Source organism: Falco peregrinus, chromosome 11 (genome assembly GCF_023634155.1).
Source record: "Falco peregrinus isolate bFalPer1 chromosome 11, bFalPer1.pri, whole genome shotgun sequence".
In the NCBI taxonomy this organism is placed as follows: domain Eukaryota; kingdom Metazoa; phylum Chordata; class Aves; order Falconiformes; family Falconidae; genus Falco; species Falco peregrinus.
In genome coordinates, this window is record NC_073731.1 from 31,706,288 (window position 1) to 31,778,376 (window position 72,089).

Here is a 72,089-nt window from a genome sequence, read left to right on the forward strand (position 1 = left end):
CAGTGATGAAAGATGTTAAATACTGTAATTATAATTCATAAATGGAATGCTAGAGCTAGCAGATGCTTAAAAAAAAAAATGTTGCTCATAATTAACTTTCAGTAGCAAAGAGTAAAAAAGTTTGTAAAAAGTTTTAACAAAAATGAATTTGTAACCTTTTCCTTCAGAAATAAATGGTGAAAATCAATTATCTTTGCAGAAAAATGCAAGATTCATGTTTTTATCAATCAGTGAAGATGTGATTACACCAAAGAAAGAATTAAAAATAGGACAGCAGATATAAACCAGAATTTTTTATAAGTTTTGCTAGAATAGAAACAAAATGAACAGCGGCACTGCAGAACAACTCAGTGTTTTACTGGTGTCTGCTCTTCTGTCATAGAGATCCAACTCCAAACAGAGGATGTGAGTACTTACCTGCTTATTCCTGTTTGTTCCTCAATGCTGGATGAACATCTGCTTGCAGCACCCTGTTTGTGAAAGGTAGAGTTTGAAAAATGGTTATAAAACGTCTTTCATATAAAAAAACCCAACAACTCCAATAGTTTCTAAAAAGAACAGTATTATCATTAAATTATTTAATTCCCCTGCCCGCATTATGGGTGAGACTGCCAGTGACTGTACAGGATCTATACGTGGGATAAGAAGTACAAGAGCTCTTTTTTGGGGCCATTCAGACCTTGAGTGTCAGCAACATGACAGTCAATGAAACCTGTGCACACCCTTGCCCACCTCCGTTCGACCCTGCACAACTGATGGGCTCTGTTAGGGGACAGGAAGGGACACAGCAAGGGACGGGCAAGCAAAGCTTTCCTCTATTAAAACCCTTTTTAAAAGTGTATTCATTTTAGAAATCATTTCGGGGGGATATCTCCAAGATAGCATTCCTGAGACAAAACCAGACCAACAGACCATCGAAGTTACAGGTTGAACTTTTCCAGCTCCCCATAATTTGACAAACTTCAACTGATTTTTTTGACTACTGGAAGCAAATGCTTAAGCCAATATTTAAATAGGCTTTTGTTTCCTTTTTAAGAATTTTCTTCAAGAAAATGTATTTTCTTAAAGAAACTAAACAGAGTTTAGTTTTAGTCCACATATTTCAGTATCTCCTTGTCTTGCTTGTCTTGTTTTCAAGGATTGGCATCCAAGGGTTGTCATGCTGCTTCTTAGTAATTTTGACATCTGGTCAGGTCATTTTTGAGAATTAAATGGCATACACCTTTCGTGTCTTTCTTTTATATCCTATATAAACTAATGCTGAAGCTTTCCCTTCACACGTGGCAAAAGCATTTCCTTACCAAGCTGACCACTGTTCCTGTAACAACTGCGTTATGATGGGGATATATCACAGTGTGCAGTATCACTCATGTCAGAAAAAAATACTTTTGCTCTCAAGAAGGTTAGATATGCATTATTTAAAAAAAAAAAAAAAAAAAAAAAAGAAGGAAAAAAAAATTAATCAGATGCTTCCCATACAAATTTTTGAGCAAAATCCCAATTTCTATGCCTAGAGGACTGCCTGCTGAAGGTGTGAGCTTGGTCTTTCTTCTAACATACCCTTGGAAACATTTATAGGTAATTTGATAAACTGAGGCAATTGGCCAAAAATCACCCCCATGGTTGGCTAGTAGTCACAGGTGCAAGCAGAGCCACCATGCCTTTACAAACTAAGTCTCCTACTAGTTATCAGGCCAGTTTATAGCCTTGGACCTTACCATAAAACTTGTTTCACTAGTAGCAGCGACATAATTGCTTGGTTCAGGCTCATGGGGTCACATTTCCATAATAACACAATACTTTTAAGAAACAATGAACAATACATTTATTTATCATCCTAAGAAGTTCCAAAAATAAACTTGGCTACATATTTTAATGTGAGTCTCATCAGTATTTCTGTGCAGGGAGCACTTTGCGACCCTCCAAAGTGCCACCACTAAAACCAATTAGTACCCTTGCAGCGTGAGCTGCCATTCATCATGAGCAAACATCTGCGATCTATTCTTGTATAATTAGTATGCATTTGTAATGCTGTAGAGATACTTTTATTTCAGTGTAATTTTTATGCTAATGCTGAAGGCAGACACCAAACTCCTCGCTGCTCCCTTTCTCCCCACAACTGAAGCCTCTCCTCCAGTTCAGCTGAGAAGGGGCCAGCAGCAAGGGAGGGGGGACACGTCTGGGTCTTCTTCAGAGTGAGAGCAAGGTGTCCACAGGGCATGGAGCCTGCCATGGGGCCATGCCGCTGCTCCACGGGCCGGGCGGCGCAGAGACACGGGGCACCCTGACAGCACACTTCTGAGCAAACCAGCTTGTTGCAAGAGGGAGTCTTGTGAAAGGGTGGAAGAACCTTTCTCAGGCTTGATCTGTTTCCAAGAGGAGAACTTTGGCGACCAGAACACTACGCAAATCCCAGTTTTCCTTTTTTAAATGGTAATTACCATCAGTGTAACTCATACCATTATTTGCACTGTGTGACATTCAGTTAATTTTTTTCCCCAGTTAATTTATTGTTTGCTGCTGATCTCTAGTGGCCTTCAGACATTCCTGAAAATTATGATTTGGGGGTCTATTAAAATATTTTAATGAATAAACCTCCTGAAGTACTAGTGGATGACCACCAGCGATATTTTTAAACAGGAACAGGCTTGGGGCTTTAGGGTTTTGTTAGTTTTAACATTGCTGAAAGAAAATGGAACAAAGCTAATGGTGAACAAGCTTTCTAATGCTCTCTAACCTTGTGAGTCAAAAGAAAACTTAATATATTACTTTGTATATAGTCACTGTTTTGAAAGGCTCTTGTCTGATTGCTGTATTAAATTATGGAAAAATTAGGTTAACAGAACCACACAAAAGTGTTAGTCCATCTTTCTGCCAATGCACTGTGTTTTTTAAATCCTTAACACTTGATGTCCCACTCTGATTGCTGTAAAACAAAGTGAGGTGGTGTGCATTTTACAGTGTAAAAGTTACCGCTCTCGTCCTGACTTCCTTTCATCCACGGCAACTCTGGTGTCACCAAATTCTTGAGCGGCACTGGAGCCCGAGATGAAAACACACTGACTATTGCTGTTGGGACATCCATCTAGGAGCTGGGAAAAAGGAAGGAAGGAAGGAAGGAAGGAAGGAACGGAGGAAGGAAGGAAGGAAGGAAGGAGGGGAGGGGAGGGAGGGAGGAAAAAAGAAATTGCCCAGTTTTTTTTATTTAATTAATCCATTTTCAAAATGGATAGGATCAATTTGAAAGGAGAAGCTTTTAAATTGGAATTAAGGTATCCACATTCCTTGTTAGGAGGCATTTCTCAAAATTCAGTAATGAGAAATAGTTTATCATGGCAAACCTTTGCAAACAGCTGTGGGAAAATTCAGTTATACAAATCCAAAGTCAGAATTTCCAGATAATCAATAATGCAGCAGCTAGTTTTAGCCTGGCATTTTTGATTCATCTCTATTCAGCTGCTACTGCAAACTATTCTCACCCCCTGCTCTGAATGGAAGAAGATCAAAGAGTTAATGATATTACTGACACCTATTACATTACCAAATTCCTGCTTTGCAGCGTGTTCGCTGCATTCACCGGGCAGCCTCTGCCCTCCCCTCCCATTTTAGGTTGTGCCTGTAAGAACGTACAGCTTGAAAATAATATTAAGTAACAGATTTAGTCACAGTTAAATTTCAAAACTAGAAGTTTTCTGCAAATCTGAGTTTATGAAGTGCATTCTGTATCGGCACATTACGGATGAACGTGAATGCTTTTTGCTATGACAGGATCAACTAAAATAAAGGATTCAAGACCATGCGATTTATTTGCCTTTATGTTCCTGAAAGCAAATGCTTTATATAAAAGTATGCTTTGTATAACTAAAATATGCTTTGAACGGTTATGTATACTCATAAAGCCAACACCTTCCTTGCTGACTTACTGTTTACATAAAATGCTATGTGTACATATGCACATACTCACTTTCTTGTGAGTCAGTAGTTTAATGTTATGTTTTCTTCTGCATCACAAGAAAGTCTGGAAGAAACTGGCATAGTCTTAAGGGAGCACATCAACAGCGTGGTGCCAAACATCATCAGATTGTGACTAATGCTCTATTTTACATCTTAAATGTTTTTGTCTTCTATTTGTTTTGTGCTATCTGAAGTTAGGCTTCTGAGTGGGCGCTTCAGAGCAAATATAAGCCTGTATGCTTCACCGCAGCTCGAGAGCTCTCTTTCATCCACAAATCCCCTCCTACTGCCTCCTTCCCATCTCCTCAGTGCCTTGGCCTCTCATGAACGAGACTCCGTCAGTCATTTCACACCTTTCTTCAAGAAGGCTCCGACTCTATCACCCTAGACATGTGAAACAACAAGATGCCTCCTCCAGACGCACTCAACACAAGCAGTCCCATGAGCTAATCTCCCGCCTCTGGGAATCTCAGAAAATGACTCACATCCTCTTTACCCTTCCTTTTTATATCTCTGTCCCTCCTTGCACTTCTTTCTCTTCCTGCTCTTTTTACCCGACAATGAGTTCGATGGGGTAATGCTCACGAATCAGGTTGTGTACAAGGCTGCAAAATCCATCCCCCGGGCATGACCGGTCCTTCAGGTCAAGAAGTCCATCTCTGCAAAAGCGGCAGAAGACCGCACATCACGACGAGTCCATTGCAGTGGCAGGCAATCAATGAGAACACAATAATACCAATGCAGTACGTACGAAGACTGTGGTGCTCACTGGTTTGGGGCTGCACCGTCGATAAGGTGCCAGCGACAAACCACTACAGTTGCCACAAAGCTGTGATTTTCCAAAACTGAGATCTCCAGCTGTATTTCTATTAAAACCAAAAGAAAACAGGCATTCTTCCTGTGCACCAGGGAGGTTGGATAAGAAGTCAAGTAATGCAGAACTTTTGCTGTTTAATTTTAGCATGGCAAACTACATAAAGCTCCTGTAAAATAAGAGCTCATTAGGGGCAAACCTGACATTGAAGGTATTTTTTGCAGCTAAGCTTCCAAGCCAAAATGCTCGTGTCTAAAAAGATGGGGGGGAAGGGCAGGAGAAAGTGTGCTAAAAATATCTGGCATGTTTTCTGTATTGAAAAGGGGCTGCTTAATAGAAAACTCTGCAGCATAAGATTTAATTCCTCTCTGATGTGCAGCATCACCTAACGTTTTAAGGGGTGAGATTTTAAGTTGCAACCTTACTTTCTTCCTGAAAGATTTCCAGATTGCCTGAAAAAAACCCCAATTTGCCAATGTACTGAAAGATACTAAAAGACTCAGAATTTGTATTTATAACTAGAGCCAACTCCTTGATGTTGTAGTTGTGAATGGAAGAAATGCAATTAGCATGTGAAAATTAAATAGGGAATATAGCAGTGCACAGATTTGACACCCTTGCCTGTGCTCTGTGATGATATCTCTGCTGCTCTGGCAGAGCTGACTCTTGACTACATTTCAATGACATTCTGTTTGAAAATACCCTGTTTAACCATGTCCCGGTATGCGCCATGAGGTTCCCTTGGCTCCTAAGAGAAGCAGAGACATTCCTACCATCTCTGCCACAAGCAGGATAAAAGAAGACTTAGCAAATCACACTATCTCCCTCTTTCTTCACAGGCATTATTTCATCCAAACATATATACAGATTTTTATATATATATACATATATATATATATTTTAGAGGCAGCATCCTCCAGAAGGTAGCTGAGAATGAGAATGAAAATATAACGGAGAAAGAACCTGCCTGAGCTGGGGGAAGCAGAAGAGCTGCTCCTGACATAGTTGAGCCAAGCAAACAGAGGGAGTCACAAGTGCCCTTAGTGTTATTCTTTTGGGAGAACTGAGATGGAGGAGACCGAATGATCTGCCACTTTCATGAAGATGGAAGAGCCTTCTTCCATGGGAAGTCATCCACCTCCATTTCCTGAGTCCAGTCTAGCAGCAAGCCCTCGAGACAGTATTGCACTATTACTCTATTTTAGTAAAATTTTCCAGGCTCAGAACAATATTCCAAGATCACTCCTGTGATGCCAGCAAAGTCTTTACTGGCTGAGCATAAACACATCCTCAGCAGTCCTCTGATGGAAATGCATCAACCACCAGATCTGAAACTCTGGAGCTGCAGAAGGATCCATCCCTTCAGGTACTTCAGATTCATACCAGGGTTGAGACAGAAACTCAGACATCACCTTTAGAGAAAAATAGAGGAGTATGTATTAAATTGGTTCCTGTTTTTCAACACATTCTTTTTTTCTGCTAAGTTCTTTTTGCCCTATTAGAAAGACATACTGGTTGAAAGAAAAGGAAGGAGACAGAGAAGTGCTGACTGACAGCAGTATGCCCAAAAAGCGTTCTTTTGAAGGGAACTCATAAAATATGTAGCCCAGCTGTTCTTTACTTTCTAATCAGGCTTTCTGATATAATGAAAGTTCACCCAGAGTGACACTTCCTCATTCATGTGATGCTTCTGTCAAGAAAAGGGAAAAAGCAAATAATTGAAAAAGATCAACTTTATCCATTTCAGCCTAACTGCGCAGGTGAACTTGGGAAGAATGATATTACACTAAAATCTGTGAAATTTTTGGCTTTTCAAAAAAACTCTTTTAAACAGCAAATATTTGTTGAACATTGATCCCTCTATTATTAATGATGCTAATTAGCTAATGAAATACTCTGGTTGTGCGGCTACATCTGGCCCTTCTATCTACCTAAAACATGAATAACCGTATCACTGTCCCCACTCACCATGTGATTTTGTACCACATGCCCTAGGTTACACGCTGAACGGCACCGCAGCACCTTGCACAGCACTGCAGCACCCTCCCCTGCAAGCGCCAGGCAGCGCCCACCAGTCTGCTGGCCAGACTGGCAGTCCCGGTGGCAGTGAGTTTGCAGAGCGTGCCAAATTTAGTCATGCATACAAGCATCACCTCGCTGACAGCTACAGTATGATATTCAGGGCAATTAGGATGATGTTATTAATGATAATCAAGAATTGACATCACCTCCTGCTCAGCCCATGTTATTTAATATAAAAAGAAGCTCAATTATTTCTGCGCTCAGAGTTTGGGTTCACGTTAAGTTGTTGCAAGCGGCAATTAATTGGGGCTTCTCATTTCGGTAGGTTAAAAAAAAAAGGCACTTGGGTAGTTGTTTTCACTTTTAATAAGAGCGCATTTTACTGCTAAGGTCAGAAGTGTGATATATGTTCTATGTCATGTTACAAAAATAATGGTGTATCAGGTCATCCGAGATATACGGGGATAAAAGGGAAAAAAGGGAAAAGCAAGATGGAGAGACAGCTACAGGCCTGCTGTGACATACAGTCGTCCTTTTCTGTGCAGCCATCACTGACATGCCAGGTTGCTAAATACCCTGGAAAAAAACCCACACACTAAAAAGAATTATTTATTGTTTTGGATTGTGAAACAAAACTCCTTTGTAGATCAGGCATTTAAAATAACTGTTTTGATATTCACGCAGTGCTGAGCAGTGAGGCAGCGCTTGTCAGTGCTTCTTTTATAAAACACTCATTTCTTAAAAAACATCGCACTTCTTGTCACTTAAAAGGAAAAACGTTTAAATCAGCTTGTCTATTTTTGAAATGAAGATCAGCAAAAATCAAAACAAAACAAGATGTTTCAACTATTTCCAAGTTCTATTTATACTTCTTCTTAGCAAAAAAAATATTTTGCCTTCCAAAGGAAAATCCAGGAAAGCCCACATTAAGAATCATTGTATGTTAAACCCAATGTTGCTAATTAGGCTGTTGTGTTGGCGCACAGGCTGGGTAGTGAAGATGCATTAATTTTAAGAGTTAGGAAGACATTCAGCAGTGTCGTTTCCCGTGGCTTTCTGGGTAGCACTCTGAGGAGCACGGCCTCAGTCACCTTTTATTTCTTCCTATAGCAGGGCCTTTGGTTTGTGGTGGCTTTTGCACGCCCAGAAGCAAAGTAATTTGCAGAGAGGTGTCTGATTGTCCCATCCGCCCCAAAGTGGGCAGATAACCCAAGTCGCGGGCTAATTGACAGTTATCCAAATGAAGTACTGCAGACCAGACTCCAAGAGAAATTCTTAGCACCTTACTCTGTGAAATCAATGAGACTATTTGCAGAGTAAGAGCAGGGTCAGACAAGCTTGTTTCTGTCGGATGAATTGCTCTGTCAGCCAAAACGCTGGGAGAAGGCATCGGCAGGAGCTTGCTGATGCACCCCGACCCAGCACGCTCTGAGCGCGCCAGCCAAGTGCCCATCCTATATCGAAATGGTTTTGGCGGTGACTCACACATTTATTTAGAAATGCAGTATCTGCTCTTTAATTCATTGGCACCGGTGTTCAGAGCAGCCCTGCCAAAGTCACTGGGGTTACAGGACTGTGAGAAGGGAATCAGGCCAGCGGTATTTCTGAACGAAAGCGATGGCTCAGGCTAAACAAATCCAGCATCCCATGCAAAAGGCTGCTCAAGAAAACATTTTTAGGCAGTTGCAGTTCTGCTGCCTATCAAGTGCCTCCCCCCACAGAGGCACCCGTTGAACTGCCTGTTTCACCGTGGTCAGGCCTGTGCTAGAGGCCAAGTCCATCAGGCTGGTTGCTAATGCCAAGCCAAGAGGTGGAGACCTGCAGGGCTTTCACTCCTTCTCGTTGACTGATGGCCATTCTGAAGCCTAATGCAACATACAATGTATTGATGTTTGGGAGTTGCTTGCTGTGATTGTACGCTGCCTGTTTGCAAAACCTTTGTATAGTAACTTTGCTAAGTATGTTATATGGTATTTTGGTACGATGAGTGCAGTATGGTGTAAAGTACAGCATTATGAACTAGTGCCATCTATCAAAAAGTCAGCCTAGGTGCTGTCAAACAAAAACAAAAACAAAACAAAAAAAAAATAGGAGAAAAAAAAAAAGGGTGTATTCCAGTTCTTCCAATTCTTCAACAGTCTTCCAATGAAATGTTTGATAAAGAGCCAGATTACTCAGGTTGCTAGTGTACTTTTGTAACAGCCATCACTCCTCCAGCTTCCATCAGTACTTGTTTGCCCCTGGAAAACTAAGAATTGCAGCTTTCATTGTAAATTGGGGGTGGCGGGGGGAAGCAATAAAAATTGCAACATACTAGCCAAAAAAACATTTCCAAACAACCAAAACAAAAACCTGACATCTGAAATTCAAAGGCAAAAGATGACCGTGATTACAAAATATTCTTGGGTCAGCCAAATAACTGACCTTGAGAGTGTGAGCCATAGACAAATATTTCCTAGGATCTGGGTTCAGTCATTTAGCAAGCAGGTGGTGTTAATTCCCATCTCTTCAGGTCCACCAGCACTGCCCTCAGCAGCACCAGGCAGCCCCATAACAAGAAAATGAGTTTATGCTTTGTCTCCAGTTTCCTTTCCACCAAATCATTATGATGGCTGCCAAGTGAAGGTCTAACATCTAGGGATCATGCTTTTTTTTTTTTTTTTTTTCCCCTTGGATATATCTGCAATTCGCTCTTTATTCCAAGTCCCAGGAAAGGAGAAGCAATGGCTCCAGCAGCATCCCTAGGGACTTGCAGTTACTGTGGAAGTCCCAAGAGAGCCAGCAACATTGAGTTTCCTAATGTGTGATCCCCACCTAACCTATTCCTTGACCTGAAATTCACCCACCGTACTTAAACCTAAATATTTAAAGACACACAAACCAAGAAGAGCCTAAAGGAATGACCTCAAAGCATGGATCTAAATGCAGGTCAAGGAAAGTCTCTAAACTGGCAGGTAAAGAAGAGGTACTTGAATCATTAATTATTGCCATCTAAGCATTATTATCCCCTCCTGTTATTAAAACATTTCATAGATGACATTTCAATGAATATGTGGAATTACAATTACACATAGCCTATACTTACGAAATATTAGAATTTCAAGTTTGAGCTACTCTGAGTATTTGAGAAATTGGGAGGAGGGGAAGAAGATGTGTGATTATTTCTAATTATCTGCATCCTTTTATTGTGTCACTTGAAAAATTCCTTTATACTTTGAATTTATTTGTCAGTTTGTTGCAGAGTGCAAATCTCTCCTTTGCAGCTCTGAGCGCTGATAAATCCACATGACAGTACGGTGCTGTGCAAGCATTTGAAAATAGCATAGCCATCCACGTGTGGAGGTGAGTTTATGTGAAGGTTATAAACCTTCTGATCAACCCCAAGGCAATTGAACCAAGCGTGCTGCTGGGAAACATGGCCATGTCACTCCCTGAGCTGGGCTGGCTGGTACAGACACACCACCGGTACCTGCAGAGTGGTCCCACTGGTTCTGGTCCTGGGATATTTTCTGTGTCCTACATTACGGTGCCCAAAATCTCATTTTGAAAAGAAAAATAGTATAATTTATACTGATTTAGAGGCACAGCTAGCGGGTGAGGAAGAGGGCACTGGAAAGAATAAGCCAACAAGAAAATAAAAAAAGCGCCCTTTGGTGCTGTTGCCTGAAGCTTCACTGACATTACTCATTTCTGCCAGGCAGAAGGTTTGACTCCAGAGAATGTCCCACACACCGTCACCATATTTCTTCCATTGCTGCTACAGCTACATGATGTTGCAGCACCCTAGGACAGCGCAAAACACAACCGACTCTGTTCTACCTGAGGATTAACTTCTGTGGTTAACCACGCGCCCGCCGAGTCTGACAGAGCCGTAATTCTGAGTGGCTTGTTCTCCCCCATGAGCATTGCTGCAGATCGGTCAAATCCATCACTCCTAAGGCAGAATGCCCCCTCCACGAGAGGATGCCCTGCATCCCTGGTGACGCAGCAGCACTGGCAAAAACAGCCGGAGGACACAGGGTCATTGCAGCTTGCGCAAAAGTTCGTACAGCCAGTGGGTGAACAGTTGTGTGCATCATTCCAAAACAAAACCATTTTGGAAAATGTTTTCTTTACATCTGACCTATAGAAATAAAGCATTTTCAAATACAAACCAAACCTGATATTTTCTTCATAATGTTTTCTACACTAGACTTTTTATCACAATCAAGTCCCCATCTGGGAGAAAACATGAAAGTTTTGGAATATCCACCAGAAGGGAAATCTTCCTTTTCATTCAGCGCCAAGTCACTGTGCACTTAACACACAGTGAGAAAATAATGTTATATCTGCAGCAAGTAGGCTCTCCAGCTATGGAATTCAGAATTTTTCCCTGCTGAATTTACACAAAAGATTTAACTTACTCAGTTTAGCTTTTAAAAGGAACTGTTTTCCTGAGTTGGCATTTCCTGTTATGAATTTGCCAGTGCTGCTTTCTAACATCCACCGCACCATCACGTATTAAAAGAGCCCGTCCCAAATGCACTCTAGCAATATAAGTGTATCAGCATTTGCACACGTTTATCCAGCTGTCATTTATATATACGATATTGTGGGTCCCAGGACTGCTTTGGAACAGAAAATACTGCCTGTGATTTTTTTCCAATTATTTTTTTTTCTTGTTTATTCCTAACAAATAAGAAAGTCAAAGAATAATTAAAGTGCAGACCAGAACAAAAATAACCTCACAGTAAACAAGTGTGCTTGAGCAATATAAATGATAATTTATTTTACAAGCAGAGATTAAAAGAGCTTGGCTTGTTCAGCTTCTCAAAACAATAGCTAAGAAGGGATATGGCTGTTCCCTATAAATATATCAGGGTATGTAAACATGAAGGGAGAGAAAAATTACTTAAGCAACCAGTAAAATATTGGCACAAGGACAAATGAGTATAAACGAGCCATGAATTAATTATGGTTAGAAATTAGGATAAATACTTGAAAATAGAAGAACCTGTGCTTCCAGGCTGATCTATTAAAAACCTGAGCTGCCCAGTTGCTCTGTATTCAGCCTGAAAAGGAGTGCGCTGGTCTTATGACTTACCAAAGTGCATGTGTGGGACTGCACGAACATGTGTACATCCAACAGGTATCCTGTAACATATATGTCCTGGCATGTATCCCATCACATATACATCCTGGCATGCATCCCATAACATTTACTAGAGAGCTATAAAGGTTTACTTCATTCTGCAGGGCGGGATGGGGGGTGGGGAGAGGGAATAATTCATATATTTTAAAAATTAATAAATTATGCCATCTGATTTTATAGAACTAATTTTAGGTGCTGTGGGGTAAGACTCACTAACCTCCTCACAGTGGAAGAGGATGAATGAAGATCCTGCCCCTGGACTCCCAGACCATAAAAATCCCACTCTGTTCACATGCTTCCCCAAACCCGAGAGCACTTCTTTTTTCCAGGTGGAAAACATACTCTGACCCAAAAAATAAAATAGTAGACATTTTATTATGGCACACTCAACATGTTTCAGAGACATTGTGCTCCCCCAAGGTCATGCAGGTCCTTGTTTCCCCTACCATGAAGCATGTTCAAGCCTTTTATAACAGCTAGAGAAATTGTGGGGTTTTAAGAGAAATATTTCTTATGCTTGATTCTTTATTCCCCACCCACTTGTAAACTGTTGGTAAATGGATTTTAAAAATGACTGAGTTCATCCTACACTTCAAATTATTCACAAACGTGTCCAATAAATAATTCTTGTTCTGCAGACTGTTTGTAAAATGCATATTTATCTGGAATTGAACATTCATGCTATGCAGCTAATTAGCCTTCACAGAGGGCTTAAGCAGGCCTGAAGGGTGCCTAGGGCTTGCACTAGCTGTCAACACAGGGATGCGTTTCCCCTAACTGAATTTACATTTATAAATTTCTTGGACCATTTTATCTGGAAATCAAATCACCCCCCGCCCCTGCCTCCACCCCCAGCTTCCTACTTGGAGCTCAGTACAGTATTTGTTTGTTTTGATTAAGTCTCTCCCAGAATAATGCAACACATTCGTGCTCCCTCACTAAGTTAAAACATACTTAAAACTGTGTCTTAAATTCAGTTTAGAAACAACTTGGCCAGAAAAAAAGGAAAAAAAAAGTATAAAGAAAATACATGTCTTCCACTCAGATTTCATTAGGTGTTCATCTCTGAATTTTATCCTGTGTTTGACTTTCTCCATACTTATCACTTTCAGCTACTTTTGTTTAATTTCTGCATGCACTGTGCATTGTTTAACTGTAGAACATTTAGGTCTCTTCAAATGCAGGGAGACTTAGCCACTATTTAGTGTGACTATTATCTTTCCAATACCAGTCCCATTTATGGAAAATACCACATCAGGTTACAATGAAAATATAAGCTAGGTAATTTATAAAAAATGAAGGAAATCTGTTTGGTTCCATAATGTCACAAATCAGGCACGACCTTCAGATAAAAATTCTCATATTTGCCTGCTAGGAGTTAATACACCTCATATAAGTATGCTTTTTGACTCATCTCTCCCTTATAATTTTCATCAATATTCAGAATATTCATTTGTCAACTTCTTTTACTTGTCAAGAAAATGCAAATGCTTTCAAATGTCAAAGCCCTGCTAGAACCATTTTGGCTGGAATATTTTTTAAGTGTTGGACGGTCTTTTAGCGGAAAGCTCTGGCACCTGCCAGATCTTTCAGACGTGTTAGACTTTCCGTGTGCCAGTACTGTGAAAATCTGGGTGGCAATAACGGAACAGATCTCCACTGCACTGGGCTTTGGACAAGCTTTAAAATGATGGACCGGTATTTAGAAATATCTGTGCCCAGTTGTGCCTGCAAAGATAAACTGCTGGTGTTGAGAGAAATCAGAGCTTCTGTCCAACAAACAGCCGTGGATGCCCCTAACTCTTCTAATAAAGGCTATTAAAATTATATTTTGAAGAAAATAAACCACTTTTCACATCAAGTGAGCCTATATCAAAACACATTGCTATCAAACCCAAATTCTGCCTTAGTAAGGAGAGCAGGACCAGGCACCTGTGAAAGCCGCAGGTGTATCTAGATTTAGGAGTACCTTTTCAGCAGGGCGTGTTTATTGATATTCTGAGAAGTGCTGGACCGCTTGTGGAGATGGGGCTTTTCCAGGCAGAATTGCTGACTGGCAAATCTCACGTAGTCCCGCCTCGCATTAAGTGCCTGCTTTTGACAGTGGCACTTCAAGGAACGAGTCACAAGGCAGAAGCTTAGATCATCCGAACAATGTAATTACGGAGGAAGGACACGGCAGGCAGAGAGCATCCGGATGCCACCTCGTTTTATTTCTGGAGCTGATGAAAGCTGCAATTTGTTACTTAGTTAAACCTTGCAGATTAATGACCTATCAAATCAGAGATGCTGTACACTGCATCAAAGTCACAACCACCTTATTCAGATCCCTTACCTATTAAATCAAATCTGTACCTGAGCAAACCACATCACTAGTGAAAAGCATTACCCGATCAACCACGCTGAGATGTCTTTAATCGATATCGTCACCCCAGCCCTGGATTTTGTTGTCCTGAAGTCATGCAGGGCGGCTATGACAGCGCAATGCCTTACGGGCAGATGAGTTGCTTTGTTGTAAATATGTTCTTTCTACAAACGTGCTTTATAAATATGCACCATTTGGTATAAAGACGCACCATTCCTAGGCTAATCTCTGGAAATAACCTAAAAGTCCCATCAGTGGCTGCTCAGAACATGAGAATATGGATGACGAACCCCAGGAAATCCTCATTTTGAAACCCAGTTTCAGAATAAATCATCACAAGCTGTTGGAGAAAGCTGTAAAATGCATTTCTACAGATCAGGCTCTCTTCTGTGTAGCACACGTGTGGCTGAGTTTGATGCAGAGAGATTTTAAACCAGCTGGGTGAGGTAGAGAAGAGTTTATGTACCTTTTGCACATACAAGCAATGACACTCATGGAAATAATGTTTGAGGTTTTTTTCCCAAGTTAGTTCAGGGAGTGTTTTGTGAATCAGGTGAATCAGCCTTGTGAGCACCCAGAACATTAATACCTGAACATGCGTAAAATGTAGGTACAGATCTTGGAATAAAAGGAATGGTGGGAGGACAAAGATGGCAGAAAGAAGTCAGAAATAATGGAATTTCTGGCCATGTAATGTACAAGAAAAAGCAAAACATCAGCTAACGTCTTCATGAGACCTTGCAGGGCTGTTACCTGCACTGCACCAGCCGCTGGCACCTGTACTCAGAGGTGGAAGGAAATTGCGGTGCAAGAGAAGTCGGAAAAGAAAGGAACTGTCCAGCTGGACTGTCTGGAGGAGCGTGGGTAGATTTGAGTATTTTGCAGGTGTTGGAGCAAAAAAATAGTACAGCCAGGTTTGTGATGCAAGAAGAGGGATTTGACCAAATTTTTTCCCCAAAGAATGAAATGCCTGATTCATGCTCTGGGTAACCTCACTATGTGTCTTTTGAGAATATTGCATGAAATTCTTAGAAGGAGCAGTATCCTAAAAGCACCAAGTGTTTCTGCAAGTCGGTGACTCCCCCTTCGTTCTTCTTCCCTGTATCTTGGGAAACAGCCTACAATTAAACTAATTTCCAGAACATTTTATATATATATATATACATACATACATATATATATATACACACACACACACATAAATATAAAATATATATATTTAATATATAAAGTTTATATATTAAAAAAATGCACTTTTCTTCCTACAAGCTCTGGATGGCTTTTGGATAGCAGGGCTGCATGGGCTGGGGCTGTGCACAGCTGCGAGCAAAACCACAGCGTTGCCATCAAAGCACGGAGACCATCGGGATAAAATAAAAGGATGGCTCTGCTGGGGGAGCAAGTAGTTTTCAGTGGGGGAGAGAAACATGATGCTGCAGCTCACTGTCTCCATAAGGGAAGGTGCTGAAGCGGAGGGAGGGCAATGTTTGCTTTGGAAACACAACCCACACAGAACCTCATAGCAGTTGTCCTTGGAAACCGAGCTCTGGAAGAACAATTTCCAGGATTAAACAGTTAGGTGCAATGTTAATACTGCAGGCTTAGTCTGATCCTTAATTTTTGATTTGGACTCACAGACAGGCAATTAATTTAAATTAGGCAGTATCAGAAGGGAAGCTGTTGTAGCAAATTTCTCATCTGTTAATTTAGAACTAGCAGCATTGGTATCCAGTCAAGTTTATTTTAATTTATGGCATATTCAGTCTTCTGCTCAGAAAGAAGAGCAGACATGGAATTGACCAGACTTTTTCAATATTATCTTTCTTTTACCTTTTAATTATGTGGCACTTGCTTTCAAATGCCTGGCACACAAAACACGGCTGAAACGAATGGCAGAAGCAGTAAAATTCCCATACTGTTAAAATTGATCAAAACCTGAGTATCCTGGGTATCGGTAGAATTTCTTTCCCTTTACTAATGAGCTTCCTACAGTCTATAGGTAGGGATCTTTTTTAATTTGAGTATTTCTTACAACAAGTATATTCTCCCAGCTACGAGAATACGTCCTATTACTGGAAATGTACTTGACTTCCTTTAAAAACTACACCTGGTTTCAGAAGAAGGGTAACGTTGGAGGTGGAAAGTGGAGAGCGCTATCATATCTGTTTTGTGGAGAGCCACACCTGTCCCCAGGGTTTGGTCTGCGGCTGAACAAAGTGCCTTGCCTCAGCCCTCCCGCCCAGAAGACTGGTTTTCTTAATTTACTCCAGCACCTGCAGCAGACAATAAAAGCCTTACAGAAGCAGCCTGCCACAGCAAGGAAGGATCTTCCTGACTTGCCGTTCAGTTTTCAAATGGTACGTTACTGCCTGTAGAACAGGGTTTAATAGGCTCCATTCCCAAGGCCTCTGACTCCCCCTTACTGACCTGGGCCCCCAAGTTCTGCATACGTCTTACATCTGCTTGTATGAAGGATGCGGACTTTGCTAGAATAAAATCAGCACCCTTCGACCATTTTAGCACGTAAAAAATAAAACCCGTCAAAAGCAGGGCACTGAGGTTGCCAAGCTAATCATTGCAAGTTAAAGTGCCATCTTAAGCCAGCCCCCCCCAAGGCTGTGAATGCCATGAACGTAAAAATGAATTCACCGTGGACACAGACCCCCCCTTTCCCGCTGGAGCTGTGGCCACATTCCCCAAGCCTCTCCCAGCTGGGGGGTCAGTTTGCTGTGCCACCTCTGCTCACCGTGAGCTTCCCACATTCCTGTTCCTGCAGTGTTTGTTCCCAGCTGCCCCAGAGCTTTACCAGTACTGGCGAGCCAGTCTGTGTGAGCAGGGAGTATCACTACCCCTTTTGCGGGGGGGACCAGGGGAGCCAAGGAACAGGAACACAGGACACAGTTGCAATGATTGTGGTCATTAACAGCTACAGCTAATAAACCCAGCTGCCTTATGGCATCCTATAGACTCCTGCGCAACATATAAGCCAGGACCACGTCTGCTATGTAGGTAAATAGAGGCAAAGCTGAGAGAGAGTCAGGGGTCTGTGACGCATGAGCTGAGCAGGAAGCTGCCCGTACACCCCGTGCAATGCTACACACCAGGCATCTGTAGCCCCTCACTCTTACTGAAACCCAGACCCTTGATTAAGTACTGCCCAGCAAGTCACCCCATGGCAGTCAGGAGCCAGTTTGCTGAGTCTTCTGCTTAGGACGGATTGCCAGCTGGGATGGGGGCTCCTTTACAGCATTTATGTAGCATCTCATGTGCAAACACACACATCGGAAGAGTTCTTACCATCGCATTTCTCAGCTTGGATGTCTTGGCTGTACCCGTGTTGCATGTTAGGCACGTAATTTTATTTGTGATCTTACCTTTAAGACCTTGAGATGCGATCTGCCTTCTGGAATCAAGCTGAGACTTATCTCTTTGTCAGATCACTTGCTGATGTGTTTGAGGAAGTTTAGTGTTGCACTTCCCAGGTAAGGCAGCTCCCAGAGCAGCAGGCGTGCACTGAAATAGCCCAGGGAGAAAGAAGGCTGAAGGAAAGGGACTCAAACTGTCACCACCAGTCCTGGCTCCAGTTTTGCAGTACTCTAAGGCCACACGTCTTGCCTGCCAGGAAAAAGAGCGACAAACAGACATTCAGAGTAACTGTTTGTCCAGACTGAACCCCTTTACCAGGAAGGCTGGCTCAGGAGAAGCAGAATTAAACTCTCTACACCACTGTCATTCTGCCCCACAGGCAGCTGGATAACAATACCCAATCTGGGAATTCCTAATGCTTCCTGCAAAGAAGCTTTTTGATCTTATAGGAAGGCAACAAAGATATCACAGCAACTGGATATTGTTTTGGGGCACTAATTTTCACCTGTAACCTTTTCTGCTATTTTGGTCTTTACTAGGGGAGAAGTTACTTTGACTGTGCCATTTAAATTGACTAAGATGTATCACATTCTTCTAGCAATTCCTTTAATGCGCCTTCAGAGCATTATGTAAAAATTGACTAGGCAGAGGAGTTTGCTCCAGAGCTGTAGGCAAACAGATGCCTTGCAGTATCTTTCCAAACCCCTATCCCCTGTTGGAAATACCAAAGCTGCAATGTCCGCTCAATGAGACTGTCAAAGTCACCTCTCACCAGCAAGGACAGCGGGACGCAGCTTTCATGGACTAGGTCCAGTAATAATAGCATCAACCCTAAATTAGGCTCTCAGGTAGCAAGGCAAACAGCCAAGCAAATAGGAGCGTCAGGGAAACAAAATTCCACAGTCGTGACCCACTGCTGGTTTCAGAGGGAGAGAGAGATCTCCATCCAGGATTTCTATGAAAGTTTTAATTATAGGCAAAGTTAAGAGAGTTTGTCCTCTGTTTGTACTAAGCTCATTAGGGATCAAGAAGGAAATGTTTCTAAAAGCAGTAAATTACCTAAAGGACTCAGTTTTAAAAAAATATTTTAACCTACAGTACTGAATGGTCCAACCTGTTTTGATAAATACATGCTGTCCTTCAATATTACATGTATACTGTCCAAATAGTTCACTGATCCCCTGCGTCAGTGGTGGGAAGGATACAGTCTATGCAAAAGGATGCATACACATTTCTTTGACAGTTTTATTAGATATTTTAGTAAGCTCAGAGGAAAGAGAAGGTATGCTTCTCTTAAATGACAGCTTAAGTAAGGAAATCACATAGTTAAAAATGGTCTTTCAGTGAAGTACTGAAATTACAAATCAAATAAACAGGAAAGGATTAATTACATTCCTTATTCTTAGGAGAAAGTTGCTATCAAAGTTAGGTATCAAATAGATGATGGACATATTTCTATTGTCAAATATTTGGGAATATTTCTTCTGTGCCTTTTACATTGACTATGAGAAATGAAATCATCAGGTGAGTGTTACTTAGAAGCTCTGCTATACATCATACAATTGTTCTGCAGTGGTCTTATTTTATTAATGTATCGTACTTACTATTTCAAAAGGAACCTACGACGTAAAAGAACCCACCTGTCAAATTCCCAACTCCTCAGTGCGCAAACAAGGACAGCAAAGCATAGAGCTCAGGATAAAAAGCTAGATAAATAGCAGGTATACTGTGTTTCGCAAAGGTCTTTGAGGTGTTGAATACGTGTAGTAAAGGAATATAAAATTCCTTTGCAACATGCGCTTCTTAGTTTAATAACCTCTGTAATGCTGGAAATCCTTTTTCTCTCTCTCTGTGTTAACAGAAGTATTGTTCCTTGTACTTTTTTGCTTTTCCCTAGACAAGTTTAAGATGAAAATTAACAGCTGAAGAAAAACTGCGTATGAATTTAGGGTAGGGTACAACAAATGGCAGCCTGTACAGCTCGAGGGAGGGCTAGATCCGATACACCACCAGAGATAACCAATGATGGCAGAGCCCTGTAAGACAGGGCTGTATATTTTACCGATAGCTGGGTGAGAAATATTTTCAAATTTAACCACTTAGGTGCTTTACCTTTCAAGAAAAGCTTCTCACAAAATGCAACCTGAAGTGGAGGTGCTACACACGCTTTAAACCTGCCCTCTAGAGCTGACTGAAATTTTGATCTGAAGATGAAACCTCTGCATTATATTATCTCTGAAATCAAATAAAAAGTAGTAATCTTCCTAGTGCATGGTACTATACAAATACAGATCACAGGGAAGAAAAATCACAATGCTCTGGTTTTTTAAGACTACAGTACTGTGCTGGCTAAAGCTGTTTAAGTAAATACCTTGGTACAGGTACTCAAAATATAGTTACCTTTCCAAGTTCTGAAGTGTTCAAAAAGATGTATCAGTCAGTCTTAGAACCATCCTTAGCTGCTTTAGGTTATCTTTAGAGGTAAAAGAAAGATAAATGTTAAATATTTATCATATGTACATATGCAAACAAATACATTTATTCTTGCATATTGAGTTCTATATTTGAACAAAAAAACACCCCTTAAAATCAGATGATTCACTGGTTCTGAATGTATTTGATTTAATATTGATTTTCTAGGCAATGTACTTGATTCACTGGTTTTTGCATTTGATTTAGCAGATAGTAATTTTGACCCTGTATATGAGGTACATGGCATGGTAGGTGAAATGGCTGATAAAGAGGGATTTCAGCTGAATAGGATATGTATTTCATTTCACAGTTGACTTTCTATTTAAAATATTCTTGTTCAAGAGGGGGGAAAAAGGTGCTTTAACATGGTTTGTTGATTTCGGCACTCACTGTACTTTCCAGACACTGTCACGTACAGTAAATATTTTAATTACAATATGTTTCCTCAGTTTTTGTCTGTCTATTTCCATGTCTTATGCATTCAATATAATTTTACATTCCTGAATCCCTCCGATTCTCCATCTTGACTTTCCTACACAGTGGGATCCCTCTTCCCAGCTTGCTCTCCCTCTGTGCCAGGTCTCTTGGCTCAGAGTAGGGACAGCCCCCTCACTGCCAGTATTGGTGACTAATTTTTTCTTCTCATCCAGGTTACACCTCTGATTATCTTCTCCTGTTCATATTCACTTCTATTTAAGACAAGCTATTTCCATTGTTGTGTACCTTGACCTTTCTCCTTCCTTACTGACAGATCAGTACAAGTCTCACCATCACTCCTCTGTTTTGAATGCTCTGGGGTATTTTTTTCCCTTTGCTGCCCTGTTTACCCATCATTTTTTTCTAAATTTCTTCTCATTTTTCTTTTAATCACATATTCTTATCATTTATATCAGTCCAGGTAAACTCTGCTCTGGCTGGTGCCAGCCCTGACCTTGCACCTCCTGCCCTGCTTTTGTCTCTGTGGATCCACGGACACTTTCCCGGACACCTTTTGCTCACCTTCCGTCTGTAACGACTCAAAGGGGAGCAGAGGACAAACTGGGGCTGTCTCACCAGCTATGTCTCACCACAGTTCTTCTCCCTGAGCTAAACAGCCTTGTGGTCATTTCTCCCTTCACCCACCTAAGAGTTTAAACCTTGAGTTAGAGGTACCTGCATCCCGCCTCCAGGAATGGGGGAACACGGAGGGGACTTGGGGAGAGCATCCCTTATCCCTTGCCTTGGCTCAGCCTGCTGGAGTGGTTGTGCTGCCTCGGACTTCAGAGAAGGAGGGAGTCTTAAAGACAAGAAAAACTGGTCAAAAATAAGAGGAAACTGAAACCATCAGGGCAGAAAATCTCATTCAAGAGACACCTCTGAAGAGCTGCTGGGTCGAGGGCCACAAACACCCCAGCTGCAACAAGAGGACATGGGCTGGGACTCTCCACAGGCACAACCAGGGGACACAAGCTGATTTATAAGCCCAGAAGCAGCAGAAAACATAACAAAATGTTTGCAATTAAACAACAGAGAAAGATTAAATGTTTCCTTTAACCCCCTCAAACTGTATTAACGTGGCTGCTGACAGAAATTACACTGCCCAAAGCGGACCAGGTCACTTCAAGCCATTTCACGAGCCAAATCCAAGATTTCCCAAGGCGTTTTAATGATGTAAAAGTGTTTGTGTTCTGATGATATCGGATTTATCTCTGAACCAGAAAAAAAAAAACCCAACACCCAAATGTTTGAAAGAGCAAAGGCACTGTTTGATGTATATTGCTCTGGGAAACCTGAGGCAACCCCAGGGGAGAGCGGAAATGCAGCGGAGGTGAGAGGTGCGCACTGTTACCGTAGTACGGCACACTGCAGCTGCTTCAGAAGCCAAAGAACAGCTACAGCGGCAGTGCCTGGAGGTTACAACAGGAGCCTTGACCCTGGAAAATACATTTTCCATGAAGCTCCAAGAGCAAATATCATGAATTGGAGGCCAAACAAAACCCATGAGAAGAAAAAGAAGAAAATGGACTCGAATGAAAGGGACGTTTGGTCCTTTGGGGTCAAACACTATGTTTACAACACCTGCACTCCCATCTACACCATCATGTCTTGGAGGTACAAAAATAAAACATTTCACTAGGCAATATGAGTAAAAATCTGAAACATGCCTCAGATCCACGTTTTCAAATGTATCTATAGACAGAATAAGTACATAAAAACACTTCAGGAGTATCTCGCTTTGAAATGCCTAAGTGCCATGTAGATGGTTTTCAAAGTCTCACCAAAAGCCCAGCTGCAGTCCTAAGTGTGGAAGTACCTCGGAGAATGTGGGCGAGCATTTCTTAGGCTCTTTTCAAATTGAAATGCAATTTCTCATGTTCATGGATTAGCAATTGTAATCCTTCCTGCACCAAAACAAAGGCCGCTAGGGTTAAAACCAGAGTTTAAATAGTAGTATATTCCTGTTGCAGGATTCTGCATAAATAAACAGAACCCTGAAGCAATACCAGTTGTTCTGAAATTTCTACCAGGAAAGCAAATGGACCTAAGTAATATAGAAGAAGTAAAAAAGATGCATTTTATCCAATTATGTTTCATTTTGTAAAATTATGCAGGTTGGTAGTGGAATTATAAAAATGCTTTTTTTGGATATTCTCACTTTTGGAATTCCATCTTCATTCCATCACAGGACTACATACACATGGTCTACATGAGGTATGGGTCTCCATTTTCATCATTTTGTGATGCATTTTTCATAACGTTGACTTTTAATAGCAGTTGATAATCATTTTAAAGGTTAAGACTGTTAAAGGAAGAAATATTGTGCCAGATCCAACACCCTGAGAGGGCTGAAGCTGCTGCTGCTCCATGCCCCCAGGTCCAGCCAGCGGTGAGGCTGAAGGTGTGTTCCCAGCAGGCACAAGCCCACAGAGGGCTCGTACATACCACATATGTTCATCTATAAGTGGGCAGCCACACAGAGCACAGACACTTGGCACACTCACATGGGAACGGACTGACCAGTGTAGTGACCAGCCCACTATCTGCATGCAATCAGACCTTTTATCCACTTACCCCTTTCTTTTCCCACACCTGTTCCTCCCCAAATAACCTAAACCCCCACCTTCCTTAAACATCCCGTGATAAGTCCTGTGCAATCACAAACTGCTTTTCCCCTGCATCCCATAACGCGCCCTACACCCCGATGGTGGCCCTGGGAGCAGCTGTCAGCGCATTATCTGGGCTCCCTCTCCAGCCGTTATCTCTCTGAGCTCCTCTGTGGGTATCCAAAAGCACTTTTGTCACATAACCTAACAGATACTTTAAATAAATCTATCCATATTGTGAAATGCAATTACGTTTGACAACACAGCCATAAACATCCAGTAAAAAACTCTATACAGATAAAGTTACATCTACTTTGACTGAAAACATTATTTAATTGTGATTCTTTATTAAAATTTTTAAAAGTGGCTGTATAGAGAAGTATTTAAGTTGTCACAAATATAAACATGTTACGTATGTTCACGGATACATATTACTCTTGTATCCCTTTACAAGGGGAGGCTCTATTATCGTGCTACCTTGACACTCACAGCAATAGCACTGCGCTGTGGTGCATCTCAGTTTTCAGAAACTCACATTTGGAATTACCTCTCTCAGCACATTCCAAACCACAGCAGTCAGGTAGACACATTTTCAGCTTAAATACCGCTCTTCTATATTTCTGATTAATGATTTTTCCTTCAGTGTTCACTCTATCAACTACCTAAAATTTAAACCGGCTATCAAATCAATAAAGCCCTTCCAGTGTTCATTATTCAAATCTCAAATGCTTTTACTTCCTTCCTTAGAGTTTTTTCCCTGTCTTCCTTAGGCATATGAAGCACTTTGGAGATACGCTGCGAAGGCCCCAGCATATGACAGAATGATTTTTCGGAGTTTATGTTTGAAACGCCTTCCTTTACAATACAAAGTAAAATTCCTCAGAGTTGCAATTGATGAATTAACTGTGACATATATCCGAAACAACTTATGTCTCCGACTTAGATCACTAGCCCCCCTATAGACTGTAGGACTGCATGTGCGCCTTCATAAGTAAGTGGTCACCGTGACGTACTTCTGTGACAGGCCACTGCTTTGCTTTCTAGGTTGTCACTAGGCTTCATCCATATCCCATACCCAGCTTAAAGAAGACACGGAGATTTGACCCCTGTAGAAAACATTTAGTCTAAAACAGATTGCACTGCAGTGACACTGAAGTTGTATATATAGAAGTATTTACATACACAACTTTATATATGCATTTATATAGAGATACACATATATACACACACACACATATTAAAAAAACCCTATACCCATCCGCAAGAGGGTATACCACATCTTTGTGATGATTAATGGCTCTGGTAAACTTGGTGTTGGTGTTGGCGCAACAGAACTGTATTAATATCTTCAGCCAGGAGGCATGCTATATTTAACATCATTTATCATAATTAGCTTAAGCAATTTCAATGTTATAATAAAGGCTATGGAATCAATTTTAGTTGTTTTTTTTAGAGAAAATATTTCCCATTTGTCATCATATCTGCTTTGCACTTGACCTTTTAATCAAAACCTAACAACCATTTCTTTTCATCCCATCCTTATTCACTGATTACGTTTTGCTCATGGTTTACATGTTGCCCCAGAGCTGAGTAACCAACAGCCAGAAGGATGACGCACTAGCACAATACACAGCTGCTGTTCTGTTCTAGGAGATGACTGAAAAAAAGGATGCAGGGCGACTACCTCTTGCACCTTCTCTCAGCCTGTAGAGCTGCAAATCACAACCAGAGCAATGGGACAGAAACAGCAGTTTCCTACTGCCTACAGAACGGAGAACAGAGTGCCTGAGCCCATGTCAGAGAGAGCAAATGTTGCAGTTGTGCTTTAAAAACTTCCTTCTTTCTGTGTTAGTTGCAGAAATTAAGCCATATGAACACTCGGAATCTGTACAGAAACACGCAAAACCTTCTTTAGGAAAAAAAGAAAAAAAACCCCAAAATCTTATCATCAAATACAGGGCAAAGTTATCTGTTGTTTAGCTATCATTAAAAAGAATGAATCAGAACAAATATATTACAACCCCCACCTATAATACAGAATAAGTCTTAGATAAGCTGTACCTCAATACAGAGTCTGAAGTCATAAAAAAAGTTTTCCAATAAGCATTTTGCAAAAGGAACTAACTCCCTTGATATAACTGATTGGTGTTGACCTGCAATGCCTCCGTACTAGGTCCAACTTGAAAATCAGACTTCTCATTAAGTGAAGATTTTTTCTTCAACTCAAAGGAAAAAAAAAAACAAAACAAACCCCCAAAAAAGAAAAGAAAGAGCATCTCTGTAAAGTTGTTTAAAAGTTTGCCCAAAGGAGCTTTTCAAAGACTGAATTGGAAAGAAACATGGTCCATAATAGAGACAGTTACAGAAGCACTGTAGGCAATGCAATCTTGCTCTCACTCAGTATACATGGAGAATATTGATAGTGGAACTCAATTATGAATGACAGAGAAAAGTAGTGAAAATTAATCTGAATAAAATGAAGGCCATTGATCACTGTCAACAGCCCTGAAAAGTAAAAAAAAAAAAACAAAAAACAAAAAAACCCAAACCAAACCCAAAAACAACAGCTCAGCATATTTGGGGGGATAATTGAAAAGTGGAACAATAAATCTGCTTTAATAGCCATTTGGGTCAAATAGAAATCAGACAATAGAAGTCAGGTAGAAAAGAACCAGTCTAGCCACAAATGGATTTGCAAAAATGAAAGTTAACATGAGAGTATTCTTCTCCAGGTCTTATAAATAATGGGACCATAGAGGACATCCATCAGGTAACATATGGTTCAGAAAAGGGATGCGGAGTTTGAAGGAGCCGTAGCTATACTGTCTAATAAAACAGAGCTTGAAAATGAGCAGACTAGAAACAAAGCAATTAAATTAAAAAATAATTTAAAAGGGAACATAGCACAACTTCCCTCTAGAAGGAAATACAGTATATATGGTTTCCAGCTTCTGAGCAGTACGACTCAGTATCATTGCTTGAAGCTTGTAACTGGGAAATTAATCTATCAGGCACTGACACAGACACTGAACAGAGGCGTTCCCATACCACTTGTATTGATATTGAGTTGAAGGATAGAGGAGTGCCCAGTATTTTACCTGAAACTTCTGCTAAAGGAATTTTATCTGCACCTCAGTTTCACTAAAAAACCAGAATGATCCATTATTGGGCTCCGATAAAAGAAAATCTCTCAGCTAGCCCTCGTCATTATTCCTACTGATTTTTTATTCTTCTTATTTGCATAAAGCTGCTTTCATCAAACTTATTTTTATTATCCTGAATTACTTATAAATAAAAATGCTGAATAGTAAAACTTTGGTAACAAATCTTTAAATTAATGTGAAGCAGATTCACAGTGTATCATCTTAAAGGTATCATTTTTTAATACCTTTATAAATGTATTAATACCAAAGGGTAGAATTTCCTCACATTTTAAAACTATTAATGTACTTGGAATAAAATGGTCAACAGAACCTTAACAAGCAAGAATGTAACTCCTAAATTTACACAGATTATTTCTTAAAGTGCTGCTTAAGATCTTTAGGCAGTATTTAACTTTCTCTGTATTACAGATTTAAATGGTACTAATTTTAAGGGTAAGATTTGTCTTACAGGGATTTGATTACAGTGATTGTAATTCATCCTTTAGCTTACCACTCCTCTATGAGGCACAGGTTTGACTTTGCAAATCAAGAGATACCTTTGCTAATACAAATATTTGCTCAAATGCACCAGAGACCTGGCCTTTAGTTTCATTCCTCTGCAAAACATGTTGAACAGGTCTCTTAATAATCAGCTCAGGAAAATATCATTAGCGCTCTCTCTCTTTTTTTATTATTATTTGGTTAGTTCCACACCTCTGCACAGCCTATATTTTCTCCCACTATCCCCTTAGAGTTCAGGAAGAATTTGTCATTAACCTATGAGTATTTTCAGAAGGGAAGGGGAAAGGGAAGGGGAAGGGAAGAAGGAAAGACAGACAGACAGACAAAGAAGGAAAGACAGACAGACAGACAAAGAAGGAAAGACAGACAGACAGACAAAGAAGGAAAGACAGACAGACAGACAGACAGAAAGAGAAAGAAAAAGAAAAAAGGCCAAATTCTCAACAGAACACGAAAGCAAAAGGAGAACTTCTCTGAAATTACCTTTAGTCTGTGGGAAGGGGCTGTCTAAGTGCAAGTGAATCCACAAATCTCTTTGCAGATCCATGGGAAATTTGGTAATTCCAGACCAAGAGCTAATAACCCAGTCTCCATGCAGGACAACCCATCCTGTGAGGACTTGTTTTGAGTGGTCAATATCAGGGAAAGTTTGAGTAAAACCCCCCAGTGTTATAAAATATAATTGATAGTTACAGTACAGCAATATGTATGTGATAAAACCATGAGTAGCCCTATAAAATACTTGCAGAAATACCCATGAATAAGACCTGTACCAAATTCCCGAGCATTCCACTGCAGAACGACATGTATCTCCTTCCCTGCTCTCCAGCCTCCCTCTCACAAAAAGGATCAGGCCACTGCAGCAGCATGGTGCTTCAAAGAAGAGAAAAGGAAATGAAAATGAGTTGCCAGAAAGGACTCAAATAATCAACAGCAGGGAAAAAGGAACACAACCTAGGGCTGACACATTCCAGTTCGCTCTGTGACACTGCCTGCTCCCAAACCATTACCAGAATGATCTTCTGAAACCCTTGATTGAAACTAATATCCATGTGCTTCCAGCAGTTCAAAGACAACAGGAACCAAAAAAGACAATTCCCTAATTTTTGTTGCTTCAGAAAATAATGTTAACACATTTTTAACATAAATAATACATAACCCCTGTAGCGTATGCATCACCTCAAAGGTGGTTAAAGGGGACCATGGAGTGCAACCAGTTATTCCCAGTCTACCCCTTTACCTGGCGTGAACAGTGCACATTAGCCATGAGACTTAATCAACTTTATGGATCTTCAAACACCGGTTGCTCTCCTTTCTCTATACCAGATTAAGAAGAAAGATACACAATGCACTTAAAAAAATGAAAACTCATCAGAACTGCTGTTTGTTTCTTTGAAAAGGGCAGCTTTCAGAGGAACAAAACATTCAAAGGAGTTCTTTCCATAAATTTAGCATCTCTCAGATACAATAAATGGATGGAGAATTCCACTTGTCAAATTATGTTTTCATGGCTGCTATGTGAGATTGCAGCAGGCAGAGTTGATAAACAGCCAGCCCACAAATCTCCAACGCTTTTACCACTCCTTTTGGGAAGCTATTCATGCCCAAAATGCAGTCAGCCCAGACAACTGCAAAAACAGACTGCCCAGCTCTCCTGAAGCTGCCCCCTGCTAAGCCACTTCAGAATTATCACACTCCTTTTTCTCCTGGTGGAAATAAGAGAATTTGCCAAAGCCGCTATGACAAAGAGCTCCACCACTCTGACGTATGTACTCTCCTGTCACACTCAAGCCTTCTGATAGGGCTGTAGGATAAGATTGCAAAATGAAGGTGCATTTTGACATTAGAAAGTGCATTTGACTTAAATCTTCTCTCCTTATTTTTCATGCCGTTAATCATCATGGAACGGACGCTCACGTACTTCTGACTCTGTCACCACTGAACAAAGCCTGGTGTAGCACGCTGACCTTGGTTATTTGCTTATTTTGTATAAACATCAGATGAAATGCCAGGGCTTGATTCCAGCCGCACTTCCACTTGCTTTACAGCATGACAATGAAATTGCCTTCATTACTTTTATGCTGTGCCAATGAGACAAAGAAAGTTCAGAACACATCATCCTACACAGGCATCTAATTTATTCCTCTAGATTACAGAGGAACTTATTTTGTCACGAACTCATACCTATGTGGATGGTGCATATGGATTTTTTTCCCCAGAACTGGAACCCTGCCTAGCTGCACTAGGTCTTTCCCTCACACTTGCAGGATCAAGGCTTATCTAGTTGGAGCTTACAGCGGCTAAACCAGCCCCGTTTGACCAAACGTTCAATCCATCGTTGGTTCAGGCAGAGATCCCAGTCACACTGTTCACATAGGGACAGCCAACATTGCATCAGCGCTTGCGTTATGAACCCTGTTCTAAAAATTCACACGGAGATGAAACATACTTGGTATGTCAGTTCAGCACTCAAAAGTTTTTTATAAAAGAACTTGAAAACAGGTTGAATATTTTTAAACTGTAAGAAGAAAAGCAAAAGAAATCCCAAACTAAATTCTCACTGTTGTCTATACATACAGCATTTTTTTTTTTCCTTTTGAAGATGGCAATCATTTCACTTATACACTGTTCACTAGATTCATTCTGAGTCTTTATGCAAGTGAAATGAGAGGTTTTAGGGAAAGAAAATTTGCAGCCTAGGAAGAGGACATAGGTGTCATGGCAAAGCGAGGGGAAAGCTGAACTCGTTCTCCTCCACTATAAGAGCTTGGTGTACTAGTGATGTGAGATAAAAGTGATGGACTGATGTCTCAGTCTTGCTTTTGAGTTTCCTGGGTGGCAAATCTCTTCTGTGACATGAATCAGGTGTTTGCATTTCAGACAACCATGCTGAATGACATAGAATACATTAACACCGTCAGCGTTTCAGGTTGAGTTGATTAGCATGCAACCCAGACAGAAGTGACCTGGTAGACTGTGACCATCACAGCAGGACTTCCGACTCCAGTATTGCTTCCAGAAGGCAGATGACTTAAAACTGTTCAGCCAGAAGTTTTGGCAGACTCTCAGTTTCGCTCAGGCAGGCTTACTGAGGCACTTCCTAGATCAATATAATCAAAGAAAACGTGCACGGGAGGCTTCCTTCTAATTCCCATCTGCAAGAAAACCACAGCTGAGAGTTACTGGCCTTTGCTTTAAAGCAGGTTTTGAGACACATTTCTATGTTGTTGACAAAAGATCAAACTGTCCCACTTAAAGAACAGCCCGAGAAAGCAGCTTCTTTATGCTTTTGATAGTCACCTTTGCCCAAGCAGCGTGGTGGGACTCTCTTTCCCTGGCAGGTGAAGCCCTATTGAGGAAACTGATTGACAGATGCTATATTCCCAGAGCAAGGAAAACTCTTGACATGGTTGGCTGGATCACGTTCTTCCTTGGCACTTGCCATATAAAAAATAAAATAAAATAAAATAAATCGCTCTACTGTTTATCACAGATGCCTAGAAAACCCTTCAGGTCAGAGGAAGAGCTTCCAGCTTCACCGAGCAGCACATTCTCTGCAAGCGAGGCGCCCAAGCTTTGCTGGAGAACATGCTCCTTGTAAAAAGCTTTCAGAGGCTTGTTAGTTTAGAGGCTGCAGATGCAATCTGATTTTGAACATGCACAAAATCACAAGGCTTTGCAATTCACTGAGACAGCAGCTTTCTGCCTGACAAATGGCCTGTGGGTGGGTGAGACTTCACAGTCATGGAGCCCACCGGAGCTGCTTCGGTTACTCCTGCCTGGCACTTGCAGCATTTTCTGCTACAGCAAGTGTTCCAATACCTCAGATCTCAGCTTTCCTCTTCCTGCTACCAGAAATTAGTCAGGATTCTATTTTTCACCTATTGTCTCTGCGTTGCTGCCAACAGCAGAGATATGCAATGGCCCTAATGGACTGTGCAGGTTCAGCGGGAAGAGCCGACCCTTTTACCTGCTTCGTCTCAATACAAGTTGCATCACTTAGTTCACAGACCCATGAATATATCACTAGAAAGTCAGACCTAGCAACTTCTTGCAGGACGGACTAGTAGTTAGATAAACTGAGATAAACCCTTGTTTTTTCCAGGTTTGAAAAAGAAAAATAAGTAGACTATGTATAAAGAAACCTCCTTAAGCAGTAGGAAAAGAAATACTGCTAGTGAAATGGACAAAGCCATGCTGCAAATATGCAGTCAGACTGCCAGGGGTAAGAAAGAATTGAAACTTGTCCCCAGAACCTTAAAGAGAGGGCAAGGGAGCACCCTTGGCACTGCTCCATATGCACCCAGGAGTATTCTGCCTGCACCTCCAGAAAGCAGGCTGATAGGACCTGCAGTACAGCAAGCGATTTTAGAAGGAAATAAAAATTTAACTTGAAGTTTATCAATACCGATGCCATCCCCTACAGATAGACACGGTGACAAAAGCTGTTTGTCAGAGTGCATTTATTATACACGGAGCTCAGATCTGTGACAGCACGCTGTTGCTGTTCTCAAAGATCCTGCCTGCCCCGAGCACTGCCTGATCTCCGTGGGGTGGCTCCACGGGCAAAGACTGGGGAGAGGAGTTTGCAGCAGACCAGGAGGAAGGCTACTTCTTTGTTGCTTCTAACTGAGAGTGGCCCTTATGAGCACTGGAAGCAAAACTGTCTTCCCTGCGTTCCTAATACTGCCTTCTCAGCTAGAATAGAAGAGAATCGGTGAAAAGCTTACCACGCTTACGTGAGAAGGCACGGAAGAAGGATGAATACGGAAAGAAGAAAAGGGAGAAGAATAAACAGGCACCAGTGGAGGTTGCCAGCAAGCGGGGCAGAAAGGAGCAATTGGAACAGAAACCTCTGCCAGAAGCAGGAATTGAAATGTGGTCAGGCAACAGCTTGGTGATTTAGCAGCAGAAGTACATTCCTCATCCCTCTCTAGTGCCAGATCTGCGGAGAGGATGACTTTCTGCTGCAGGTTTCCTGGTTAACTCAAATGGCTTACATCTGTGCTGCTGACCCGAGAGGGCTGATTGTAAGGTATTGCACTAAATCAATGAGCACTGCCGCAGTGCCTGCTCTCCTCTGCATAATCCAATACCAAAGGACTGCAAGATTCCCATTGATCTCCAGCTTTAATTACCCGATGACCATAACGAGACCAACATTTTGGTATAGGTCTACTGGAAGATGCATTGACTGATTCTGAAATTTTCACCTGTCTCATTTTCCTGCCGCTGAAAGAGTGTGCTTATGGTTGGCTGCACTTACCTAAAACGATCCAAAAATGTGACGGGGAAGGGTTACAGACACACAGGTCTCCTCCGTTCAGTTGCCTAGCTCTAAGTGTCTGACTGCCACTTGAAAGGCAGTCAGGTGCCTAAACTTTGACAACAGAAGTCATCCCAGAGACTGCTAGGGTCCAGCACTGAGTTGAAACTTCTGAATAAGCATTTCACAAGCAGTACAGACCAAATAGTCATCTAGAGAGAAGAGCCACTGTGACTCAAATGATTAAAACCCCAAAACCAGACAGCAAAACCAAAACTGAAATACTTTTGTGAGTATTTTTTACCAAAATGGCAACATGTAACCAGCCTAATCTTCTGAGGCAGCATCCAGGGGCTTGCACTAACAACATGCACTTCATACTTAGGTTTTGTATTTTGTATGCAACAGTATATAATACACTGCAGTTTTCTTCTACAACCTTAAAGAATTTCACACACATTAACTAATTACTCCTGACAAGACTCCTCTGAGGCAGGTGTGAATGTCTAATTTGCATTTTATAGGTGGGGAATCTGAGACAGAAGAAGATATTCCTATCTCACACTGCTGTAAGCCCAATGAAAAATAAATTTCTATTAACTAAAGGAGTTCCAGGGTCAGACTAAATCAAAGGCAAAGTTCAGAGGTGGACATTTTGTTCTTTTCACTGATATCTGTGCTCACTCTGTCACAGTAACTCCCTCTCATTCCTGTAGGAGAGCTTTCAGCGAGGGTCCCCTCCTTTCCTGAGCGGTCACCTGAAACCTGACACAACAGAAGCCCTTGTGCTGACCAGGGCTTTGGGGATAATGACGTAAAAAGATGGCAAACACTTTTCAACTAGGTACGGTCAAAAGTTTGTTGATGGATATGCCTCCTCTGGCAGAGACACTGCTGAGAGACGTGACATCTCTACCAGAACCACTGGCAGGGAGCAAGTAGGGGAGACCTGGGGGTCCCTTTGGGGTGGTACCGAGCAGCTGGGATGCCCTGATTCCCATCCAGGGAGGCAGAGGGCTCCCTGGGTCTCAACCCTCTCCCCACCAGCTCCTCACTTAGCAAGCTGCTGGGCTCCACAGACTTCAGAAGAAGACATTATCTTTTGTCTGCTTTGCTCCCCAGACATTCAGAGCCCACTAGCAGCTCTAGAGGAGAGTAACTAATATATGAAATACCAGGGAATAATTATAAATCCAGTGGGTATGGAGCCACACAAGACATTCTGCTTTGGTTCTCTAAATATCCTCTTCCATTCCACATTCCCTTGCATAAATCTTGAAAAAAAAGTAAAATCTGAATTGTTTCATCCCAATCCAACTTTATATATAGAGAGATGTGTGTGTGTGTATGCACACACACACTTTTAATACTAAAGGAAAATTACTGTTTTCATCAACAATCAATTCAGAAAAATTCCATACTTCTTTATCTATAACATCTAGAACTGTGTTTAAGACTCCTAACACTTGAAAGAAATTGCTTACTAAGCTTACTGATGCCCAAATTTTGCATCGGGCCAACTACTAATGCTGAGAAATGAGGGCGTTGAGAATGCTTAGGGGAACAAAGGGGAAATAATAAAATACTTCTTATTTCATAAAGTCTCAATGTTACTTTTCTAATAACTTCCAACAGTCTGTATCCAGCTGTGTGAGACAACTGCTCCCGCACAGAATCACGCACAGAGGAATTCTCATGCTCCTACACAGCATCCCGGCAGGGTGGGGGTGGGCAGTGTCCCCCGGAGCCCCCAGCCCAGCCCTGCTGCAGCAGCTCTCCCAGAGCGGGCTGCACAGAGCCGCCTCCAGGCGCGTTGGGATGGCTCCAGAGAAGGAGACCCCACAGCCCCTCGGGGCAGCCTGTCCCACGGCTCCGACACCCTCACGGCAGAGAAGCTCTTCCCCGTCTTCAGGCGGAGGTTCCCGTGCTGCAGCCTGAGCCTCATGTGCAGATGCGGCCTCCCCAGGGCAGAGCAGAGGGGGAGATAACCCCCACCCTCCTCCCAGCGCACCCCAGGGTACCGCTGGCCCCTTGGCCACCAGGGCACACTGTGGAACGCAGTTAAACTTGATGAAGGTTTTCTGGGTAGGATTTTTCCTATCTGGTCTTATAACTCAAGAGATTTCTAATTTATAACACCAAAACCATTGCAGTTTCTGTGATTCAAAATTGGTATTATAAAAGAAAGGTGAAAAAAACCAAAACCAAAACTAAAAATTATTCTAAAATATACTGGCCTGGAAACCATGAACTTGAGGAGGAGCTGGGAGGAGCAGGCAGGTAAGATGGATCAAACAAACGGAATGTCATCCACTGTGCAACAACAACTGAAAAACAGAAGTAGATTTACTTCATTTATGTGCATTAACAGAACATAAAATAGACACCTTTCCTTGCCACCCATGTGTCTCTGCAACAGGGGTTGTTGACATTCCAGGCAGGCAGCTGGGTAACAGAAATGGCTGAAAAGTCATGCTGTGATAATAGCTCAGGGCCTGTAAGTAGTGAGAGAACATTTACTTTTATTATTTTTTTTCTTTTAGCTTTCTTGAAAGGTGGCATGTTTTAGGGAAGAGAAATCTCCCTGGTGAATAACTTCTGTAAGAACAAGGTATGTGTAAAATGGTCACTGTGTACCTTCACTTTTTTTGCTTGTATTTTGCAAAGCATGGAATTAAAGGCTTATTTACTCATGATTCACCCTTCTGGAGTCGAAACACAAGTCGGCTGCTGCCTGATTTCTGTTCAGAAATGCAGATACAAGAAGGTAAAGAAATCCTTAAATACTAAAGGGAATAAACCCACATAACACAGGCTTGCCATATCATAGCTGACCTGACGTGGCACTTCTGCAAGTTAATACAATGCATTGAGAAACAATACACAATATGACATAAACATCCAGTTTTAGCAGATGTTCTCTTTGCTACATTCAAGCCTTTTACTGTGCCCTGAGATATTTATGGAAGACTCGCTTCTACTGTAATCCTGGGTAAGAAGTGATACATAGCACTAGGATCTGCAGCACCATAAAAACAGCTCTGCAAGCTGACTAAATTCTGTGAAAAAGACCCACTGGAATAAACATTGTATACGGAAAAAAGGTGATAGATGTCAGTAGAAACTGCAAGGAATCTACTGTCTGCATACATCATTCCCTGTGGCTAAATCTATCACTTCCATTGGCACGTAAAATGCGTATACTCTGGGGGAAAAGCAAAGCATTAGACAACTAGATCAGAAGGATGAAACATAGCTTCAAAGTTCTTGAACAAGATGAGAGCAAAGCAAGCTTTATGTGGTTGATTGAGAATGGATGGAGTAACAGATGTGCTGTGAAAGAATTCGCAGCCTTTATTGGAAAGCGGTGCATTGCCCTGAGACCCTTGCACGCAGCCTGTAAGGAATCCGGTCCACTCAGTTCTGCCTGCCTGTCTATTTTTGGTTTGTTGGAAAATAATAATGAGACAAATGTTTTGCATATATTGGGATGACAAAAGAGGTGACAGGAATGCAAGCTTTGCAGCCCATTAGAAAATAAAGGCAGAGGAGTGAAGAATGACAATATATAAACTCAGTTAATAATGCCATGCAGAATCTGGACAGAAATTAGAAATAACTGACATTTGAGGTTTGTTTTCTAAATTAATCAATAATCTCTAATTAAATTTATAGATGTGGCATTTCTTAGATTGATTTTATTAATTAAATTGTATTGGCTGCCCAGATGAGCAGGGGGCAGCGTCGATACAATCATAGACTAGAATCATAGTTTGGGTTGGAAGGGACCTTACAGGTCATCCAGTTCCAGCCCCCTGCCATGTGCAGGGACACCCCCCACCAGCCCAGGCTGCCCAAAGCCCCGTCCAGCCTGGCCTTGGGCACTGCCAGGGATGGGGCACCCACAGCTGCTCTGGGCAGCCTGGGCTGGTGTCTCACCGCCCTCATAGTCAAGAATTTCTCCCTAATATCTAATCTTAACCTCCCCTCTCTCAGGTTAAAGCCATTCCCCCTTGCCCTATCACTACAGGCCCTTGTCAAAAGTCCCCCCAGCTTTCCTGTCAGCTCCTTTAGGTGCTGGAAGCTGCTGTAAGAACTCCCTGGAGCCTTCTCTGCTCCAGGCTGAGCAACCCCAACTCTCTCAGCCTGTCCCCATAGGAGAGGGGCTCCAGCCCTCCCATCATCTTCTTGGTCCTCCTTTGGACTCACTCCAGCAGGTCCTTCTTATGTTGGAGGTTCAGAGCTGAATGCATCACTCCAGGTGGGGTCTCACGAGAGCAGAGAGGGAGAATCCCCTCTCTTGACCTGCTGGCCATGATTCTTGTGATGCAGCTCAGGGTACGGTTGGCTTTCTGGGCTGCAAGGGCACATTGTTGGGCCATGTTGAGCTTCTCATCTACCAACACACCCAAGTCGTCCTCCTCAGGGCTGCTCCCAATCCATTCTCCGCCTAGCTGGTATTTGTGCTTGGGAATGCCCCAACGCACCTGCAGGACCTTTTATTTTGCCTTGTTGAATTTCATGAGGTTTGCACAGGCCCACCAATCGCACTGCACAGCTTGGTGGTGTTGGCAGCCTTGCTGCAGGTGCAGTCGATCATGCTGTCCATGTCGCAGATAAAGATGTTCAACAGGACCAGCCCCAATACTGACTCTGAGGAGCTCCACTCTGTAGGACACCATGTAGAACATCAGACTGCATAATGTCATCAGAAGACCCATATTAATAGTTCTGTGGCTTAAATTCTTATGCTCTCAGGACCTCTTTGTTTGGTTCAGTTTCCAGCTATGACAAACTGAAATGAGGCTTGTGAGTGTGCCTCAAGCATGCTTCATCTCATCCTGCCCCTGTTCCCAGGTGAAGCAAGGCCATAGCCCATGGGAGAACTAGGGCATGTTCCAAAGGATTCCTCAGTTTCAGAGAGACCAGGACCACAGGACAACATTCATCTTCTGGAAAACTAAAACCAGAAAATCAGTACATTTTAAAATTTGTATTAATGTCACATTATTAATGTTTATGATTCCATTATTTGGAATAGAGCAGTTCATACAAAGTCTCCACTGGAAAGAAACACAACAGTATCTTGCTACATTTGTACAATCGCAATGACCTTACACCCCAAAAAGGAGAAGGGGAAAAATAATAGAAAATTACTTGCACCATGAACCATTTGGGTCTCTTGGCTGTCATTATAGTTATTGTATCCAAATAGATGTAGACAGCTTAATGCTTTGCTCTAATCCGCTATCTTATTTCCCAAAGACATACTCAACACTAATGACTACCTGCGTGACACAATGGAACTCATAATTACTTTTCATTTAACAAAAACCAGCAAATGTTAATGAGGAGTTTTGCGTATTTCCCATATCTCAATATACTACTCTGGGACTCTTAATCAGCCTGTAAGCCTGTTTAGAGCAATAAAGATAAACCCAAAGACTGGTAAGAATTAGATACTTCTAGTGACCCTTAATTGTACAACTTCAAACAAAGCAGCAGGGAAATAAAAATACCAACCAAAGAAATAAAACCCCACAGCATGGTATACAAAATGACAGAGGATTATAATGGAGGACACAAGTGACAAAGCTAAAGAGAACTTTTCCAAATGCTCAAAGAGCACATCAGCGAAGAGACTTGAAATTTCATTGAGCAAATAGAGACAGAGAGGAAAGAATTATCTAAGAAAAGGGAAAACCAAGATTGATAAAAGGAGATGAAGGAGTAAATTAATTTCATTTTAAGATAAGGAATAGTGCTATGAAGAAGGCAAATGAAATGACAGCTGGGAAAGGACATACAGGAAACTATATGCACAAATTGCAAATTATAAGTTTCAATAAGTTTTCCCAATTTCCTGACTTCAGAGAAGGAAGGGGGTGAAAAATATAGGTGGTTTAGAAACAAGAATAAGAATAAAGACACAGTGATTTTTGAGAAATCAGTTGGAAATGAGTGTAAATTATTACCTTGTGAAATCTGTTATCTGTGGAAAATTAGTGGTAGTCGTATAACAGCTCCTAGCAATAGTCAAAATGTCTTCATGTTGGCAACCTTATAAGAAATGGCAAAAAACCCAAAAAGCTGTGAAACAGTCTTAACTAACTTCTAACAGGATTTGTTCTCAAGGTCAGCCAAGCAAATAATTTGTGGTGAATTACCCATCAGGCTTTGCACATTTTTTTTTTATCCTATTGAAATTTGTACAAACAACTTTTTTTTGCAAACTGTATTTAAGAGCATTTGTTTGCTAACTCTCCTACTTCCTGAGCTGTAGTGTATGACACCATAAATCTTTAACACCCAAGGCTTGAAAGGTGAGCATCATTGACCGAACTTGTTTGCATACTCAGGATTATTCTTGCTGACAAGACCATACTCAGAAGAGATTTGGAACAATTCCTTATCAAATTAAAATGGTTTTTAACACTTTATGCCTCAGTTTTCCATTAGAAAAACAGAACTATCTCCTTCTCTGTTTGTAAGAATACATTTCATTATGTTGTTCTTTGACACTGTGCAATATTCCACAGTGACATTGATCACATTAATTTATAGGTAAATTATATACATGTATAATTTCTACCAGCAATAGTGTTAGCCAAATATCTTTGGTGCAGGTAAAATACATAGAATTTAAAAATTAAAAATAATAATTATTAAATTCTTTGTAGAAGCCATGAGGTAGAGGAAAAGAAGGCAGAAGCAGGTGTGGTGGAAAAGAAAATGTAAAAAGTAAAAGACCCTGACTGTGCGGTCGTGCTGTACTGGACCTGTTCTACAAGTATAACAACAGAGAAATTTTCTAAAAAAAGTAAAGCCCTAAGTTCAATGTATTTAGTCTTCATAAAACCATTGAGCATAGTGTCATATGGCAAAGTGATATGGAATAGACAGGAATTGCAAGATGGTTAAAGAACCTAAAGAAAAAACTTCAACATTTATATTGATAGGAGCTAGAGCACATTACCAGCAAAGTCCCTCAAAGAGGATCTCAAGATCAGTTTAATCTGCTATTTTCATTAAAAAATTTGGCACAAAACATTGAAGCAGACTCCTAAAACCCGCTGAGGACATGAAGTTGGAAGGCACTATCAGTGGAGGGCTAGAGATACCATCTGAAAAACCTACGTGACCTCGAAGCAATAACATGGGATGCAATTCACTGTGGGTTGTAAGTTCATACACCTAGGAGGTAGCTAACAAAATATCAGCCAGGAGTTCATCGGCAGAGGGTGACTGAGATCAGCACATCGGGCTCGGTGGCAGGATGCCTGTGAACCTCCAGCACGGAGCAGCGGTGCCAGAGCCGCAGGCACGGGGGGGTCTGTCCTAGCGGGCTGGATGGAGCAAGCCTGAGCTGGTGGGGCACCCGTGCTGCTTGACCTCGCACACCCCATGGCTCAGGTCTGGCCTTGTGAGAGCCAGGACCGTCTCTTGCGATGCCCAGGGAAATCTCTGCAGAGCGGTGCAGGCCAGAGTCCATTCCCACAGGCAATATTAAGAAATTCATCCCATCCTAGAGAAGAGCGTACAGACACGAGCTCTACCCTGATACTTGTGTTGAGGGAAAGAGCCTGGGTCTGGAGTATTTTATTTCTCAGTAAAGACTTGCCCATTATTTCCAGGGGAAGTTTGTCTCATGGCAGACGACACTGATGTTACCCTCCTCAGCTAATGTATGCAGACTTCTGGTTCCTCAGGCCTATGAAAGACAAACGCAACCTGAAGCAGGTGCTGCAATGGTTAGGAGGATGGAAAGTCCATCTTACACAGGAAAACCAGAAGAACCCAGCCTGTTCAGCCTACCCTCTCAATGCCTGTGAGCGGTGTGTCTCTGCGTGCCTACGGGTAAATACAAAGAATGAGGCCAACTGCAAAGGTCAGGGCTGGCAAAACAACCATCTGGTGGGAACTGGCTACTAAGATATTTGGGCTGCAAATCCGAAGGGAGTTTTAAGCGGTCAGAAGAGCAAGGTTTCTGAGAAGACCAGATTTCTGAGTCTGCTGGTCTTATGGATACCTCTTCCCTTGGATTCAGCCTTGAAGCCTAGGAATATTCAAATATCAAGGCAAAGGTGGATGCTGCTTTCCAAACTGTGGTTTACCAATGACCTCTAGGTAAAAGCAAGGAGGTGATGGTTGCTAAATCTCCATAATGAGAACTTACAGTTCATAACTTTGTTTCTTGGTCACAGTGCAACTATTTACTGCAAATATACTGATCATCCAAGCAAGACATCAATCTTCTCAGCGGCATCTCAAAAGCTGTGCAGTGAAGTCCCATTGGAATTACAAACCATCCCCAGCCTTAACTACCTTCTGCTTCAGTGCCCCAAATACAAAGCACACTTTTACAGAAAATAGAATGTATTCATTTCTTCAGGATTAAAAAAACCCTAACCCCAAATTTAATACGTACATAAATCTTCCACGAAAGAATGAATCAAGCAAGAGAGAGAAATATCGTTTTATCATATTGCAGTACTGAAAGAGGCTTAGCATAACTGTGAATAAGTGGGTAAAGAAACCATGATAGAATAGTTACATCTGACCTACTCTTTGTGCTCCAAATAAAAAATGTGAGAGAGAAGTAGTTTTATTGGCTGATCAAAAATGAGAGGTTCAGAGATATAATCAAACAATATATCAGTAAATCTTCATATAAAAACTCAGCCAGGATCTCTACATATTTATAATAGTCAGTGAGGAAAGATTTCTTCTCTGTTTTCCCTTTGGATGGTTCCCTTAACTAAAAACAAAGAAGTAATTCAGACATGACAATGAGCACTGTGCGCTCTGTTTTGCCAAATATATCTTGTTGCAGTGCATCTTTCTCAATAATGAATAAATAAAAAAAATCCTTAACAAGCAGGAAAAGAATAATTAAATCTGGTGACTTCATTTTAATTGAATTTACTATTATTTAGTGACTATGTATGAAACAAGCATACAAACATAGCATAGAAAAAAACCAACAAAACAAACCAACTTTTGGAGTCTGGGGAAAAAAAGGAGGAGTAATACCCTGCTCACCAGTGACAGAAGACTAAAAAACCCATGCTAGCACCATAATGACAAAGGCAAAGACATTTCTTCAGTGAATTTACCGTGATTTGGGAGTAACCAACACAGTTTTGAATGTGTGTTGATAGCAAAGGAGTGGCTACACAAAACTGTTGCTTTTCTGTTTCTCCCAGATTAGTAAAAATGAAGTTGTTTTCTTGGCAAGGTATTTTACTGGGGAAGGAGTAACTGAAATACGAAACGTTTAATTCCAGATAACAATAGCATGGTTTGATATACATTTATTGACAAAGCTGCTCAGTATGTTTGCAAAATAAATTAAAAAATAATTTCAAGGCCATTAAAAATCAGATGAAGAATGAAACTCATTATTTTCTTCCTATGAGTTAACTTACTACGCTGGTAAGGAAATCAAATGAAAGTCAGAATTCTGCACTTTCAACAGCTGGATTTGTTTTAAAAGTATTATTTACTCACTTTGTGTGGGCAGGAATCACTGCAAATGGTGCAGAGCTGCAGTCACAAAAAATCTGGGAAAGTTCTGATAAACTTTTCACTGAGCTTCCGCCAAATTTTCAGCAAACAATGACTACTGGCTTTGTGTGACACTTAGACTTTCTCGCCAGACTGAGATGAAACACATTCAATAAGTAATATGCTTCACTTCATTATCTCATGACCGAGTTTCCTCAAGCACCCTCAGAGGGTGAAAAAGCTTAATCTTGGGCTGACTCTGAATTTCACACACGCTGCAGTGTATGAATGCACGTACTTCGGGCTTGTCTGGTCTTCCAGTTGACTCTAGATGAGATATGCTGCAAGCTCTAACTTGTATGAACATTACATTAAATCGGAGGGTTATGATACATACTTCAAATGCTATAAGTGTCATATCTTGCAGACACAAATGCTACCCAAGCTTAATAATCACCAGACCATAGAGAATTCTTGATTCTATAAATTTTAACAGGTATGTAATTGTGTCATCTCTACAGGCATTTGAAGTCATGCTTTCATTTTAAACAATGTAAATCCCCAAAACATTATTATAACCTTATTATCTACTCTGCCTGTTTGTTTTCCATCACTTTCCGCACTGCAAGCTTCCCATTAATTCAGTCACAGAAGTGATAGCTGTTGAATGGTGATAAATACCCTTATGGTACTCTTCATGAAAATGGTATACCCAATTGTGCTTTGCCTGCACATAAAGGACTTCTTAATGATAATCATCTATTACTAATACAGAACTCTCCACTCGAATGAAACTTTATGAATATCAAGTGAGACAAATTCCCTACCTGGAAGAGTTGACTATTTGAATTAATAAAGGACAATATCGCTTTCTTACAAGCCAAAGAACGAAAAGAACAATCGGCTGAAAGAGCTGCAGTTCAATCAATTAAGAATTAACATTCACCAGTTATGCTGTGTCCAGTATCTGTGTTTCTGAACACCAAAAGGGAAAAATATTCTCAAATCCTGCAGTGGTAATCCCTTATGTGAAACTTCTCGTTAAGCAATAGTCAAGAACTCATAAAATTTTTAGTTTGATCCTATTCCAATATTCTTCATTGTTTACTGCAGGAATAGTCCCATTGATTTCAACGAAAACTCTCACCAGAGCAATCTGGAGCTATCATACTCCTCACGGTAAGAATATCAGAACTTCTTCCATAATTATTTTCAGTTCAGAAGCATTTACAGAAATTCATCTGAATATAGAATGGATTTTAAAATTTCTCTTAATAGATCACAGAAATAGTTTTTCACTTGCATGTGTGAGAACTGTTTGTCCTTTGGATACTTTCTGTCCAGACTTGTAGGTGACCAGTAAACAACACATCATCAGGATGTCATATAATCACAAAAGGCAGAAGAAGAGAGAAAGCAGAGGAGGTGAGAGTGATTATCTCTGTCAAAGGCAGCAGTGAAATCAAGAAGAATAAGCTGGAGGCATGCACCTTGAATTGATCAAGGAGTAGTTCATTAGGAGCCTTACTCCGTGCCGCTTCTGAGGTAGGCAAAGGGCAGAAGTCAGACAAGAAAGACTCAAGAAGAGAGATGCAGAGGAAGTCTGTGCAAGCACAGGGGTTTTGGAGATAAAGCAAAGGAAACGAAAGAGAGAAAAAATAACCTGAGACTCAGGTGGGAGCTAAAGAAGTTTTGTAATAAGATGCCACAGGAGCATGCTTTTAGGCAGCGTGCAGCTACAAGCTGAGAGAAAGGTAAGAGCCTCCAAAAGAGGCAGGAGAGAAGGAAATCGAAGGGACAGGTGAGACCCCCCAGAGGAGGGTTCAGCTGGAGCATCCAATTCTGACGCTGTGGTGGGCAGCAGCAGAGGGGGAGAGATGGGGGAGCGGGGAAGGTTGAAAGATGTTTCTGTGAACTTCAACATAGGAAGAGATCTCAGAAGGTTTTGTGTACATTTCCTATGGAGACATCAGTTTTATGACCTGGGCTGGGAGGAAAGGAGAACAACCTCTCACTATCTGTGGGATTTTTTTCTTGTTATTCTAATGTGTAATTGTGTTGCCTTGGAAGGATGATAACCTGGAAAAGATGTAGGAAAGGTTTCTCTGAATGCATTGCCTGTTTACTGGCTAGAAGCAGAGTCTCATTCTCAGTCAAAAAAAAAAAAAAAAAGCTGCTCAACACATGATAACAGTCTTTCTGCCCTTGAGATTCTGCAACAGTGCAAACCCCAACCAGCTGTGATTGCAGTGGATTACAGAGGTGCATTAATATTAAAACCAACAAAAGAACATAGAAACCTGGAATTTTAACCACAACTGGCTGAATATTCTGGTTGTTTTTAATAAAAAATCCTTTTTAAAAGGCTCCCATGTTTCAGGAAAGTGAGACCTAATAGCAGTGGTCCCATTCGAAAAATCCCTGCTGTGCCAGGGAACCTGAAGTGACCACCATTCATCACAAATCAGAAGAAAAGGATCTGTTTTCATGTCTACAGCTAGTGCAATTATATCCAAAGCAAGTACGGATTTGGGACACACATCTCAAAGGGCCTGGCTGTCCCCAGACACGTGCTGAATATTTCCCAAAGCCCAGATCCTGACCGTGACTTCCCAAGTTTAAGGTCATAATTTACAGCGTAAAGACAATTTTCTCTCTCTCAAACTTCAAACCCATGTCTCTCTACCTTATATTCTTCCCTGTGAGGAAGAGTTTTCTCATACGTAGAAATTTTGACAAGAGTGAAAGAAATGCAGATTGAAAAAACACAAATAGCTTCACAACTCTACAGTAATAAAAGCAATCCAGAAATAGGAGACCTTTGATCAAATATTAAAAAGAATGCCCTACAATGCACAGTCAGCACTAATTCCAGGTTTGGTATTAACAAGTAACCGGCTTTGTTTACAACAACATTTTACCCTAAAGAGATTATTGTGACAAAGACAGTCTTCATCTATACTCTCATATTAAAAAAAAAAAAAAAAAAAAAAAGATTGGATTATGGTCTTTTAATCAATATCCTTACTGCTTTTAAGGAAAGTGGAATGAAGAGACATGGGAACTCATTTAAATAACATTTCAATTAGCTATTAAGGACTTACATACAGTTCATGCAGCCACACTTGTATTGCAGGTAAAGTGTTGCAGAAGCGGTCGAATCTTTCAAAGGCATCTGAGATGCTGCTTGGACCCTTTACTACAGAGAAAGCTTAAAAGGCAGCTTTAACTAGAAGCCACGTTGTGGAAATGAAGACACACCAAAAGAGCACATGAAGAGAAGGATTCTTACCTAGTGGTAACTAGCTACTATGTGACACAATATGGAAGTCACTGGAGAACTTTCTAGAGGCCAGGCATAATTTCATCTCGCTAGCAGTTTTCCTGAGTTCCTTTTATTTTGTAACAGAAACCCTTGTGAAGGATTCAAAGGAAACCTTCCCTGCAAGACTGACTTACGGTTCGTATGCGTATCACCAGCTGCTGACAAGGTCTCCTGTCTGCTGGACAAAGCGAAGGCACCACGCAGCACGGCACGGATCCCAGGGCAGCATGCGGTTGCTTTTGCCAAAGGTGTGCTACACTGCTCCAACAGGCTTCCAGGGAAAGCTCCAGGTGCAGCTGGAAAGAAGGCAGAAGGCTTCTGCCTACGTAAATCTGTGCACAAGGGTGCCACAGCCAGCAGAGCCTGTGGTCCCAGGAGCTCTGTGCAGCTGGGAGCCGCAGTTACCCCTTCTGGACTTCGCAGTAAACATCTCGGTACAGCCACATCATATATTCCGAGCTACGCGCCTCCTGCTAAAGGGTCTCTATCAGCACCACCACTGCAAACTCTTCTCATCAGGCAACCATCAGCGCTCAAGCAACCTTTAGTGAAAGGGAAAACAAATAACCTGTTAAGACAAAAATAGATGCAACACTTATTTATAGACTATCATTACCACTTTATGCCAGATGGGAAACAATGAGCTTGCAGGTGAGATGCTGCCACCTGTCAAAACCAGGTCATATGAAAACCTTCATTTTATTGTTGCTCCTTTGGAAGCATTACCAAAGTCTAAGACGCTGGACTTCAACTTTAGATTTTTTTTTTTTTTTTTCCTTTCTGTTCATTACACACCCACAGAGGCCACCTGAAAATGGGTGATATGAAACACTGAAGTGTTTCAAGGGCCAGGGAAACAATGTCCTCTACAACATATTAACATGTGATCACAGACAGACACATTCAATGCATTTTATTTGACAGGAGTGGCGACAACAGTGAAATTCAGAAGTTGAAACAACTTCCAGGAAATTTGAAAATAAAGGAGCGCATATAAAATGTCATCTCACTAACGTCTGGACTATATGGTACCACAAACTGAGTACTTTCTTCCAGTTTAGCTGAAAGGCAGACTGAATGCAAAAGATGATAAGCAACAGTGACGTGAAGGGTAACACCATGTCACAACAGCGGTACCTCAGCACAGCGTGTCAAAATGAGGCATTTGTCCTTGGGAAAACAGAGTGGCCTAATTTTATATATTTATATAATCTGAGATATCTTTGCATATATTTATACACACTGAATGCACACAGATTAACTTTAAATGCACGCACGCTGCTGAATAAACACACCACATCTGTGAGCATACCATATGATCTCCATCAAGCACTTCAAACAGCCCAGAGGGACGTGAACATCACTGGAAACCCGAGGAAGTTGCATGCTTTTTGTTCAGAGCCTCTTAGAAAACACAGACGGGCACATTACGTAAAAAATTCAAATCCACGTGCATCTAAAAAATCTGGGTTTGCCACCGACACTACAGCTTTCCAGCAGAAGTGGTCGGAGGGGCCCTGGGAGGTGCATGTGGTCCCTCCCGCAGGCTGGCAGAGGGATGCTCGGCTCTCCGGGGTTCAGCCGGGGGTACCGGGGTCTCCGTGCCTCCCGGTCACACCTACTCGCATTAGGGCTCTGTCACGGCTGTTTTGTTTCTGTGTCCCCTCCAGCTCTGAATACTCTTCTCTTTGAATTTCTGACTCTACAAGTGCCAAGATTAGATTTAAGGGTAGTTAACAGGCTTTTTGTTAAAAAGAGTTGCTATCACTTGTGTTTATAGTTTAATCCATCAAGAGATTCTTGTTTCTGCCTTCTCATTTTATAGTGAGCTTCTATCTGGGGAAGAGATCACAGCCAGAGCAATGAGTTTTGTAAGGAGATGCCAAAACAGCATTAGAGGCAAAAAAAAAAAAAAAAATCAAACCATCTCTATTTCCTTATGTATGTTTCATTAGCACTAGTTCACTGAGGCTCACAAAGCTTTCAGACATGGAAATAAAAGATTTTTTTTTTTACTGCAATCGTTGTCACAGGCTCTTGGAAATAGGAACACACATGACTAAGCAAATCGCTGTCCTGAAGAGCTCACTTTAGGTGTGTGCTCTGGGGCTGCCCCAAGTGGGGCGTTTTTCTGAGCTGCAGTCTGGAAGCCAAATTTGCAAAGAATATTTCAGCTCTTAAGGTGATCAGAGGTGACTGCACAGATTATGAATGGGTCTAATGGAGTCAGGTACCTTATTTCCCCTGAACGTTCAAAGGTTTTTTCAGCACTTTTCTCCTTATTAGATGCCAAAATTTAATTTATCCCTTAGTTATAATTTGTTCTGAATACCAAAGTAAAATGCTTTCTTCCACTAATTCTTCTATGTAAATGTTGTTGCCTCAAATATGTTGCATATATCCAGTTTAAAAAACAAAACAAAACCAATGTAAGAACACAAGCATTTTTAGTCACACATTTCCCTATTCATACCAGATATTACATTTGCCTTTGCCATTTTCAGGTACCCTGTCCTTAAGTAGAAATAAATAGAAAAGTTTTTTATATTCCTGGGAAAAAGAGAGTCCTAAACAGCTTGTTCCCCTCTAAAATGGCAACCTCTGTGAAAACTAGAATCAACATGTATACTTGTTTATTTTTACAAAGTAATAAAAGACTCTGAGCTTTGCTCGTCGATGAACAGTCTTCCACAAACTGTCAGCTAAATATAAATCCATCATCACCTTATGCATCCATGCTACAGACTTTTCCCACCACTGTTGGGAAATGTGCCTTCTTCCCTAACCCCTGAACAAATGAAACAGATTCCTATGAGGAAGCTGTAAAACGTTTATGCTTGTTTAAAATCTTGTCGTCCTTGAGAACGCAGAAAACACAGGAATTGCCATATCTGATCAGCCCAGTGATCCATCTCACCCACTGTCTCACCGCCAGCCCTTGCCAGAACCCGAAGGAAGCATAATGAAGCTGTTTTTAAAAGGGTGCTTGTTATCACTGTGCAGTGTGCCCGATATGCCATTGCCAAGGAAGCAAACAGGCTTGTCATCTTACTCAGATTGCAGACAGGAGAAGACCCAGCCATTATTTAGAAACTGCGGAATTTCATGAATTAAGAAATGTTTGGCAAAAAATGTGATTGAATGAGAGTGCAGATGTTGGCTGTACTGAGATCAATTGCATTACAGTGAGCTGGTGATCTGCTCCAAATGATCAAACTGGGAAGCCTCAGAAGTGATTCTTCTTTTTTTATATAGTTTTTAAACATAGACAGCCATCTAATCAACTAATAATATTTTAAGGTAAGTTCTTCAGTAGATTGTCAATTCTGATTTACTTAATATTATTAATAATATATAAACTTATATATTAGTCTCAGAAGATCATTACAATATTTCAGAAGCAGACAAACTTGTAGGGGGGAGTTTGCATTAGGAGGTTGCAGCAATATATTAACACTTTTTTTCATGGAAATCTCTCCTCACAATATTTCTATGCTTTTTACTGAACATCTGTTTTGCAACACAAGTAGGGCATCAGGTAGGGACACATTCAGATTTCATGTGTGGCTTGACTATGAAGATTACATTGTTACTCTGTGACAATGTTTAAAAAAAAAAACCACAGAGCAAAACCATGCACATATTTAAAAGCTTTTTATACTCTGACATGTGACATGGATTTAAGCTTTCAGAATGGCAAAATTTGCCCAGAACATACGTTTCTTGAGCCATAGAAGAGAATACTAAATATTCCAAAATATTTATTTTATTAAATATATAATAATGCCATAAATATTTTTGTATATATAGATATAATTAAATAAATAATAATGTCAATATTAAATAATGACAAAGAGCCCCCAAATCTTGCTAAATCTCCCTTGAGTAACCCCGGATGCTACAACTTACATGTGTTAAATCAGGCTAAAGCAGCACTGGAAGCAGTAACCCTGCCCCTTCTTTTCCCCTTCTCTAGTCCCAATCCCTGTGAAAAGCTAAAGAGAAGGTATTTGAAGGGAAGAGCAGCAGCACCCTCCTGCCCATCTCTAGCTGTGGAACGGTTTCTATATCCTTGGCAGAAGATGAGATATGGACAGAGAACCTGTATTGCATCTCAGGCCCCTCCTGTCAGCATGAGATGTAAAGAGAGCTCAAGGCTATCCACTTGATAGTCTTGATTTAAACATAAATACCAAAAATCTAAACAGTAAAACTAGTTATTCAAGCTAATGGAAGCTGGTGAAGACATTTTCAGAAGGGATGCTACAATGAACGAGGATGGTTTCCATAAATAAGTTACCACGAGTAGCTGAGAGTTGCGCTCCCACCTCTTCGGTAACATGACACAACAGCTCAGACAAGAGCCCACGGTGGCTGGTCAGGGCCACCCCAGCTCTGCTGCACCCCAAGTGCCCCTGGGCCCTTCAGGTAACCGGCTTCAGGGAGTTGGCTGCACATCTCTGCGCATACACCGTGTAGTGAACCCGCACCCACCGCTAACGCTGTTCAAGGCATTAGTCAAAAAGAGAACCTATGAAGGAACCCAACTTGCACCGCAAAGCCTTCGGGCACTAAAACAGCATCTGGAGGTGCTGAACTTGAGTAAGATGTCTCAGCTCTTACTGTGACCTGTTGGCTCCCATAGGGGAAGGAAACCACAATGCCCACCGTGCTTAATCACCTAACCACAAACTATTCCATTATGAAAAGTTATGACCTCAAATTTGCATGATCTCATGCCAAACTGCCATGAAACGGAGATCAGAACTGAGCCAGACAAACCTGTGTTTGTGCTGTAGGTAGAGCAACCAACCAAACCTAGCAGCAAACTTTAGGCACAAATATTTAATAAGGTCATTCCTCAGCTGCAGTAGCCTGTGGTTGCATGGTTCATTTCCAATATTAACTATTTAGTTGAGAAGCGAACTGAGTTTTCAGCTTTTTTTTCCTCCCCTGAATTAAATTATGTGCTGCCATTCACCTGTGAAGGCACTTTGAAGCCTTGTGTAGATGATTTAAGGTGATTTCCTGCAAAGGCAGAAAGGCTGTTGTGATTCCTTGGGAGTTATTTATCTTTTTGGGGAAAAAAATAACACAGAGTGTGTGTGTGTGTCTTTGTATGTATAAATGCAAATACAAATACATAAATATAAATATGTGTGTGTAATATATATGTGCAAGCCCTCATTCCTGAATGGAGTAAGTGGATTCAAGACATTCAGGAATAACCTGTCATTTTCTTAATTGTTAACTGAATGGTATTACAAAGAAGCAGCTGCATTTCTGTGTTAGATCAAGTGGTAGAAATCTTACAAATAAATTAATCTTTTCAGCTGAGATTTTTAAAATTTGTGCAATTTCTGGCACCTTATAGTGGAAGAAAATTTTCTTCTCTTTGTAAATCAGATATTCTTTAAATGACTCAGACTGAGCACACCAGAAATAGGAGGATCTAAGACCTGTAGCTACTTTCAAGAATGGTCTAAATAAATGACATGAACATTTTATTTTGCTTTGGTACCATATCTGCTTCCAGTACTTGCAGTTTTGACGACAGTTTATTATTTTAAGAAAGTGTTAAAGTTAACTAGCCTTGCCAGTGAAAGAGGTGCTGTCCGCTCTGCAAATAAGCCTCTTGAAGACAGAAATGGATCCACAGTGGGTCAGCACTGCCAATAGAATTAAAACTTTCCTCTTCAGGAGGAATTTTAGTGTACTTATCACCCTTTCCCATGCTCTATAGACACTTGTTTTCACAGAAGGGCATGTCTATCTGGAAGAAGTGGCAGCAGGAGAATCCTGTCTTTAGGAGACTCTCTGAAGGAGCTACGTATTCCCAAACTAATCCAGACCTAACAATTTAAAGATTAAAAATGCACAGCATCTTGAACAGAAGCAAGCAGCAGATGGGGAACCATTATGAATCATAAGGGCAGCTAACCATTGCAACTGCCAGAAGGAGGTAAGCAACCATAACAACAGCCCAATTTGTTTTCCGTATTTCAAACCTTAAAAGTAAGCTGAGTCAAGAAAACCAGACAAATCCAAATGAAGTGGAATATTCCAGGATTAGATTGCAAAGAGAGGCTATATCTACTAGGAGGAATCTCAAATTTTGAAAGAAGTCATTAATTTTCCATTCATTTCTCACCTTGTTCTTTTCAACCAGGTTTTCACAATCCACAGGGACTAGCAAATCAATAACAGAAATAATCAAAACCCCCAAATGATATCATAATAATAACAGAAACAGTAAGAATTGATAAAACTCCCAAATCCATAGGCAAATAGGTAGTAAAACTCAATTCAACAGGTAGCTGACCAAAAAGAACTTTTCTGATATAGACTTACCAGTTACTCAAATAAAGAAAAATAAACTTGTTTCTTATGCATGGCCTCACATTATTTAAAAAAAAAAAAAAAAAGGTCAACAAAAATCCCATGTATTTATAAATCCTATGTATTTATGTATTTCTCATTTGGTGAATCAGCTCTAGCTGGAAGAGCTGGAAGGTTACTTTGACTAGTTTGCCTACAAAATCTTTGAAAATGAGGAAGACTCATGAAAATAGCACTATTTGGGTTTTTTTCCCCCAGATTATTTCACACCCTTGAAAGAGCCTGGGAAGTCGCTTCTCTAGTTCAGTACTGGTTGTCCTGGCCGTGCCTATGACCAATGGCTTGTTGCTGTCTTCTGTTCATATTCTTGGGAAGGGCTTGAACTATATTCACGATCTGTGAATAATGATAACTTACTTTATTAAAACCCATTGAAAGGAGCTTTGCCCTAACTTACCTTCCATTATAGGCTATTGAGCGAATGGAAATGCAGTGTTTAAACTGGGAAAGAGTCCGATACTTAGGTTTTATTACATTTATCATTCTAAATTTAGCATAAAGGAGAAGGAATACAGTCTCACACATTTATTCTCAGAGACAATTGAAATATTGAATAGCTTCTTCCGTACAGAGAGGCAGTATGGTACAAGAGACATACTTACGGGAGTTTAACCCAGCTTGCAGTCCACAGCCTGGATTATTTGTTGTCATTTAATATGATGTATTCTGTACCTAATAAACCATTTAATTCAAATAATTGTTACATTATTCAACTAAAATTGGAGTGATAATAATATGTGGATCCCTCCACTGAACTCATTCCCTCTGTAAAGGTTTCACCGAGCAATGTCATTTGAAGTAATCACTTTTTAGTGTAATAGCTCAGTAACCATAAATTATTAAAAACTACATTAAATGAATTAAAGTGACATAAAACAATCTGCAATGAAAGGGGAGGGTATTATTTTCAAGGAGGAAAAGGCAACCATACTGTCTCATTCAACAAGCTAGTGGGATGGAATGTAGAGCACCCATCTTTGCAAAAAAACCTAAAAGGCAACACAAATATACCAAGAATTCTTCCAATACTTAGAAATTTGGCTTTTGAGCCAAATGGATGTGCCTATAAATTGAGCAAGTAAGACTGAAGAAAGACGTGAGCTAACACATTTTTCTTCCCATAAACTTATTTTTAAAATACCCAACAATATGTGTAAAAATTAGTAGGGTGGAGATCACAAAACCTAAGAGCATCTCCCAAGCACAGAAAACACAAGCATGCTTTTGTTTCATTGTCCATGATTTAGTCCTGCAAAGTGCTTTGTTCTCCAAAACATTAAAACCCAACAGCATTATCAAGTGTTACTTCTGAAATACTATTTGGAAAGACTGTTGCCAAAAGCTGGGCTGTAACCCAGGAAATAATATATATTGGATACTAAAATGGATTCTACCAGAGTAGAAATAACCTGTCAAAGTTTTCTTTAGGAACCACTGCTTAAAATTATTTTTGACATCATTACATTCAGGTTCCCTGACGTCATTACGGCTGATATTGCTGCCTCTGTGCTCTAGTTTGATCTTCTTGTGGGCCTCACTTTTAATTTAGTTCCCATTGATGGCCAAATGGCCAGCTGTGGTACCAACGAGGAGGAAGCTGTAGCAAAGGTGGTGTAGAACCACAGCACCAGAGCTTCGTCTTGGAGATGTCGCTGATAACAACTAAAGCCAAGAATGCTGAAGAGTATTGTCTCCAAAACACAGACAGCACTGCAGAACTAAAGAAAGAATTCAATTGAAAATAATTGCTTTAGAGTCACACATCTGCAGTGACCGAAAAAGCAAATCCCATCACAGTATTTCCTCATTTAAGCAGAGTGTGACAAGCACAAGTGGGAGATTTGAGCTCATGTCTATGTGGCAACCAGGCAAGAGAACAGAAGATTTGGAAGTAGATTACTGATTGATCTTCCAGAAACTAGCATTTGCATGAAATATATCCAGAAGCATGTTCCACATCCAATGTGCTCCCTCTCCCCTGAGAAGAGAAACTATCTAGAGAAAGAATGCCCTCAGGCAACACTCCAGCTCCTGAACTAAGAGAGATCTCTCTGCACTCAGATCAGGCATTTGAAATAAAAGTTGCAAGGAATAAAAGTCGCAAGTTTGAGGCACAGAGGAAAGTCACAAATTTTTAAACCAGAAGAGGCTGTCAGTCTGGTCTGACATTCCACGAAACAGAGGCATAGCATTTTACTGACTGCTGAAAGGTTTGCCTTTCCCTGGCATGCCAGGCAAGAAATAACCTTTCCGGCATGTCAGTGTGTGTTTGGCCAGTAAAGACAAAAATTGGCTTTCCCTAGCACGGAGCAGCTACTGCCAATTACAGCTGTTATAGGAATAGAGATCTGTGCATTTACTTGACACTGGTCCAACGTTTGTGCATTTATTTGACACACCAAAATCTTTACAGAGATAGAAAGCCTATGGATATTGTTGAGGCATCCTTCAGAGGCTGGCTGCCACAAACAACACAAACCCAACAACAACAAAAAAACCCTCGGAACCCTTCCCACTATGAAACCATCCGTCCTACCGCCAGCCATCATCTTCTGTTTGGCATTAGAATTATTTATTAAATCTCAAGCTCCAAGTAAAAATGTCACACTGGAAGAGGGGGTTCATAGTCGAAAAAGCAATGACATAAAAAATTGCTTTAACAAAGTATAAATTAAGAACATGGTATTAAAGGAGAAGAGAAATATGGTCATTTTGGGTGCTGGCCAACAGAGGTCAATCTTATTATACCAAAGATGGATTTTGGCTTATTACAGCCTTGGGAAAACATCTTGTTACAGGTTACCTTCATAGGGAGGGAAAGGAAAAAGTAATGTGGAGGACAAGCTTTCATAATTTTTCCCTCTCTGTCATCACCCACCCACCCCATCCCCAATTTAATTTTTTAAGTGCCTGCTAACAATGACACTTTAAAAGTTCTATTTCATTTAGCTACGTGCAAAAGAAGAGTTCAGAGATTCTGGATCATTATAATTCATCCACCTTTTGTTGCACCTCACTTACAGGTAGGAAAATCATATAGCTTTTGAATGGTACGGAATGTTGATCACCTAATTTGTAGGTGAGTACTTGCAGCTTTCTTGCATCAAAGCATCTTTAAATCCATAAGAAGGTCTGGTAATTTCTTAGTTGAATATAAAGGGTGTGTTGGAATGCCAAATTAGTGCTAGAAAGTGAATAAATGCTTATACGGACAGTAACTGGGTTGAAACTCTTCACATAAAAACTAGACAGTATCAGTTTGCAAAAAGAGGTCCTTAGCTAAGAATTCATACAAAATAAACAGCACATGAGATCTCAGACTGCTTTAAATACCATTGAACGAAAAAAAAGCCCAGAGGAAACAATGAGGTGATAGTGAAGCAGCAGACTGGGGCATCAGCTCTCAGTATACATCTCATGCTCATGCTGGCTTGCTATCGCTTTCTGTCAAACAGGTTAGTATGCCTGCCCCGATTTCCTCACAAAACGGAGGAAACAAATTTATTTGTCTTTGAGGAGTTATTTTTCGGATATCAAAATGACATTTTAAAAGATAGGAAGGAAGCTTTGTCCAGTAAATTAACTTGGGCGATGCAGTGTCACAGCTTTGCTCTGCTACTTATTTCCTGGTTAATCCTGAGAAAGTCACTCCAGGACTTTTATGTCTCATTTCCCCAGACAAAATAATAGTAGGAGTACTGGAAAAATAAATGCATCCAGCCAATTTTTCCTACTCAGATCTGTGTTCGTTACTGCCTGCAATCTGACAGTGTTGCAGGTGCTGTTTTCTGCTTGTGGGATGACGACATTCGCATGATGTATTAGGAAGTCATGTAACTAATTAATTAAGCCTTTTACATTGATGATATGGCTTATGTTGAGGAAGGAGAAGAGTCCATCTGGATGCGTTTAATTGTTTCTTTATTCTTGCAGCTTAAGAGAAGTATCGTGTTATCATCAGACTACCCGGTATCAATTTCCACACGGATACACAAGAGGCACAGCCATTAATGTTAAGGTGATAATTCATTACCGCTCGTTATGGGCAGGTTACCATCTATGTTTCTCTCCAGCACTTGAATAAACAGTTAACCCTGTCGGCAGTCTTTTTCTGGTAAAGATTTCCCATACACATGCCTATGGTATTCATTTAATCTACAGAATGTTTCCTTTTACTAGCCAGTACAAATTCATACAGTGTTAATATTCATACAGATTTAGAATATCAACAGCAGATTCAAAGCAACAGTACGTGAGATACCTAACTATGCCTTTTCCATCTTGCAGGCAAGAGAAATATATTATGATGCAGACCCCAAAGATTCTGATAATACTACACTGGTTTTGCCCACAAAACGTATACTACTTTGTCTTCCTAAACAGATGTAAATTTTAAATTGCATTTGCTGTAATGCAAAGAAGATAAAACTGGGGCTTTAAGAACTTTTTCTCCATTATGGGAAGATATTCTTACAGATTAAATGTGCTGTTGACAAAGACAGAAGTTGACCTAAGAAGGGCTGATGCCTATGGGAAAACTGCATGTACCCATAGATAAGACCTGTCAACACAGCTTACATCGAGAAGGTCAGACAGATGTCATAGCTGGTTTTGTTGTTTTGGTTGTTTGTTGTTTGTTTTTTTTTTTTTTAAAAAAAAACATAACAACTTTTCATTTGGGAAGCTATTCTGATCAGAACATGAGCAATTTTGAGAAGCAATCACTTTTAAAGAAGCATTTTGTCTCCAAGTCTAATCAATTTAGCATATTTACAGTAATGTGGACAACAGTCCCCATAGTGTCTTCATAACAAATCAGCATTACTTTAAGGGATAGATTGTGAATGATACCAATTACAGGGCAGAGCAGAACTAGGTATTCCAAAAAAGCTTCTTTATCTAGCCAAATCACAAGTTTTTTTTGCTTTCTCCTGGGAACTTTCTTCTGGAAAAACATTGCTCAAGCTCCTAGCAGTATTATTCAAAATTACTACTCTTAATCCAGAAATGTCTGGAAGGACCTATCCTGGTGGGCGTTATGCAGATGAAACAGGCTCTTTCCCCTCCACTCTGTGTCCCATCCGTCCATCCATCCGTCCACCCACTCACAAAAATATACTACCTTCATTGTGGCAAGAAGGGGTATAAACACCCCTTGAAAACCACCAGCTCCTGCTGACCAAGAATGATGCCTCAAAACGCTAGATGTTTCACTTGCACGGTTTCCAGTTGAAAATGCACTCCTAGATACTCAGAAAGCACCTGGGAAGCCTGACTGTATCAGACAGCTATCCTTGAGAAAGCAAATGATATAAATGCAGCCTGGCACAGATGCGGTTATGCAAGTGAGCATGACATTGTATCCATAACCATCTCCTTCCTCTAGTCACTTAAAAGTGAGAACTATTATACTGTTATCATGGAAGTAGGTTTAGCATCTTCTGCTAAAATTTTTTTGCCTTACTTACACGGTGGAATTTGGTTCCCCCAAGTGCTCTCCCGCATAAAAATGCATAAACCTCTCTCTAGATAAAGTGCTAGCCCTATTGGTAAGATGCACACAGCTCTGAAAACATCCCCAGGTCGTGCAAAGGAGAGCACTGGCACCGCTAACCAACCTCCAGGAACACAGTGAGCTAGCAGATCTGGGAAAATGAAAAGTATATGCTCTGGAAAGCATTTGAAAGGAATGTGTGTAGTCACCAACAAAGCACCAAAACCGACCCAATTTGCATGCTGTGGTACTCTCCGATCTGTAAATAAGAGCAACTAAATCAGCATACTGCTACTGGCTGAGCATTGTTTTTTCAGACAAAGGCTGGTGGCTCCACTGGGCACACAGAGCATGGGTGCTGGACCGGGCTCTGGGTTGCTTGCACGAGCACTCGGGTCTCTCCGTACCCTGCACGATACACCAGTACCCAGGGGGGTTCTGCTCGGGCTTGAGAAGTACAGACGGTTGACTTTGAGACCACCAAAGTAGCAGAAATCCTGGTATTTTGTATTTTAACAGAAATGTCTCCGAGATATGCAGGCCACGGACACATCAGCTCGTTCAGGACCCAGTATTTCTCTGGAGACAGCCTCACTAGTCTTGAGAGTAAAATAGAAGTATGACAGCAAAAGATTTTATGTTTTGACAGGAGAGAAAGAAAATAAAATGTGGATTCACAGACCTCAAAGCTCTTAAATAAGACAACAAATCACCCCCCTAACCTCTGAGAATATTGCTAATATAGATGACTAATCTTTTGCATACAGAGAGTACATAAAACCAGTGGCTATAGGTGGTGCTTACAAAAGTTACAGCTTTTAAAAGTGTTGCCCAGCATGATCAATGACTTTTCTCTGGAAGCCAAGTCCAAGACTGCTTCTAACCCTTCCTCACAGTTCGGTAGGAAACGGGCCCATTCGTTTTTCGTACATCCATGGTTCCCCAGTCCAACTCTCATGCCTCCCAGGTCAAGTGAACTGCCACAAGACCTATTTTATAATCCTTCTTAAAGGCTGGTAGTACCTAAAGTAAACATTTCTTTATAGGTCTTCCCATTTTACCCTAGAGGGATGGGACTTCTTTGACTGTTTTTACTTAGCTATTTGTACCAGTCATGCAATTCTGAAGAATATTCAGATGCTGGTTTCCTGCTACGCTTTTGGCTACTGCAACATCTGCTCCCTTGTCCGTGTTTCTTGCTTTTCTTAAAACCCTATATTCCAATTATATTTCAGTCAAACGCAATGACAGAAAAAATACATCCATTTCTCCTGAAATGTTTCTATGAACGTTCAAAATATAGGTTATCGTAGATCTTAGAAAGCCTGTATATGCCATAAGCTTCATCTGGAATAATCACACATTCCATCTCTGCATTACATTTTCATGCATATATATGAATGAAATAAATATGGATAGACAGGCACAAAGTAGTAAACTCCTTATGTTTTATTTTCTCCACTCTTCCTTTAATGAGGGGAATATTTTTCCACATCGGTATTAGAAGAAGCTGTCTTTTGAGTGTAAATTCTACCACCTGCTAGAGTTTGTATCATATCCTCCAGCCTGAAGGCATAGAGATTCACCAAAAAATAAAAGGAACATTGGGGATCTTTTTCCATACTGCTTTTCCTTAGTATATTTTTGCTCCTCCCTTTCATTAATCATCAGTAACTCTTACGCATATTCCTCCTCAGTTTCTTCTCCAGAGGCCTCATACCGTTCTCACAGACCTGCTCTCCCTGTTGTTGCATTTTCATGTAACGTGCCACAGTTAGGACTACTATTCTTAATGAGTCTCACTTTTTTTTCCCCTGGCTGCTATCATCAGACCACTAAAGTTCAGTGGAAGGCAGACAGCCAAACTTTTTTTTACTGTTCGTCCTCTTATCATTACCAACAACATTTTTCCCCTCTTTCCCTCAATCTCCAGCGCACATCATTTGACGAGCTTTGTTACTGAATCACCATGAAATAAATTGCCATGTTCCACTATAATTTGCAAGGAAAGATAGCTTACACAGAGAAGAGCTACTTTTAAAAATCATAATTCAGTTTACAGAGTGGTCATTAACACCAGGCTTCCTTTCACCCTTCCTTTTATTTTTCAGGCTGTCGCTCCCATATCACATGTGGTTACACCTGGACTGAAAATTTTTAAAATGCAACTCTATAAACACTCACAGTCAACAACAACAATAAAGACCTGTTCTCAAAGTCTCTAGGCATCTGAGGACTACTGATAGCAGTATGATTAAAGAGATCAACTGTTTTGAAGCCCATTATTAACACCAGGAAATTTTCTCTGGAACAATGAACCTTTAAAAATTCATCACAACGTGGTGTTTTCAAAGGTATTAAGGGAGTAGTATTTGTCTCTCCCTTGCCTCTCTCATGCATATCTTTAGCAACCTCTCATGGAAGTGTTAAATTTTGAGTGCTTTAATAGAAAAAATACATTTGTCTCAGGTGTCTGGCCCCTGAGACATATTCCAGAACTAACCCAAGGTATTATACTGGAGTACATTCATTTCTGTATATTGCTATAAACATCAGGAATGCTTTTGTTTCTGCAAGCAAGGCACAATCATCATGCCTAAAAAGCTGCAGAACCATTTTATTTCTTCGCCTGCTTCCACCATCTCCACTCAGCAAAGCCTTGTTTACCAAAACCATGAAGCTGCAATGAGCTCACTCATTCATGTCTGCAAGGCGAAGGGCAGGATGTATTTGTATAAACACACAATCAAGATTTTTTTTCTTCTTTTTTAATGGAAGAGTGAAATAACTTGAGAGTTGCTCAGCAAGTCCTGAAAATGACATAATTTTATATCTAAGACATTTCACACTTGGATATGTATTCTAAAGCAGATGGCAAGTCTTGGAAGAAGATGAAGAACTGGGATTCAGCCACCGCTAAATTTTCTGGAAAATGAACGTAGATTATAACGGAAAAAAAAAAAACAACAAAACCCAAACCAAACAAAAAACCAAACCAAAACCAACAACAAAAGGTGGGGGAGATTGATGTATCAGTCCTATCTATTTTAAAGTGAACTCAGTTAAGAGCTATACAAACATAAGGCTATGACTTCATGGTGACAAAAAAAGGTGTCATTTCAAAGAGCTGTAAGGCTCTTCTCATTCTTCAGTGAATGGGAATCAGCCCCTGCTTAGACAATATGCCACTGCTAATGTTTACCAAACACTTTTTTTTTCCCCCCTCCAGTTCCAAAGCAGTCTCTTTGAGTCTAAAATCTGCTAAAAACTGAATTCCTAGAAGCTTGCTTAGGTGTCAGCACCAAGAAGATACAGCCTGACATTACCCTGAAATTGTTAAGGAAAGCTCCGATTTCTCCACCCAAAGCAGTTTCAACTATCTTATTCAGCATTTTCTCTAATGACCTATAGAAAACCTTGAGAATTCTAATTAAATTTTTGATGACCCATAATTGAAAAGCACCATCAATAGAGATTCTGAGTAATTTAAGAAATAAATTATGAGCTTGAACCTGCAGGCCCAGAAAAGGAATGACAGTCAATCAGAAAAATGCAAGTTTCCACAAAACAAGTAATACATAGAATTACTGCTACATGTTGGAAGCTCATTAGGTTGCAACTTTGGAGAGGAAAACGTGGTGGTGCTACTAGGTGCCTACAGTGAGGGAGTACCATGCACCTTGCAGGTCTGAAGCCCTGGTATTCTAATAAGAACAAATTCTTAAGGCCTTGTACAGAATCTGCAATAATTCTCTGCTGATGAGAAAAAAATACTCCAAATTCCATAAACAAATAATATCCTTGTGAGGTATATCAAGGGTAGGACGATTTTTATACTGCTGTGGGCAATTACTGCACTGTCCTAAAATGTCTTATTTCCTAGTAGGTACAGAGAAGATCATTTGGCTTTGCTCATTGTTTCGTGAGGTTTATATCTGCAGTATGAATATCTGCACAAGCTTCAAGGTAAAGATGAGAATAAACTTAATAAATAAAAGGTGCAATTTTACCTGATTTCACAAGTCTTCAAGACATTTCAACCTGTTTGAAAAATGTTTTTCTTAGACTCCCTAATAAATATAATTCTTACCTAATTTAGATCATCCCAGAACAATAACATATCCTTAATATCCAACATTTACAGTATAACTAACTCTCAGAACTTGATTCTAAACATTGTGTTTTAAAAACTAATGTATAAATGTGTGAAAAGTCATTTGGCAATTGCTTTTAAGTCAAAACTGATAAAGAAATTAAATGGAAGCGTATTTTCTAAAACAGTGTCTTGATTACAGTTTAACAGCCTGTCTTAGCTGTAAAAAACTGTTGGTAGATTGTTTCAAAACAGAAGAAAAAAAATTCTGAGCAGCAGTAATGGGCACTGAGATTCCTCGGTTCAACAGGAAGGCAGTGTACGGATAGATTTCAGTGGAAGGCAAGAATTCTGGTCCTTCCTCAGGCAGGCACCTTGGCTAAGGAGGTGTGCAAATCCTCACTTGGAAAGGTGGGGGAAGGAGCAGTAAAGTCCAGGTGATTAACCCTGTGCTGTGAATGTGACCACACAACTTGGGTACAGAATAGGGCGCTTTTTTTTTTTTAATTCCTAAAAAAAAAAAACCAAAACAAAAAACAAAACTCTCCAGGAATACTAACAGGACTTTGTAACATTTACATTCTCTAGTTACCTTGAACTATCTCCTAATGGCGCTATCAGGCAAAAAGAAAAGGGCTTTTGTTCACAGAAACTGTTAAACAAGGTACATTTTTATTCCCTTACAAAGGAAGAGGACGTGTGCTGAATCACACTGACATGTTCTTGGCCCAAAATGAAGCTGATGTGATACTAAACTAGCCTCAAACAGTAATTTGATATGATTTCATTTCATACAAGAAGTTTATTTAGTTTTTAGGTCTTTGCTTGGTGGGTAAGCACATATAAGACATTTTATTAAGACAAAGGGAGTAATAGGTACTGGTAGCAAAGCAGGGAAGTAAGTGCCCTTATTGGACTTGAACATAAATAATTTAAGTCGATGTCAGATCATTTATGTTAAAAAGAATATTTAACTAGTGATTTTCTGCTTCTTACCACAGCATTTACCCACCGAGAAAGATTTATGTACTATTTTCAAGAGACAAGTGTTCCATCTTTCATGATTTCTACTGCAATATTTTAATGAGTCAGCTAGACCTCAAAAAACCCTGTTTGAACCTGCTGAAACTGCTTGCCGTTTCTCAACAGATTTCTTCCGTTCATTCAACATGAAATTAATTTGTTCACTTCTTCCATGAAGCTGTTTCCCAGTGTCCTGCTTCTGTGTTCATCTTTCCTGAGCTCTGTGCTGGCTTTCAACACTGTTGGTTGCTCTCTCCTCAAAGCTACACCCTTCAAAGCTTTTCCAGTCCTCATCTCCCGACTCCTCACCTGATTGTCTCTCTGCTCCCTTTCTTGGCCTCTCTGATGGAGCAGTTTTCTGTTTTCAATCTGATTATTTCTGCAGTGCAGCACAGACATTGTCAGTCTTGCTTTAAAGATACTAACTCCCATAACCCAGTCCTGCCATAACAGCGTAGAGCTCTGCTCAGGCTAGTTACGCCTCTTCTCCCCACCTCATGTTTTCATATTTGCCATACATTGGGATTTTGATTTTTAAAAAGTTTCCTGTTAAAGCATTACCCTTTGCTTTGGCAATACTGGCCTATACCTCCAATCCTCTTATTTAGTTTTTAAAAAACCCCAGTGCTCCCTTCTACAAGTTGTCCACAAACCAGGTCATTAAGAGGAGAAGCACAAGAGGATAAACTATATGTAAGTCATAAACAATGTTGCTGTGGTGTTTTTTTTCTTTCTTTCTTTGTCTCTCAACTTATTTTTCTATCAAAATACTCTGAAATGGTGGGGATTTACAAGGGACCGTTTGCATTACAGACAGCATTTATTTCAGGGCTGCACAGTACAGACACCAAAACAAAATTCCTGCCACGTTTTATACAGTCTGTTTCCACAACACGATTGCTTCCTCCCTCCTTGCCAAAGAAGGTTAGGCACATTTTTTACTGTCAGCTTAAACCCACATTTAAGGTTATTTGAAACAAAGCCTCAGGCTTCAGTCTTGCAGCTTGAGACCAATTCCATCTGTATTAATGAGCTCTATAATTGCCTTGTATAACATAGCTTTCAAACCTGTAAACCTTTTAAAATTATTTAAATCTCATTTTAAACTTACAGAAATACTTCATGTATTCTGCTTGCACTTACCAGAGAAGACTTCTCGCTAAAAGTGCTTAAAGCTGTATTTCTTACTTAGCAAAACTGTTTTAGAAATCAAATCTTTTTATCCAAGAATCAACTTTCATCATGCAGTTGTACTCCTCAACAAAATAACCTTGGACGTAAACATGACACATTTTTATCCATCACTCTCTCACTCCTCCAAGCAGGCTCCGAGACATGCCTCTTATTTCTGCCACTAGCGCTTCGTTCCAGCACATGCCAGAGTCTACAAGGATGTAAGGATGAGGGAGGTCCAAGGCTGTGTATGACAGTCAGAGCTCATGCCACTTCACACCAGGTCACTCCAGCCCAGACATTAGGTACACGTTAATCAGAATGCCATGTGCAAAATAGGGCATCGACACACGCAATCATCACTTTAGCCGGCCCCAAAATCAAAACTTTGTGGCTTATTTTACCTTTAAAACGCAGAAGCTAAATGGTTAATTGAGATGCTTATGTAGCATGTCTGAGAGTTCCTTTCCTTTTACAGAAAAATATGCTTGCACCACTGAGCAATCATAGCGTCTTCCCAAAATTTACTACACTTAAACTAAGTGTTTGATCTTAACTCACAAATTAGAGTGACTTTAAAGAAGCTTGATCCCTTATTAAGAGGCCAGTAGCTCAATATCCATATTCCTTTCTCTCTTCCTGTAGTCTTCTTCAACAGCTCTGGCTAAAAATCTACAAAAACTCACTGAAACCAAAAAAGCCGTCTGCAGAAACCCAAAGTTCCTACAGACTTAGACATTTCTTGAATTGTTACTTGACATTTAATATTTCCTAGAAAAAACAGGAAAGTGCAAAGTTCTGTTCCTAGCTACACTGGTGAAAACTGGGAGAGATGCATCTGATTTCAGGAAAATATCCATGGAATTACATTGGCTAGGAAGCATTTCCTTTGAAATTTTGCTGCAATGTTTATTCCCAGTGAATTCCAGTCATCCACATGACATAAGATGGTGAAAAAAACCCTTGTAAGTGGGTACAGGGCCACCTGAGAGGCCAGCTCCCATTTCTGAGATTACTCTCACACATGCAAACGTGGCAGTACTCACCAGGCTGACCCCCTTGGGAAGTGTTAAGGTCAATTCTAACACAGAGGTCACGGCTTCATATTTTATATATGCCTGGTTATTCCGTTGGTTTTGTCTGTTCACTTATGTACTGGACAGGTACACACAACACATGACATTAAAATGATAGTTTTACTGACTTTTCTATTAAACAAGAGATATTGAATTGGTTAATCTATAAAAGTCAGTAGCAAGAAAAATAACAAAACAACACAGGCACAAGTGCACTTTAGAATTATCACCGAGTATGAAGCATCCTCCTCAAATCCTTCAAAGTCATATTCAACTCTGCTTGCTGTGTACAGCTGAAACTGTCTGGCAATGATAAAAAAAAAAGGATTGCTGTAAGAGGTTACAAACCTTTACACCTAAATGAGTTAATATCCTTCCAACTCCCTCCTCACAACTACTTCATAAAGCTCAGAGTTCAAGAACACTGAACTGAAAGTTGGTCCTCAAAGTTGAGAAATGTACAGGTAAGTTTTAATTAAATCAACAGATCTGATGATGCCTACCCAAGGTCAAAATCCAGCTCGGAGAAAAGCCAGATTCCCTTTCATTGCTGGAGGCCTTAATTCTCAGTCTTCTTGCACCATGCATTTTTCTGTGATTAAAGCAAGGAAACATTGGCAGCTTATTTTGCTGGGGCAAAGGGCTTCGAGAAATGCCCAGCCATGAGAAATCACATGGAGAGCAGGGACCTGAAGGGAATATTTTTGGTTAGACCATACTGGAAGAGCATTGTTTCTTTGACTGTGGCATTCCAAAGAAATTTCAGTCATATATTATCACTTACAGTCCACTTGTGTTACAGCTTGAGTCCAAATCAATTGTCCTCGTACAAGGCACCAATTGTCACAGCCCAAGCACAGCTAGCCAGCTGCAGCAAGGCTTTACTGTGGGTCAGATTCTCCTGCCCAAGCTGTTTCTCCATCCCCCAGGGGCCAAACCACACTGCTCCTTCTCTCCACCTCATTGAAGTTTGCCTTCTCCAAGCCCCACCTCCCACACTCCTCAGGGCTATTTAACAGCTTAGTGGGAACGAGCTACAGCTGCACATCATCCACGTCAATCAACCCACTGCCTTCAAGGCAAGGCCACAGCTGCATGTTATCAATGCTGATCAACCCTCTGCCTTCATTTCTCTACACACTTGCATGCTACAATGCTGTCTGAAGCTGATGGTAAACCCATGAGATTAAAATGCAAGTTTCATTTTTTTTTTCTACTCAAAACTCCTTAAAATCTTTGATGGAAGACACTGCATCTAAGAAGGAAAGTGAAACAAAAAATCTGCTAAAACCCAGTACTTTTATATTCTTTACAGTGGACAAAGGATTTTTCATGCTCTCCATTTCACATCTACCTATTTTTCCAGGAAAGCATCAGACAGTAAGTCACAACCCCCAGGTTTATGTACGTGCTTAATATTGAGAGAATACTTAAGAAGTGCTCTGCCATGCTGCCATTCAGTTCAGCCCTGTTTTCTTCCCCAAGAGGAGCAGCCATGCCCCACAGAGGGAGGGTGTGAAGGCGCTGTGCCCCACATACACTCTTATTGCTGTGCCAAATATAACACAATTCATCCTTTCTTCATCTACTACGAGAGAACCAATATTTTATGATTTTTACTTTAGCAGTGCCCTCCAAGTAGGAAGGATTGAGATATGTTTTGTTTCTTTTCCCAGCTTTGAGAGGATGGCTTTTCTTTGATATGCAAGATTTCCAAACGATGCAAACATCAGAACTGTTCACAGCACAAAGCAAGCACTTTCACACACACCCCTGCCTCCCGCCTTCCCGGAGACAGCCTCGCCAACAGCCAGTAAAACCTCAATCACTTGCTGGCATCCATGGGTGTATGAAGATATTGCTTCATGTATCCATTGATTTCAACGATGCTTTTGACTACCTTCACATGCGAGGCACCTGTGCTGGGAGCTACTCCTCTTGTAGAGCATGAAAACCCCCACCCCTCCCTGGGACCCACTGGTCATGGCAATGGACTCAGGTCGTGGCAGGGCTGACCTGCGTGGGCTGGGGAGAAATGTTTTCCTGCTTGTAGAAGCTAAGAAACAAGTCTAAATATATAGTGGAAGTAGGAGGCAGGAGTGAGAGAGAGAGAGAGAAAGGCTTCCTGAGGACAGATCTTACTGGAGTGGCAAGCCTGGTATTTCAGAACAGGAAAAATGTCTGATGACTGTTTCTCTTGCATTCTGAAAAAACCAGGACTTATTGACAAAACAAACACATGGAGATTATGCCAAAAGTATCGCGTGCTCATGTCACCATTTCCTCCACCTACACAAAGTGTTCTTGCCGGGTCTTTAATTTTGACTAGCTGCACAGGTTAGTGGAGCGGTGGTAGTAAATTCAGCTCCTGTTGGTATTTACAGGCTGCCTTCAGCATTATGAGATAGCGGTATCAGTATCAGTTAATCAATGTTTTCCTCAATAGCACACAAGATATTTCCTGAGTTTATGAAAACAAGGCTACCAATATATCACCGCCGTTTTCGAAAGGCTTTGACAAGCCTGTATGGTTGCATTTGCAAAGCAGCACGGGTCTGCACAGATGCTTCAGTACTTTCTTGTGCAGGAAGCTCAGCATTTCGGTGGATCACAGACAGATTAAATATCATGCGTTAGGGAATAAAGTCTGCTATTCTTCAAAGTAAAGACGTTATATTAAATGTAAGCGTATTGGATACGACCTGCAGAGGGTGCCATGGCAAGCTGTGCATGCAAAGAGAAAATAATGATCAGGTGAGTTCTTTAACACTGAGTGAAAACATATATTTCACCTGAAAGGTATGATTAAATTCATAGAGAGGATTGGGTTTTGTTTTGTTGTGTTTTGTTTTTGGGGTTTTTTTTTTTCCTACTTAAACTGCTTTTGTCTCTTTCTTTACTAAATCTGGATATACAGGATGGAAAAAAAAAAAAGAAAAAAAGAGCATGTTATAAATAAAGAACCGAAGTTTGGAGAGCTGATAAAATATGAATACCATTCCAAGGAGCTTAATGTGTCATAGCTGCATAATAGAAAAGGGAGTGAAGTGCGTATATGCCCCTGCTGCTTAACAGTAGGTTTGAAAGAAGCTGCAAAGGATGCACAAGTGGAAAATTCCCTCATTGGCTGCTTTCCAAGGCATCTATCCAGCTTATGAAAAATATGATGTTTTATTTGGTATCAAGTGTATGGATTGGGCTTTTTGTGGTGGTTCTGCAGAGAAACAGTCGGAGAGGGAGTGGAACCCAGCGCCTTCTGCCTTCCCCCCTGCCCCCTCCCATCCAGTCCTTTATTATTTTTAAGCCTCTCATCAGATCTGTAAAATGCTTCCTTTGTACAACATAGCCAGTCGTATGTGTGATGGATAACATAAAAGTGCATTTCTGTGATCATCTTCTCTGGTCTCAGAGGTGAGCAGTAGCCTAGTAACCAGGGGCTGCTAAATACTGATACCTTGATTCAGTGCAGCTCTGGTGAGCCTGCCATCTTCCATCTCCAGGGGAATCACTGTATTACATTTACATTAAAGACGGCTGCATGACTGACCCATGGGTCATATTAGCATTTTTACTCCGGTAAGTTGGTCAGCAGAACATTTCTGTACCATGAAAATTATTCCGGTACTCTATTGTTAGGAATTAAACATTTATGAGAAATTTTGTAAGAGCATATTAGCAAGAATGAGCTGGTAAAATGTACAATAAGGGCAGAGTGGTATCAATATGTAGATCTGAGAGAGAAAATGAAATCGGATTCTTTTCATCTCAAAATAAAAGTGGACACCGGGAAACCAGCAGGAACCTGAGTGAAAGGAATACTCTGTTTACTGGAAGAGACACAACAAAGGTTAACGGTGAAAAATGTGCTTAATCCACCCTGCTCTTCTGCACTCACTGGGCTCTATTCTCATGCAGACCCTTTCATCAGTTTCAAAGTTTGCCAGTGTAATGCAGATAAATACTATAGGCCAGAATCTCCATTTTTCGATGAGCACCACATGCAGAGCGACTTGGTTTTTATACCCTTGAGCTTCAAGGATCAGTCACAAAACAGGCAAGGGACTAATTGACATTTATTCTGTACTTGAAAGGAAACCAACAACTGTATGTTAAAAAGGATCAGCAGGGAAAAGAGAATAGAAAATAGAAATATTGAAAACACTACCTTGCAGCTGTATAAGTGCCGGAGGAATGAAAAAGAACCAGCACGACTTGGCATTCAGAATGGAGTAACAACGGCTCTCATAGCCCATTAATATCTATTTGTCTGTACCCTAGATAATTCCATATGGACAAGAATGACCAAAGAACAACACTTAACAATCTAGTAAGTACTAACAAGCACATTTCTTTGTACTGAACAATAAATTTAAGACTAGTCCAGCAACGAATTCTATTATATCTAAAGGAGATTTGGCTGCTCTATGCCTTTATTTGCCCCCCACCACACACACCTTTTTTTTTTTTTTTTTTTTTTTTTTTACCCATAAGACTGCCTTCTAGGAGAAAAGCTTTTATTGGCGAGGTGACATCAACATGCTAAGGTAATTCCAGGCATCTCTCTTCTCCATTTCTAGAAAAAAAGGAGTGACTGGGTAGTTTCCAGCCTGGGAATCTGGCTCTGTAGACACTAGCTCCTAGCTTGTACTTCTGCTTCCAACACCCTTATGTAAAAAGAGAAAGGAATAGCTCTTCGATAATTCAAAGTTTTAAGAAAATATCTCATACAAAGAGTGTGAGATGATACAACATTTGAAAAGGGGATCATCTGACTTATGTCAGACAGTTCCTGGCTGGATCTGGAAGGAAAGGGATGACTTCTGACAACAGGAGAGGCAGAAGAAAGTAAATGCTGTCAGACACAAAGCAAGGGATTTGAAATACAGCTATTCCCATCAGATATACGGTGCCAGTTCCTGGAATATCTCCTGCATTATACAATCAGTCAGCCAGCAATCTATTGGTTAAATAATGTGCTAAAACACAAATGTGGAAGGATCATATGTGTCTATTAAAAAAAAAAAAAGTTTAAAAAGAACTTTCTGATCTCTATTCAAGCCAAAAAGCTCTTTTAAACACATTCAATGATTTGAGCAGTAATGTGCCAACTTCCAAACTAAAGTGATATATTTGAAATGAGTGACTGACTTGAACTGAAACCCTGTGATCCTGACTGTACAATGAGCCTGTACCTACCTTTTTAGTGGGCTTTGAAAAAGCCCTCATTAAATAAGAAAAAAATAGTCTTTCACTTACGACGTATCCCTTTTCTCCTAGACTTTGGGGTTTTTTGGTCTTATTCTTTGCTGTTTTCCCCCAAAGGCTTGTCTTATGATATTCATACCTTGTTCTTCCAGAGGTGGTCATTTTATTCTCGTTTTCTCTGTTTAGCATCTCCAAGCCATCACTCCTATCAACATATGTTTGTATCCATTCAGACCCCTGACAGTCTAAAATCTGATCCGGACTGCAATATATAAAGACCCAAAGCTTTCCAAAAGCGTTTGACACAAACAGCTATTACAAATGCATACACAGTCTCTTCCTGAAATGACATTTCAGTTGGAGTCAGGACAATAGCTTGCCGATGGAAGAATTTGCTAGGTAAGACGCTGTCATGTTCACAGCACTGGAAAATTGCTATTGAGCACTAGAAGTGCTCTCAAACCCAGCAGTCATGATATCGTGCCAGGCTCGGGGGAGTTAAGCCACCTCTACACTGTTTGCCTGCTGGGGGGCAGCTGGGAACTGTCCCAAGCCCTGGCACAAAGCAGAAGACACTAAAAGCTGCTCTAACTCACACCTGAGCGCCCACCACTCCGACCGCCTGTTACAGCAGCAGGGGCTGGCAGGGCCCAGAGGCACTTTGGCTGAGGAGCTTTCCTTCTCCAAACCCGCTCCTCCCGCCCCAGCAAAAACAGACAGCAGAATAAACCCCTTGATTCTTTGCCACCAGGAAATCCCTTTCTGCTGAAGAACCCTCCTGGGGCTGCATCCCCGGCTGTTGTGATTGCTCTTGGCAGCTGCAGGAGGTGGAAGGACGTGGCTAAAACATGCCAGCAGCAGGCGGATCCACAGCCTTCGACTTGGGGCTGCCATTCTGCAGAAAAGCAGATTCTTTCTGCAGAAAAACAATTCTAAGTATGTATGTATTACTTCAGTTTGGGCATAATAACTGAAAAGTTTTATCATTTTGCTGAAAAGAAAAGTTCTGAAGTTCTTTTGAGAAGAGTCAAATTTGAAAATAGGGAGGAATTTATTTTTGTATCTTATTTACATGGTGATTTCACAGGTATCATAAACACCATCCATTTGTTTTTGACTGTTCACAAAGTGCTTGATTTAGCAATAATCTTAGAAAGACCAATTATCGCTTTGGAAATTGAGGCTAGATTTTCAGCTGGGCTGCTTCCAAATGAGCCACTGTGACTAATTTGTGCAGTTTTCCCTTTTTCCATGAGAATGCAATTTAGTCAGGTTGCAAATAAAACTGGAGAGTAAGTACCTCCCCCTTTCCCTCCCATGCACACAGGATACCAGCAGCAAATCTCCTTCCTCTGTGTGCTGGAGTTTGAACCTGCACCTCCTGCTGCCAAAATAAAGATTCAGAATATGGGGCTATGTAATATTTCAAGGGTGGCACTTTCATTATCCTTAAGTTATCAACTATTCCACTTTCCATGAGGAGCAGAGTACAGACAGAAAGAGTATATAAGCACGAGCAGGAATCACTGCATCCTGGGGATCTCAGCCGTCACCCAGGGAGGAGCTGACCCAGCAAGAGCTTGTTTCAATGAATGTGTAATGTTAAGTACATACCGGAGCGGGGACGTGAACCCACTTCATACTTCTCCCAGAGAGACCCCCTAGTCATTAGGCTGCGGTTGTTTTGTTTTTTTTTCCACTCCAGCCCAATAAATTATTAATTACTTAAAGCAAAAGCAGAGTGGAGACCTTCAAGCACGAGTCACTCGGGCACCTGCCACTGCAGAGCAGCTGGCAGCTGCAGCGGCCGGCTGCAAAATGGCAGCAGATGCTCTAACTTTAGGGAAAACAAACACAGGGTTTCGTTATGACTTTCTACTTTTGCAGCAGTGTTTTGTTAGGTGCTTTCCTCTCCTTTTTCTCATACCAGAAGGAAATCAGACCAGAGATGGATGCTTTCCTGCAGCACACGGTTTATTAACTTTGCTCCTGAGAGGACTGGGGTTTCGGTATATTCCCCCCTCCAGCACTTTCTGCTGGTTAGTCAAAGTTTTTTGAAGCACCGGCTTTTGATGCACCCAGCTCCCCTCCTGCATTACACAGAGGACCCCGGCACTCAGGTCAATGCTGTTGAGGCAACAAAGCACTCCCAAGTCAAAGCTGTGGTGTTGGTTGAGCGCTGCCACCCCCCCCCCCCACCCCCCCCCCAAGATGTACTAAGTGGATTTAGAGTAATAAAGGGTGTAACTACTCTATGCCTCTCTATGAAACAGTACCAGTAATAATTCCTCCCCACCAGCCCCCCCTTCCTCATCAGATGTTTCAAAGGTCGCGTTGGACAACCTGAAAGGCTTGTGACAAGCCATGGAAAATCGTGCCGCGTTCCTGCCTTCATTAGTCAAGCCATAAAAGCTCTCAGAAAAAAGAAATCGTTTCTATTTTTGTGCAGGGTACAGGCTACCAATCTGCCTTTAATATCACTCTCCAGGGTTTCAAGTAAGATCTTTTGATCTTTCAGCAGGTGCCTTGTATAATCTCATGTTGCTAATGGTTTTAAGCAGCGACAAACAGTAAACTGTGCCTGACTCAGCAGTCTCTCACTTTCTATATGTACCACCCCAATGAAAAACAAAGCATTTCCCTGCTGGCTGTTCCT

General features: G+C 40.8%; 1 long non-coding RNA gene across 1 annotated transcript; it reads right to left on the reverse strand.

Moving 5' to 3' along the window:
• Positions 1–3,187: 3,187 nt before the first annotated feature.
• Positions 3,188–23,444, reverse strand: LOC114011110 (uncharacterized). Its single transcript, XR_003552867.2, has 5 exons — positions 21,277–23,444; positions 20,053–20,125; positions 17,661–17,901; positions 10,600–10,783; positions 3,188–4,613 (listed from the first exon to the last, which is right to left on the reverse strand). It is a non-coding gene; the product is annotated as an uncharacterized LOC114011110 (long non-coding RNA).
• Positions 23,445–72,089: the final 48,645 nt, after the last annotated feature.